The following is a 72089-nucleotide window of genomic DNA, read 5'->3' as shown; positions in this document are numbered from 1 at the left end:
ATCCGCAAAATAGTGCCTGATCAATCTGCTGTGGGCATCGATCCTATCCCTTTAAATTTTCTGCCGACCCATAACCGAACCACCGTGCTTCGGTTTTTTATTGATGTGCATAGCTAGGATCATTGCAAGATCCTCCTCCTCTTCCATATCATATTCTTCTTCGAAAGAATCATATGACGAACTCATCTACAATGTTTAATTTAAACTAAGCTCTAAAAACTACAAACAACATGCATCAAATTCATGTAAAAAATGGGAAGTTGAAGCAATACATACCTTGTGGGCGTTTTGTTGAACACCTTGCGGACGTCGAGCAGCAGTGGGCGGCCGGGCAGCGGTGACTAGAGAGAGACGAAGGAAGCAGCGGCGGCGCGGGGGATAGGCCGAGGAAGCGTCAGAACGGTCGCCGAAAGAAATGGGGTGGCACGGGCGACGACGGCGCCGCGGCTGGATGGGGTAGGTGGAGTTGCGAGCGGGCGCTCGGATGTGCAGCGCGCGGGAGCGGACGCAACAAATAAACTGTGCGTGATGACATTTTCACCCGTGTTGAACTGGTTATGCCGCGAGCGCGGTTTTTACACCTCTGCTCGAGCACGCAGAAGTCGAGAACGATAGCGCGCGTGCAAAAATGACTATTTTTTTTCCAATACGACCCTTGTTTAACGCATGTGTTGAAGATGCTCTCGAGGGCTAAACTTTTGTTTTCAAACAAATTGCACCTTTTAAAAAAAAATTGAAGGATCGAACAAATCGCATTTGAGCGGCTGTCGCGATATCATCCTCGGCGTATGTATCCCATGGGTCCAGGATTGAACTCCGCGCACGTGCGCGTATAGGTCAGAACTCAGAAGAGAACTTGAGGTTGCCATGGATCCACGATGAAACTATGTACGGATGCATGCCACGGCCATTTATTTCAGTGGCGTTGTGTCATGTGTGTGTGGCGGCAAGAGGGTCTACGACGACGAGACGATTATATGTGACGTGCCTCGTGGTGGGGTGTCTGTCGGAGGAGACGACCGATGTGGAGTTGACCTTTTTTCCCCGTGGAATTGACGTGTGGCCAGCCGCACCGGCAGCGGCAGCGACGTGTAACCATGCATGGGACGGGGTGCTCATTAGTCATGACCACGCAAGAAAAGGAAATTAAGCTGTTTCGTGTCGGCCCACGCCGCAGCAAAGTTCACTTCTTCTCAGCTAGCCGATCGTGCGGCAAGTCCACATGGCAAACAAAAATAAGAACATCCACAGTTGAACATAATAAATATGACCTCTTAAACATCATCAGAGTCGTCCGGTCAGTGACGAAACGTGTTTCCTATTGTCCGTTCACGCAGTTATACTTCTCATTTTCTTTTTCATATATTCGATCACTTGCACATGATTATTAAAGAAAAAAAGAAAAAAATGGATAAAGAACAAAGTGATACGGAGCGGATTGACCGGATGCGCTCGGACACGTCTGCAAGTCCTTACATCCTCCGTATATTTATTCTCTCTTTGAAGATTCATTTGGTGTATAGGCATGCTATGATGAAAACGGTTAGACCATTTTCTCTCTCTTTGTTCGGTCACTGATCGAATGCGTTCGTGGACATATAATGGATCATTTGAGACGTCTCGCTATACATGCTCTAATAGAGACCTCCTGTGGTCCTTGCCTTCCATTCTATCCGTGCTGTGGGGAGAAGATGTTTATTCCGGATTTTTTTATGGCAGACATATAATACCTTTGAATGCTAAAATGAATGCTTGTAATTTTGATGAAGCTAGTCGATTTTTGAGCCATCCAATTTGAATACAATGATTGTTGTTTTTGCTCCTCCCCCTAGCCATCACCTTCCTCCTGCCGCCTTTCGATGCCGGTCGGGCCACGTGCCTTATCGTATAATCCTTGTGACTGCGTCTAGAAATCAAGTAACACAGATTGCAAATTCAGCCAACTTGCCAGTAGCAAACACGAAAAAGAAACACAAAGTCTGTGGTACTTTCAAAAATAAAGATTAACTGCTAATCGACCATGGTTCGAAGGAAGACACTACATACCCAAGGGGTAGTAGACGCATAATTTTATCATGTGAAAGCGAGACTGCATTTCTTTTTCGTGTGACCCTCAGATCAGTTTCAGTAATTTACTAAGTTTCTCTAAAATACTTTGTTGATCACTAATGCACTAAAGGCCTGATATTATGAGGGCCTCTTTGATTCAAAGGATTTTAATGGAATTTCAAAGGATTTCAATCCTTCCGTTTCTTTCCTATGCGCCTTGTTTGATTTGTAGGAATGCAGTCCATTGGTTGTTTTTCATAGGATTTAGGAGTTGTTCGGTAATCCTCCGGCTCTCTGAAATATGAGGATCTAGGGAGCATCCTTTCCCCCGCTCCACGATTTTTAGCTACTGCTCCATCAACTCCGGGAGTTGGGTTGCAGAGCTTGAGGGCCTCCGAACAGGCTCTTATTTGTGCTAGTTTCTGTAAGAAAGGATTTATTTGTGCTAGTTTCTGTAAGAAAAAAAAATCATCCACTATAACCTCATGTAAAGAATTCTACATTTTTCCTACGCACAATTAAACGACCATATTAATTATGTATTACTGAGATGTGATGTCACTCCATTCCTATGCTTTTTTTCTTGGGCAGTACCGGGCGTCGACGCGAACGCTCGCTCCGGTCACGGCGCGGCCGTCAGATCTACGAGGCACACCGTTAGATCTATTCATGCATCAATTTTTTCTCGATGCAGCAAATTTCGGTCATGATGCAACAATTTTCGTCCACGGTTATAACAAAAATATGGTTGTAGCAAAAAAAACATCTACGTGATCGTAGCAAAAAACGACGTTGATGATGCGTGATAGCAAAACAAAATGTGGGTTGTGGCAAAAACAATCTGGTGAGCTCGGGTTGCAACTCGGACGGACGTCTATGCAACTTTTTTAATGAACGGTTGCAGCAAAAAATGATAGCGGTTGTAGCAAAAATTAACATGGTTGTAGCAAAAATCAAACGCCGGTTGTAACAAAAAAATTCAACGAACTCGAGTTGCAACCAAACGTATATGCAGCTTTTTTAATGGACAAATTGTAGGAAAATGAAAAACGTTTGAAACAAATTTACACGTGGTTGCAATAAATCTGAATAAAAAAATGTTGCATGCCTCCCTTTTTTCTTTTATTCTTACATTTTATAAGAACATCTCCAACGGACGCACAACAAAGACCGTGCGCGTTAAAAACTTTTGTTTTTGTGCGCTGAAGGAAAAAAAGCTGCTCCAGCAGAATTGTAAAATAGGGAGTGCACAAAAGTATCAGCGCCCTTGCTGCAAATATGGGACGCCGAATCGTGTGCGCTTTACAATTTGCATTGCGTGTGTTTTTGATATGCGTTTTTGACATTTAGAAAAGCAATGTTGGTCCATGCGTAATAAAAATGCTACAATGACGCGCTAAAATTTTTATTGCACACGAAACTTTTATGCGGCTGTTGGAGATGCTCTAAGAGCATCTTTAGCAGACCCCGACCCGCAAAAGTCGTTTACAATTTGTGGAAAAACGTTTTTGCGGGCCGGCACGGTCGCGGAGAGAGTCTGACCCCGCAAAACGGACACGTCAAAAAGATATTCGTAGAAGATGCTCTTTTACAGATCGGCTATGCGGGGTCTGCTCGGACACCGCCGCATCGATCCGCAAACCGAAAACCCCAATAAGTGAATTTGACAGCGATTCCCACAAATAAGTTTAAATTCAAACAATAAAACATACTTTGCGCGCAAAATGAAAGCATAGTTTTAAAAGACAAACTCAAAAGGACTTCATGCATCTTGGTCGCCCTTAACTCTGCATCTTCGAGGTCATCGTCGCCCACGAATCCATCGCCCCCCCCCCCCTAATCCATCGCTGGCACTTGTTTCAACTCCGGCACCGAAATCATCGGCCATATTGGTTTCGATTCCCGATGAGAAAATATCGCCGCCATTGTAACACGCAAGCATCCTCCTCTTCAAGATTTCTCTTCTTGTCATATCAGGCCATTCTTTGTTGATGTCGTCCATGTCATTGCGGTTCAAAGCCATGATCCTATTATCTTCGGCAAGAAGATTGGACATGGATTTGTTCTCACCGGCACATGCACTTCTCTCCTTAGTCCTTGAGCAATTTCAACCTCTCTTGCTTCTCTCGTGCTTTCTTCTCTTCCAACTCTATCTTTGTCTCCACGGACTTTGCTTTTTTTTGCTTGCGCTTGCTGATACGCACCATCATCCACCTCCTTCACTTCATCTTCACCATCGTGGTCATCCACTCCACCCTCCAATTCATTGTAATCGAAACCAGCGATCGGGGCTTGATCGATGTGTACGGCGTTGGTGTCCAACAAGTTCACGAACTCGGCAGCGGCAGCCGGCGCACGTTCCTTTCTGGCAGGGCCAGCTGGATTGCCGTCCTGCACGACAACGTTGCCGTGCCGCTTGCGGGAAGGCGTGTTGGTGCCTTGGGCGACGGCAGGGGCGACATGGCCAGCAACGAGATCCCAAAGGGAATTCCGCGTGCGCGACCTCCACGTTGACGTGGGACGGCTAGGAGGCTTTCATTGCGGCGAAGAATGGCGAGGAAGATGGTCCAGAGCAGGCAATGGCTGCCGAGGAGGGGGGGACGGTCGTGCGGAAATTTCCCTCACGCCAAATCTCGTTGCGGATAGGGGACGAGCTCAAGTCGGCCTCCCATCGCGTGAACCTGAAGGTTTAGGACAAATTTTTGCCGTGTCCTGCAAAACATTTTACGGGTCGAACGCGTTTACGAGATCTGATTGGGCAACATTTTCCGCGCTGATCCGTATTTTGACGGTCATTTTACGCGTTGGGGCATTATACTGTGTACGGTAGAGATGCTCTAAACGTTGAGTATGAAAGAGGCCCTGAAATGAAAAGTGAGGAGCCAACAGCATCTTAATTCGAAAACAGTAACGGCCCCAATAACTGTCATTAAGACCCCGTTGTTCAAAGCATTGGCGCACGTAGTTCATGTGTTTCTTCTTCCCCCGTACGTCCATCATGCTCCATGTGCCCAACTCCACGGGAGTATATAGACAGTGGCAGCCTCCTTGACACTCTACACCCCACCAAGCTCACATCGTCTCATCAATCCAAGAGAGAGCAATGGATGATGCCGTGGGGCTGTCATGGGGTGCGCGGTGCGCGGGGCTGGCCTTCTTCACCATGTCCATCTTCTCGGTGGCGCTCGGCGTTGTGCTCCTGCTCGTCCGCCGGTGGCCCAACCCCTGGTGCGGCTGCCACGTTTGCCGGGCGTACCTCACCGGGTCGTGGGCCAATGACTTCACCAACCTCGCCGACTGGTACGCGCACCTGCTGCGCGAGTCGCCGACGGGCACCGTCCAGTTCCACGTCCTCGGCTGCACCGTCACCGCCAACCCGGCCAACGTCGAGTACATGCTCAAGACCCGCTTCGACAACTTCCCCAAGGGCAAGCGCTTCGCCGCGCTCCTCGGCGACCTCCTCGGCGACGGTATCTTCAACGTCGACGGCGACGCCTGGCGCCACCAGCGCAAGATGGCCAGCCTCGAGCTCGGCAGCGTCACCGTGCGCTCCTATGCCTACAAGATCGTCGCCCAGGAGGTGGAGTCCCGCTTGCTGCCGGTGCTGGCCGACGCCGCGGACAAGGGCAAGGTGGTCGACCTCCAGGACGTGTTCCGCCGGTTCGCCTTCGACACCATCTGCAAGATCTCCTTCGGGCTCGACCCGGGCTGCCTCGACCTCGACATGCCCATGTCGGACCTAGCCAACGCGTTCGACGACGCCTCGCGGCTCTGCGCCATGCGGGGCGCCGCGGCCTCGCCATTGGTATGGAAGATGAAGCGGATGCTCAACATTGGGTCCGAGAGGGAGCTTAAGAAGGCCATCAAGCTCGTCGACGACCTCGCGTCGGCCATGATCCTGCAGCGGCGGAGTCTGGGTTTTGACAACAGCCACGACCTTCTGTCCCGCTTCATGGCCTCGGACGTCGGCATGGACGACAAGTATCTCCGGGACATCGTGGTCAGCTTCCTCCTCGCCGGGCGGGATACGGTCGCCTCCGCGCTTACCACGCTCTTCATCCACCTGCATAAGAACCCTGAAGTCACGGCCGCCATTCGCGCGGAGGCCGGCGGCGACAAGCCGTCTACCTACGAGCACCTGATGAGCCTGCAGTATACTCACGCGGTGCTGTTCGAGAACATGCGGCTGTTCCCGCCGGTGCAGTTCGACTCCAAGTTCTGCGCCGCCGCGGACGTGCTCCCGGACGGCACCTACGTGGAGGGCGAGTCACGCGTGATGTACCACCCGTACGCCATGGGCCGCATGCCCAGCATCTGGGGCGCCGACTACGAGGTTTTCCGCCCCGATCGGTGGCTCACCGGACCAGGAGGGTCGTTCGCGCCGGCAAACCTGTACAAGTACCCGGTGTTCCAGGCCGGCCTCCGCGTGTGCCTCGGCAAGGAGCTCGCCGTAATTGAGATGAAGGCCGTCGGTGTGGCCGTGGTGAGGTCGTTCGACGTGGAGGTGGTTGGAGAGAATGGCCGTAGTGGCTGGGCGCCGACATTTTCGGCTGGGCTCACGGCGTCCATCAGCGGCGGGCTCCCGGTCAGGATCAAGCACGCTTCGACTCCGAATTCAGGATTCAGATAATTAACTAGTAGGAGAGTACAGTAGTTTATAGCATGCGTGCATTAATCCACGGTTGAACATTTCCAGGCTAGAGGACAGGGGTGATTTCGGGAGCATCTGAGCATGGGCTCAGAAATGAATATCCCGCTAAATTACCTCAAATAAGATAAATAAGGTGCTACCGGTAAGGTTAATATGGACTTTGTACTTCTACAAACAAGGAAGTAAATTATCGCTTTATTAAACCTGCAATTAATTAATTTTTTTAATAAAGGTAAGACTAGATGTGAGATAGTACCTCACATCTAACATGATATCATCATACAACCCGCACAACCTTTTATTTTGAGACAACCCACCGTTGAAAACGTTTTCTTAGGGGTAAGTCTGAACTTTATTGATCAAAGTGTTAAAGGAAAACGAGATGTAAAAGATGAACAGTTGATCTTTATTGATGATGGGTACATCTATATATAGAGTTACAACATATCACTAGTAGAAAAAGAGCCTTTTGTCCCGGTTCATAAGGGCCTTCTGTCCCGGTTTTGGAACCGGGACAAAAAGGTCGTTACTAATGCCCTTTGCCTTTAGTCCCGGTTCTTACACGAACCGGGACAGATGGGCCTCCACGTGGCCGCTGCGGCCAGCCAGGCAGGGGGCCTTTAGTCCCGGTTGATGACACCAACCGGGACCAAAAGACATCCACGCGTCAGCACCTGGTTAGAGCTGAGGTTTTTTTTAAAGGGGCTGGTTTAGGGGTTAATTTAGGTTGTTACTAGCTAGCTAATAGAGAAAAATGTCCTCTCTTATATATCTCCGTGCTTGGTCATCCGTCGTGCTTTGTCGAACATATTTATAAAATGTAGACACGAGTTTTACATGCACATATATGCATCTTTTTTACACTATATCATTTCGTATCATTTTCGTCGAATGGCAATAGTATTCTAATCGATCATCTAACAACTCATCATCAACTTAATCATATACCAAGTTATCATATGATGCACATAAAATAAAACAGAGAAACATCATAATATATATATAGTCATCATATGCATCATGCATCCTAATTAATCGATCATGTCAAGTAATAATATAAATTAGAATAACTTGTCTCTCATAAGACCTAGTCCTTGCTCTTAGACATAATGTCATAAAACAGAATAACACCTATGGCTCCATGATGAATCACAGAGATCCAACGGTCTCCAGCTTGTGGCTTGCGAACCTTCTTTATTTCTCTCCATGCTTCAATTTGGAGTCTTTTTGATCTTGATTTGAAGTTAATCAAGTATGGAGCATAGAACTCAGCCCTCAGTGAGCTTCTAATTCTCATTTGACCTTCTGGGTCCATTAACGGAGGCACTACGTCATGTGGCAGTTGCTGTTGAAGAACATAATAATAACCTAGTTAGTAATGTAATCAGCACCATTTATGCAATAGTGGAGCGTACTTAATTAGGAAACTCTTACCAAGACATTTCGGCGAATGTCATCTGGACTCAACCTATGCACTAGTGGAATGTAAAATGAATAATTTTGGCCAATTCCAAAATGATACGGGAAGGTATCCCTAGAAGCCAGAACACCAGCAACAAGAAAGTGGAGAAGATGGTCCTTCTCCTCCCAAGTTAGATGTGATTCATATGTGTAGTGTGTCGTGTCAATTAATTTTCGTAATTCAGTCGAAGCAACGAAATAAGCTGTAATTTATAATTTAACAAATTTAGTATATAGATGAACACCAACTATTTCTAAATATAAATGCAAATTACTTCATATGGAGGTAAAACAGGAAGCATATCATCGACAACCACCCAAATTTTGTAATAATTTATTTTTTCAAAAATACTTAAATTTTTTGTAATTGTCCACAAGATGTGGGCATTATATAAACCATTCAAAACGACCACATGCGCTACGATCATTTAAAGGACAATTTGAGTTGTTGTTGTTGTTTGTACAACATTTAACATGTAAATTATAACTATGGCCCAATATAATTATAACTACGACCCAATAACTAGGAACCTGCAACGTGTGGCCAAAATTTTAATACACGATGAACACCACATGACATGTAAATTGCGAGAGAAAAACAGGTTGACTACACCAACTATTTATAAATATAAATGCAAATTACTTGACAGATATGGTTGAGAAACTCACATGGAGGTAAAACAGGAAGCATATCATCGACAACCACCCAAATGTCGATGTTGTCTGGCATATTATCTTCAGGACGAAGATCGAAGGTGATTTCCATTCCCTTCTGAAATCCATATGCCTTGCAAAGATCTTCCCACTTTGGGCACCCAGATTCTGTTTGAAAAACTGAATTAAATACTTGGATAACAAATGTGTGACCATGTATAGTCCTCAGCTTAGCGCTCCTCGTCTTAATTCTCCCGTGGTCTTCGAAACCGAGCCTCTCCAACACATATCTTCTTGCATGGCAAGGGAGGTACATATCACCGTTCTCGTGAAGCTTCATGCTCAAGAACCTATCGTCTCGCAGGTGAGGCATGTCGCACATACCCCGAGAGTCGCCGCAATATTCACACTCGCAATATCCATCGTCGGACATTTCCTGTTTTAATGTGGTAAATGTGTGTAAACAAAAATATAATCGTGACACGCTATATATATCGAAAGAATTGAACATCTATATATAATAACTCTTCATGCTCGCATCATGCATCATCATATATAACAACAAGTCCTACTGATTAATCATCATCATACATAGTTAAATAAAGTGTGCACACGAGGAGCATATTCAACAATAATATCATCAAAAAAATCACCAATAATATGAACATATTCGATCTTTGCATATATATGAACATACAAACATGCATATTCGATCTTAAGCTCCTAAGATGCTCTTCAACTGGACCCTGTTCATTTCAACTTCACACGCATTCAACGGGTCATGCACGTCCTCGGTAAGCATTCACATTGTGGTACACACATACTATCTCCATCCTATAATATAGAAGCTTTTCTGACACTATATATTTTCAAACACAGGAACATGATTCTTACTACTTCTTTTTTGTTCTAGTTCGGCGTCAACTAACATTGATCGGAGGGAATATCTTAGTTGAGCTGCGAAAGAAAATCATGCACATGAGGAGCATATTCAACAATAATATCACCAAAAAAATCACCAATAATATGAACATATTCGATCTTTGCATATATATGAAAATACAAACATGCATATTCACCTTTTGACATATTCGATCTTTGCATATATATGAACATACAAACATGCATATTGAACAACAATATCACCAAAAAAATCTTTTAACAGAAAAAAATCTTTGCTCACGGCGACGGTGTCGGGGACGGGGACGGCGATGGCGAGGTGCGGCGCGGGGCGGGGCGGCGCGGCGACGGTCGACGGTGAGGTGCGGCGCGGGCCGGGGCGGGGCGGCGACGGGCAGGGGCTGGCGGCGTCGCGGGGCACGGGGCGCGGGGCGACGGCGAGGCGGACACGGAGACGGCGAGACGAAGTCGGGGCAGCCTGGCGGCGTCGGGATCGAATGGAGAGAGATCAAAATTTCTAAATTGTCGCTTATATAGCCCCACCTTTAGTCCCGGTTGGTGGCACCAACCGGGACCAAAGGTCTCTTTTCAGCAGCCCGACGGGCGGGAAGCAGAGGCATTGGTATCGGTTGATGGCACAAATCAGGACCAAAGGCCTCTTTTCAGCAGCCCAAAGGGCGGGAAGCAGAGGCCTTTGGTCACGGTTGGTGGCACCAACCGGTACCAATGCCCCCCTTTAGTCCCGGTTGGTGCCACCAACCGGGACCAAAGGCCATGCGCGGTGCGGTGCTATATTTAATCCCACCTCGTTAGCCGAGAGGGGCTCAGAGTGGTTTATAAGCCCTGCTGAACCAACCACTTCGAGCTCCTCTCTACTGCAGGCTTACGGGCCTAAAATTACTCTTTGTGCTTGTGGGCATAACGGACAATCTCTTTCGAAATCAGGGTTTCATATGGAAACTCGTCTGTTACAAAGGGATTTCATTTTTTTGAACTTATTTGAACTCCATAGTTTTTCTGTGTTCAAAATGCACCATTCAAAGCCGCATCATCAATTTACAACCCTTTCTGACCTCATTTGTTATTTTTCATGCATTTACTGATTATTTTGAGCTATAAGAGCATGAAATTGAAAAGCATTTCAAAATGAACTCTGAAAAGGTTCCAAGTTGACATGGTATCATCATTTCATCCACATAACATATGCAAGAAAGTTGAGAGGGTTACGGAAAAAAATGGATGCACTTAATGTACAAAACGGACAATCTCTTTGGAAGTATCACGGTTTCATACGGAAACTCGTCTGTTACAAAGGGATTTCATTTTTTTGAACTTATTTGCACTAAGTTTACAACCCTTTCTGACTTCATTTGTTATTTTTCACGGTTTCATAGTTTTTTTGTGTTCAAAATGCACAATTCAAAGCCACATCATCAATTTACAACCCTTTCTGACTTTATTTGTTATTTTTCATGAATTTACTGATTATTTTGAGCTATAAGACCATGAAATTGAAAAGCATTTTAAATGAACTCTGAAAAGGTTCCATGTTGGCATAGTATCATCATTTCACCCACATAGCATGTGCGAGAAAGTTGAGAGGGTTACGGCAAAAACTGGATGCACTTCGTGTACAAAACGGACAATCTCTTTCGAAATCAGGGTTTCATACGGAAACTCGTTTGTTACAAAGGGATTTCATTTTTTGGAACTTATTTGAACTCCATAGTTTTTCTGTGTTCAAAATGCACCATTCAAAGCCACATCATCAATTTACAACCCTTTCTGACTTCATTTGTTATTTTTCATGCATTTAGTGATTATTTTGAGCTATAAGACCATGAAATTGAAAAGCATTTGAAATGAACTGTGAAAAGGTTCCAAGTTGGTAGTGGTGACAATTTTAACACAACACATGATATCCATTACATCTAGGGCACAACATTACATTTGTTCAAGTTCACAACAGTGCACAAATGATAGAATTACATCTAGGGCACAACACACTAGCAGAAACATAACACACACACTGCCACTTAATTGGTTTGCTTAGATCAAATAGAAACTAAACTAGCCACAATGATGATGCCAAGAACAAAGAGAAAACCCATTGTTTCCATGAGCTCATTCCTTTTCTGCAACTTCAATTGCATTTTCTTGTTTTCATTGTTCAGATCTATAACCTTCTTCTCCATCCTACTAGCTTGCACACTACATTGCGGACGTACACATGGACGTGCCCCAGCGGTGAAAACGGGGACGGGGCGTGACAGACCGCTAAATCTAGACAAATCTTGGAAAAATGGAGCTCCGAGGTCGAGCTTCGAGAGGAGAAAGCTTAACTAGTGTGGCTCGGGCATTTCATCGAACACCTCATGTGCATAGGAGGTAAGCTAGAGCACCCAAATGCCCTCCCCTCGTCGGCCAGAAAAAAATAGAGTGCTCTGCCGCGGCGATGGGTATATATAGGCAAATTATTTGTCCCGGTTTGTGGCATAAACCGGGGCTAAAGCCCCCCCTTCTAAACCGGTTCAAGGCATGAACCGATACCAATGGATGTGGGCCAGGAGCGCGGCCCATTGGTCCCGGTTCGTGCCTAGAACCGGGACAAATGGGTCCACACGAACTGGGACCAATGCCCACGAGGCCCCGGCCGGCCCCCTGGGCTCATGAACCGGGACTAATGCCCCCCATGGGTCCCGGTTCGTGAAGAACCGGGACTAATGGGCTGGCGAGGCCCGAACCAAAGCCCTATTTTTTACTAGTGTACACAAAGTGAAAATGTGTCTATTCGAGAAGGCACCCGGAACTGACGTTGGTTTCCATATGGCAACCGTCGTCTATTACTTAAGCATGGATTAATAGAATTAGTTAAATCCTAACACTCCCCCTAATCTATGTTTGTTAGTGTAAGCATCATCATCTTGAAAAGCTCCTCCAAAAACCCTGTGGGAAAAATGAGGATATATGTGTTTGATATGTTGATAAAACTCCTTCAAACCCAGTGGAAAAAATAAGGAGAAAAATGCTGCAACATATAATAGTTGTTGTCTCCCTTGACTCAATATGTGAGAACCATAGAGTTTAGAGGACAATAAATATGTCATATATACTTTCTAAAAAACACAGTGGAGAAAAAAGAAAGTAGGACATATGATCTTGTGTTGATATTACCTCATTGAAAACCTCCATGAGAACCTATATAGTAAACTCATGGAGGGAAAAGAGTATAATATGATGCATTGAACATGAACAATTCAGGAAGATACTCCCCGTGATTCTTGCAAACTTCGAAGCCGTAACATACCAATTCCATGAACATATTTCTGGAATGTAGATGTTGGTATAGACTTCGTGAACAAATTAGACACATGGTTTAACTTGCAATATATGCAATATATGCAATATAATGATATTGCTTATTTGTACCATGTTTGCATCCGGGCAACACAAGAGACATTATCGTTGAGATAATGGTTGGTGGATGTAGCCATGAGGTATGTTTCGAAGACTTTTCGTTAGAGGGCTACCACACCTAGTATGAACACTAAGCTTGTCTACGATCTGACATAGTGGGGATCTGATCGATGTATCCAACAATATCGGTCCTCACATTTCTGTGAAACTGAAAAACCAGGACAAGATGTTTGATGCCTTGGAGATATCAAAAGATATTCTTCCCAACCAGTTGTGTTTGGTGGATCCAATGACATTATAGAATATTGAGTCCCAATATCTTATTTCCATCATCTCTTGGTCTAAATAGATCTTTCTCTACGTCTAGAGAAAGTACTACCATGAGAGTTATGGATGGGTAAGATTTGTCCGTAATGAATTTCCACAATATATTATGGATATAGACAACATAGTATACCATAATGTATCAATGAAGGTGCTCAAGTTGTAGTAACGAGCGGTATTTTAGTTTACCCAATTCCTTGATTTTTAAAATCCGCCATTTAGATGATTACATGTGTCGTCATTGCAGAGACACAAACATGGATACTCATCATTGTAGGAGTAATCCTTGTGTATAAAGATCTCACTACGTCGGTTGTACTATATGTACCGACAACAATAAGTCTTATGGTGACTTACTGATTTTACATAATGTATGTTGTGTTTCACATTTTGATTCAGAAGTGAGATTCCATGGGGAATCGATCATATATGTCTGAATTTAGTGAGCCACATGGATATGTGATCACTACATCTATCAACTGCAGAGACAGATGATTTTTTCTGCCAATGATATAAGTTATCGGAAAGAGATTCCACCTCTAGAGAATAGTTGGGTATCTGCGTGAACCTTGTGCTACAATACTCTCTCTTTGTTTCACCACCTCGTTGTTCTGAGTTCTGTTTCCAGAAGAAAACTGGTGTAGGTAATGCTTATGTACCTTCCCATTACTGAGCAAGATCATTTCTACCTAGATTATACCCTTTGCTTGAACCTTCTACCTAGATTATACCCTTTGCTTGAGTTCAGTTTGAGTGTTATTAACACTTTGCCATGGCCATGGTCTTCGGACCTGAATCATGTGAAAGGTTTTGCAATCTAGTTGAGAAATGTATGTCGACAATTGTAGACTTTCGGTTATATGATTCTCCAGAATATATATATATATATATATATATATATATATATATATATATATATATATATATATATATATATATATATATATATATATTTGATGGAAATATCGTCACCCATGGCGACTACTCGTGATTTCCCAATGCTATCCAGTCAGGTATTCCGATGTCCCAGTGGCTTGATGGAGGTTTCCCATCCACTGGGTGTGCTACCCATTAGGTGTCTGTCAACGTGAAGTTGACTTGCATTTACTGATTCACATGCCTTGATATCCTTGCTTGCGAGAAGCTGAATCTTGATTTACTATTTCCATACATCTCCCCCTGTTGCATCGAACGGGGAGTGGAGTGGTTTTTGTTGGTACCTCCACTCTTTTAGGCATACTTTGCCAAGACTGTAGAATTTGGTGACACCATTATAGTCAGTAAATGAATCTGACAGGTTATTTGCAATGAGTTGCAAATCTTCTGAACGCATGGTTCAGATCTTTGAGTATGTGGATTTGAGGCTGAAATGTGTTTAACATTCCACAAATTTCCTGGCATTCTTTATGGTAATTGAAATCTCACCCTAATGCGTGGAAATATTCCTCATGAATCAACATACTGGCCTTGAATAACTCCCCATGCGAGGGGCTTGAGGTATTGACGGAAATACATTTATTCCTCACATAGATCCCAACTATATGTTGAGGGGCCAATGATGTATGTCGGGTGGTGATATCGGTATGCAACTAAATTACCGCAGATGGGAAATACTTGGTAGATTTCCACGTATCAAAGATGTAGGGGAATAATATTATGCAGTTCTGTCATGAGCATGTGAAACTGCATGACGCCAATGTAAAGTTGGTAAGTTGCAATTTTCAAAGTAAAGATCATGCAATGAGCTTAATTCTTTCGATAGGATTCTACCAAACCACTTTGAGTCTAGACAAATATGATAGAGTGCAAAACTTCAATCCTAGGGCCAAATTGAAGGCACACGAGGAGAATTATGTAACTTATCCATTCGATTTGCGTGAAATCGATGTCAGGATAATGAGCTAATGGTTCCGTGTGGATAGATCACACTTGAGACAATCATATAGATATGTATTTTAGAACTATGAAATACTTGAATGGTCTAGTCAATGGATGGGAAGAGCCACTTACCTCGATTTGATGCATTCAAGGAGTCTGAGTGGTTCAGCGTAGACTTTAAGGTGCGCGAGCCTTAAAATTAGCTTCCCTATGTCACATGTAGTGCATACAAAATTCAAATACTATTAGAATTTAGCATCATAATAATCATAAACAATTGGAATTGCTGATAGTTCAAATTTCAATCCAATGTCTGGATGACCAAGGCGAGTATGCCAAGTTTGTCATGTACAAGACATTTTGGAAAACTATCTTGGGCACAACATGTGCTACGGGCTATGTAGTATGTGTAGTGCAATCCAGATGATACATAGAGAATGTGCTTGCCATATTCATTGCATATGGTAAAGAGAATATATTCCTCTTTGTTGTCATCATAAGTTTCGATATGGAAACTGTTTTTACGGATACCTCTATAGTTTAGTAGGGTACGAGTTAAACTGGGAAGCGATAAAACATTCTCACATTACTCGAGTACCCACATATATAGTAAATATGACTCGAGTTGAGCCAACAAAACCTCATCGCGTCTAGCGATTTTAAAATATCTCCTTTCTCTCAACGAGAGTGGAAACATTTCACGTCCCTAAATATAGAGTTCATGGTGCATATGTCCAGAAGGCACAAATTATCTTTCATCAGATTGACCCCGTAGAAATCTATATATAAACATGAAGATTCTCAAGAAAATAATTGTCACATATATACAATACATACAAATGTATTTGTACCAAAGTGCATATACAATATATTGTGATATACAATATATGATGACAACAATATTTATGTTATTATTACAACATCATGAATGGATAGAAATTATATTGACCACTTAGAAGATTGGGAGACTATTCATAGTCTCCAAACATGTCGGTTGAGGCATATTCAACCATACGTTCTCCGTGCCCATAGGGTCCCGTCATCACTCGTGATGTCAGGTTGAAGGTTGAAGTGAGCTTCAAACCTTTGCCCTTGAGGTTCATTGTGTCCCAGGAATTGTTGATACAGAATAACCAGATGCTGAGATCTGAATCAATATAGCGTCTTATGATGTATAAGACAACATTTTTTTGTTAGCGGTGTGGTCCTGACCAGAAATGAATCCTGGATTCACTACTAGAAAACAGTTATTTGCCATCTGCTGCTTCTTTGCCGTCTGCTGGCTGATGGAAAAGACCCTCTTTGCCATCAGCTACCAGAAACCAGACGGCAAAGAGCAGGCTGATGCCAAAGGTACTATTTGCCATCAGCCAGCTCTTTGCCGTCTGCCAGCTCACGGCAAAGAGCATGCAGGCAGACGACAAAGAGCATGGACGGCCCACCCCACAACCCCTCTCTCCCCCTAACGGCCACTTTCTTTGCCGTCTGCCTGCATGCTCTTTGCCATCGGGAGGCGGACGTCAAAGAGGGTGCCTCCCCTAACGGCCGTTAGCCCCACCCCCGCGCGCCTCTCTCTCTCCCCCTAACGGCCACCCCGACTCCCCTCTCTCTCACCCCCGACACCATCACTGCCGCCGCGCCCTCCTCCGGCCTCCCTGCGCTGCCCTGCGCCCTCCTCCTCCCCGGACGCCCTGCGCCCTCCTCCTCCCCGACCGCCCTGCACCCTCCTCCACTGCTGCCCTACGCCCCCTCCTCCACCCCGGCCGCCACACCCTCCTCCAGCCTCCCTGCCCCACCGCTGCCGCCGCCGACGCCACCCCCACCCCAGCGCCCCACCCCACCGCCGCCGCCCTCCTCGCGCCCCTCACCGTGCCCCTCCTCCCCCTGCTGCCCTCCTCCCCCTGCGGGCCTCCTCCCCCTCAGCCCTCCTTCGGTTAGTTTTTTTTCTTCTTTTTTTAATACTTTTTGTTTAATTAGTTATATGTTTTAGTGAGGTTTTGGCTTAGTTTTAGTTTAGTTTAGGTTCGGTTTTAGTTTAGGTTTAGTTAGGTTAGTTTCCTGTTTAGTAAAGGAGAAAAGGAGAAGAAGAAGAAGGAGAAAGGAGAAGAAGAAGAAGGAGAAAGGAGGAGAAGAAGAAGGAGAAAGGATAAGAATAAGAAGGAGAAAGGAGAAGAAAAAATAAGAAGAAGAATGAGAAAGGAGAAGAAAAAAATAAGAAGAAGAAGGAAAAGAAGAAGAAGAAGGAAAAGGAAGGGAAGGAGAAGAAAGAAGAAGAAGAAGAAGAAGAAGAAGAAGAAGAAGAAGAAGAAAAATAGGAGAGGAAGAGAAGAATAAGAGGAAAAAAGAAAATAATAATAATAATAATAATAATAATAATAATAATAATTAGAAGAAGAAGAAGAAGAGAAGAAGAAAACAAGAAGAAGGAGAAGAAGAATAAGAGGAAAAAAGAAATAATAATAATAATAATAATAATAATAATAAGAAGAAGAAGAGAAGAGAAGAAGAAGAAGGAGAAGAAGAATAAGAGGAAAAAAGAAAAAAGAAAATAAGAATAAGAATAAGAAGAAGAAGAATAAGAGAAAGGAGGAGAAGAAGAAGGAGAAAGGAGAAGAAGAAGAAGGAGAAAGGAGAACAAGAAGAAGGAGAAAGGAGAAGAAAAAAATAAGAAGAAGAAGGAAAAGAAGAAGAAGGAAAAGGAAGGGAAGGAGAAGAAAGAAGAAGAAGAAGAAGAAGAAGAAGAAGAAGAAGAAGAAGAAGAAGAAGAAGAAGAAGAAGAAGAAAAATAGGAGAGGAAGAGAAGAATAAGAGGAAAAAAGAAAATAATAATAATAATAGAAGAAGAAGAAGAGAAGAAGAAAATAAGAAGAAGGAGAAGAAGAATAAGAGGAAAAACAAAAAAAGAAAATAAGAATAAGAATAAGAATAAGAAGAAGAAGAAGAAGAAGAAGAAGAAGAAGAAGAAGAAGAAGAAGAAGAAGAAGAAGAAAAGAAGAAGGAGAAGAAGAATAACAGGAAAAAAGAAAAAAGAAAATAAGAATAAGAATAAGAAGAAGAAGAAGAATAAGAAGAAGAAGAAGAAGAAGAAGAAGAAGAAGAAGAGAAGAAAAGAAGAAGAAGGAGAAGAAGAATAAGAGGAAAAAAGGAAAAAAGAAAATAAGAAGAAGAAGAAGAAGAAGAAGAAGAGGAAAAAAGAAAAAAGAAAATAAGAGTTAGGTCACATATTTTTTGATTATCTTATAAAAACATCATATTTGTGTTGATCGGATGAATTTCAATGTGCAGTTGTTCGACGACCTCCACATGCGTTGGACGAGCTCCGCCCCTACGTTTGTTGGTGAGCACAAATGACTTCTCCTCCTACCCCCTTAATTTGCTCTGTCCCGGTCTTCCTGCCGATGAAACTTGCTAGCTATAGATAGGTTTCTTCAATCATGAGTATGCGTGACCAGTATGCGTCTTCCGTTCGAAAGGGCGACATCTATAAATATGCATGTCTTTGCATATTTATAACCGCCATCCTTTCGAATTGTCCAACATTATCCATGGACAGCCCGAGTATGTGTAGATTGGGTTCGTTTTCCCGTATGCTGTGCTCTGGATCCGATGCGGAATTTCGTTAGTGCCTCCTTGTTGTTCTCCGGATGCACATCCTCTCTATTTATTGCTGAGACGTGTATCAGGAGAACAGCGGGGAGGTGCTGCCGAAATTTTGCGTTGGATCTGGAGCAAAGCATGGGAAAACGAACCCAATCTACACATACTCGGGTGGGATTAGGACCTATCTTTACCTATTAGCGTGTAGGTTGCCTCGACGTAATAAAAATGGCGAACCTGATTAACCGATGAATATATATGCTAAATTATATATAAATATATTGCTTCTGTCTTTAGTAGCTACGCAAGATGAGTGATCGTGCGTGGATGTATACCGGTCACCCTAGTCAGAAAGAGATGACGAACGAATGGTTTGTAAAAACAAAGGAATTTGTGAAATCCGCATTCGCAAATGGCTAGGAAAGAAACTATTGCCCTTGTCCTGGATGCGACAACTATAAAAAGACGACAGAGGCTGTAATGATTAAATACCTGCAAGGGAGGGGTTTTAAGCCTAGTTATACGGTGTGGACATTTCATGGTGAGTCTATACAACACACAAGAGCTGAGGTGGTTCGTCGTCGCACGGACGAGCATGGTACCGGGATCGAAGACATGGTGCAAGACTTTGATGATGCTCGGGATTCGGAAGATGAGATGGAGGAATCTGCAAAGGCCTTTTATGAAATGTTGGAGTCTTCAAAACGTCCTCTCCATGAGCACACTGAGCTCTGTCAGTTGGATGCAATTGCACAAGTAATGGCTCTGAAGGCTTAGTTCAACTTGGGAAGAGAATGCTACGATGCGATGATGACACTATTTGGACGCTTCCTACCCAAAGGCCATGTCATGCCTGCAAACCTGTACCAGTCGGACAAAATACTTCGTGTACTTAAGATGCCCTATGAGAAGATAGATGCATGTGAGAAAGGATGTGTCTTATTTAGGAAGGAGTATGCGCACTTGGACTATTGTCCCAATTGCGAGTCTTGCAGGTATCTTTTGGTAGACAACGGTATGGGTGAGAAGAGGTAGACCAAAATCGCAGTTAGTGTTCTTCGGTATATGCCAATCGTACCAAGACTTCAACGTCTTTTCATGCTCGAAGAGACAGCCAGACAGATGACATGGCACAAATTGGGCAAAAGAACCGAACTAGATGCGGATGGGAATAAGATGATGGTACACACATCGGATGGGGAAGCGTGGAAACATTTCGATGGATTGCATCAGGATAAAGCGGTAGATCCAAGGAATCCTCGAGTCTGCGCCGCCACGGATGGTTTTAATCCCTTCGGCATGACGGCAACCCAATACAGTTGTTGGCCTATATTTGTTATTCCACTCAATCCCCCCCCCCGGCAGATTATGCAAAGAAAGAACATATTTCTGACGTTGATAATTCCAGGGCCCAATTATCCGGGGAAGAATATGAATGTGTACCTTCAACCGCTTAAGGATGAATTGGAAGAAGCTTGGGATAATGGGGTCAAGACATACGATGCCGCTAGAAAAGAAAACTTCAAAATGCATGTGTGGTACATGTACTCTATGCATGACTTGCCAGCGTATGCGCTATTCTCTCGATGGTGTGTGCATGGAAGGTTACCGTGCCCCCAATGCAAGGTAGCTCTTCAGTTTCATTGGTTGCAGGAGGGTCGGGAGTATTCTTGCTTTGACTTGCATAGACAGTTCCTGGATCCTGACCATGAGTTCAGAAAAGAAAAGAAGAACTTTACCAAAGGTAAAGTTGTCAAAAACTTGGCACCACCTGTGTTCACAGGCCAACAGATCCTGGATCATTTAAACGCCCTCGAGCCTGATCCAGAGCGTCCAGGGTATTTCAAGGGGTATAATTCAAAACACGCCTGGACTCACAAGCCATGCTTCTGGGATCTGCCTTACTTCAAAGACCTCCTTCTTCCACACAATATCGACATGATGCACACTGAAAAGAATATCGGAGAGGCTATTTTTGGTACATTGTTCGACATAGATGGGAAGACAAAGGATAATATTAAGGCTAGAGTCGATCAAGAGACACTATGTCATAGACCGTTACAAAACATGCGAGAAGGCAAAGGAAAGCAAAAGTGGTCGAAGCCAAAGGCCTGGTTCAATCTTGGAAGGCCAGCTATGAGGGAAATTATCTTGTGGGTCAAAATGCACTTGATGTTCCCCGATGGGTATGTAGCGAATCTAAAGAGGGGAGCAAGTCTTGAAAAATTAAAAAATGTTTGGTCTCAAGAGTCATGATTGGCACATATGGCTAGAGCGGGTAATACCGGTGATGTTACGTGGCTTTATTCCTGAGGATGAATGGCTAGTACTGGCGGAGCTGAGCTATTTCTTCCGTGTTCTTTGTGCGAAAGAATTGTCACCTGGCGTGGTAGAAGACATGGAGGAGTTTGCACCGGAGTTGTTGTGCAAGTTAGAGAAGATCTTTCCACCGGGCTTCTTTAATCCAATGCAACATTTGATTTTACATCTACCGTCCGAGGAAAGATTGGGTGGGGCCGTGCAAGATCGTTGGTGCTATGAAACTGAGAGGATGCAGAAGACCCTTCGAGCTAAATGTAAAAATAAGCGTAGAATTGAAGCATCAATGGCTGAGGCATTCATTACTGAGGAGGTGGCAAACTTTGTGACAGCACACTACGAAGCCAAAAAACATCATTTGCATAATCCGAAGCCTCGGCACAATGATGCAGACCCTAAAAAAGGTGGGTCCAACCTCAGCCTATTCAAAGGGAAGTTCGCACCGGCCGGTGCTTCGAAACCAATAACGTTGGATGCCGAAGAATGGCGGAACATTTTGTTGTATATCTTCAACAACCTAACAGAAGTGCGGCCGTACATCGAGTGAGTTCTCGACACATTTTCCCGTAACTTATAATTCATTTGAACTGCTCTTATTCCCGGATATTTCAATTAGCCGTTACGTCGCCAAATTCTCGGATGGAGCGGTGATCGAAAATGATTCCGTCGAAGAGTATGAGCTTCTGTCAAAGACAGGAGGCGGCTATCCCGGTTTCATCTCTTGGTTCAAACAAACAGTAATTATCAATAATGGACCATTTCATTCTTGGTCTAACTTGCGGCTAATGCAACAATCGTTTCGTATTAAACTTGTAGGCTAATTCAGAGTCTATGGACGCCGAATTGAGACAAGTCGCTAATGGTTTTGACTATAAGGTCTGTTCATTTGAGAAATACAACATCAACGGGTATCTCTTTCGTACCTTTGGCAAAGAGCTATCTATGCCCGACCGGAAATCTACAAATTATGGTGTCTCTGCTATCGGCGAAGGTGTTATCGAGTATTATGGAAGAGTTGAAGCAATTTATGAACTTCAATTCTATGGTGAAAACCCACCGAACCTCGTAGTCTTTAAATGTTATTGGTTCCAGCCGAAGAAGACTAGAAGGACTCATGAATATATAGGACTAGTTGAAATCAATCCAAACACCCATTTAGATGTTCTCGATGTCTATATTACGGCTCAACAAGCGACCCAAGTTTTTTATCTACCGTGGGCATGCCAAACGGATAAGAATCTGGAAGGTTGGTATGTTGTTTATGAAGTGCCGCCACATGTCATACCACCTCTCCCAAATGAACAGGATTATGAACCTCACATTAACCCAGACACATATGATGGAGCATTCTTCCAAGAAACACGTCTTTCCAAGAAACGTTTCAAGAACCGTCGTGCATCACCCAAGAACATGGAAGTAGAGAGTGACAATGAATCCGACTCCAGCCCTGAGCCGGAACCAGAAGACTTGAAACTCGTAGAGGTTACTAATGCGGATGACCTGTCAATGCTTCAACGATTAAAGAAAGGCCTTTCACAACTTCACGCGGTTGAACCCGACGAGCACGTCATTCATGAAGACATCCGTGATAGTGATGATGATGATGCATTTATTGATGATAATTACTAGTTTGTAAGATTCACAACTTAAATTATATATATATATTAATATTTATTATTCATGAACACATTATTATTCTTGTCAGTTATTCAATTTTTTTATGTTGTACTAATTTCTTTTAATCTTTTATCATGTACATATATCCCTCCGCCGATGCCCGTCTTCTCTTCGATTGGCACAGTGAGTTTCATTATAAACTAGTATTAATAATTGAGTGTCATCATGCTAACTAAGACATTGCAAAATATCTATTCTGTAGAATAACTCCCGAGCGGCATCGCACGACCCTTCTCCAGGTGTTTCTCCTCCTTGATGACCACTACGGTAAGTTTCTCTTCTCCTCTTTCATATTCTCCTCAATGCCATAATATCCTCAAAATGCCATAACAACCTCAAAATGGCATAAGAACCTTGGTTAGCTCATTAATATTATATACTTAGCTTGTTTTCCTCTAAAATGAGATAATTACCCATTTAGCTCCAAAAAGACATAGTTAGCTAATTTAGCTCCAAGAAGAGGAGAAGAGGAGAATAAATAGGAAAAATGAAAAGAAAGAAGAAGAAGAAGAAGAGAAGAAGGAGAAGGAGGAGGAGGACGACGAGGAGGAGAAGGCCAAGGACCTTCTAGTCCTTCTCCTCCTTCTTCTTGATTTCTTCTTCTTCTCCTCCTCCTCCTCCTCTTTCTTCTCCTCTTTCATATTATCCTTGCTTTAATTTCCCCAACAATGACATAATTAGCCCATTTAGCTCCAAAATACCATAATAAGCTCAAAATGGCATAAGAACCTTGGTTAGCTCATGAATATTATATACTTAGCTTGTTTTCCTCTAAAATGGGATAATTAGCCCATTCAGCTCCAAAAAGACACAATTAGGTAATTTAGCTCCAAGAAGAGGAGAAGAAATAGGAAAAATGAAAAGAAAGAAGAAGAAGAAGAAGAAGAAGAAGAGAAGAAGGAGAAGGAGGAGGAGGAGGAGGAGAAGGAGGAGAAGGCCAAGGACCTTCTAGTCCTTCTCCTCCTCCTCCTTCTCCTCCTTCTCGTCCTTCTTGATTTCTTCTTGTTCTCCTCCTCCTCCTCTTTCTTCTCCTCTTTCATATTATCCTTGCTTTAATTTCCCCAACAATGACATAATTAGCCCATTTAGCTCCAAAATGCCATAATAAGCTCAAAATGGCATAAGAACCTTGGTTAGCTCATGAATATTATATACTTAGCTTGTTTTCCTCTAAAATGGGATAATTAACCCATTTAGCTCCAAAAAGACATAATTAGGTAATTTAGCTCCAACAAGAGGAGAAGAGGACAAGAAATACGAAAAATGAAAAGAAAGAAGAAGAAGAAGAAGAAGAAGAAGAAGAAGAGAAGAAGGAGAAGGAGGAGGAGGAGGAGGAGAAGGCCAAGGACCTTCTAGTCCTTCTCCTCCTCCTCCTTCTCCTCCTTCTCCTCCTTCTTCTTGATTTCTTCTTCTTATCCTCCTCCTCCTCTTTCTTATCCTCTTTAATATTATCCTTGCTTTAATTTCCCCAACAATGACATAATTAGCCCATTTAGCTCCAAAATGCCATAATAAGCTCAAAATAGCATAAGAACCTTGGTTAGCTCATGAATATTCTATTCTTAGCTTGTTTTCCTCTAAAATGGGATAATTAGCCCATTTAGCTCCAAAAAGACATAATTAGGTAATTTAGCTCCAATAAGAGGAGAAGAGGAGAAGAAATAGGAAAACTGAAAAGAAAGAAGAAGAACAAGAAGATAAGAAGGAGAAGGAGGAGGAGGAGGAGAAGGCCAAGGACCTTTTAGTCCTTCTCCTCCTCCTCCTTCTCCTCCTTCTTCTTGATTTCTTCTTCTTCTCCTCCTTCTCCTCTTTCTTCTCATCTTTCATATTATCCTTGCTTTAATTTCCCCAACAATGACATAATTAGCCCATTTAGCTCCAAAATACCATAATACGCTCAAAATGGCATAAGAACCTTGGTTAGCTCATGAATATTATATTCTTAGGTTGTTTTCCTCTAAAATGGGATAATTAGCCCATTTAGCTCCAAAAAGACATAATTAGGTAATTTAGCTCCAACAAGAGGAGAAGAGGAGAAGAAATAGGAAAAATGAAAAGAAAGAAGAAGAAGAAGAAGAAGAGAAGAAGGAGAAGGAGGAGGAGGAGGAGAAGGCCAAGGACCTTTTAGTCCTTCTCCTCTTCCTCCTTCTGCTCCTTCTTCTTGATTTCTTCTTCTTCTCCTCCTCCTCTTCTTTATTCTCCTCTTTCATATTATCCTTGCTTTAATTTACCCAACAATGACATAATTAGCCCATTTAGCTCCAAAATACCATAATAAGCTCAAAATGGCATAAGAACCTTGGTTAGCTCATGAATATTATATACTTAGTTTGTTTTCCTCTAAAATGGGATAATTAGCCCATTTAGCTCCAAAAAGACATAATTAGGTAATTTAGCTCCAACAAGAGGAGAAGAGGAGAAGACATAGGAAAAATGAAAAGAAAGAAGAAGAAGAAGAAGAAGAGAAGAAGGAGAAGGAGGAGGAGGAGGAGGAGAAGGCCAAGGACCTTCTAGTCCTTTCCTCCTCCTCCTTCTCCTCCTTCTTGATTTCTTCTTCTTCTCCTCCTCCTCCTCTTTCTTCTCCTCTTTCATATTATCCTTGCTTTAATTTCCCCAAGAATGACATAATTAGCCCATTTAGCTCCAAAATGCCATAATAAGCTCAAAATGGCATAAGAACCTTGGTTAGCTCATGAATATTATATTCTTAGCTTGTTTTCCTATAAAATGGGATAATGAGCCCATATAGCTCCAAAAAGACATAATTAGGTAATTTAGCTCCAACAAGAGGAGAAGAGGAGAAGAAATAGGAAAAATGAAAAGAAAGAAGAAGAAGAAGAGGAAGAAGAAGAAGAAGAGAAGAAGGAGAAGGAGGAGGAGGAGGAGAAGGCCAAGGACCTTCTAGTCCTTCTCCTCCTTCTCCTCCTTCTTCTTGATGTCTTCTTCTTCTCCTCCTCCTCCTCTTTCTTCTCATTTTTCATATTATCCTTGCTTTAATTTCCCCAACAATGACATAATTAATCCATTTAGCTCCAAAATGCCATAATAAGCTAAAAATGGCATAAGAACCTTGGTTAGCTCATGAATATTATATTCTTAGCTTGTTTTCCGCTAAAATGACATAATTAGCTCAAAAACATCATATTTTGTTCTTCTTCTGACTTTCTTATTCACATTTTTGCAGATTGGATATACTACATGCATGGAAGCTGGCAATCATGGAGTTGAACAATGTCGATGGATGAACTTTATATGTATATCATCTAGTTTTCATTTGAGTTGATGAACAATGTCGAACTATATGTATATATACATATGGATAAACAGTGCAATACTTTGTATGTTGGTTCTTTCGATATATAGGGATGTACATTGATTTATATGTATATCATATATGTGTGGTGAATTATATATATGTGTTGGCAAGTATATGTGTGGTGAACTATATATCATATATGTGTGGTGAATTATATAAATGTGCTGTCAAATATATATATATATATATATATGTGATGTGAAATAATATAAAACAAAAAAACAGGTACTATATGGGCTCTTTGCCGTCTGCCAGCTGATGGCAAAGACCTGTGCCATCAGCTGGCAGATGGCAAAGGTGCCACATGGCACCCAGCTGTGCATCCTGGGGTGTCTATATAGGCTCTTTGCCGTCTGCCTCCAGGGTGGGCAGACGGCAAAGAAGAGGGCACAGAGGAGGGGGGAGGAGGCAGACAGCAAAGAGTGGAGGGGGGGAGGAGGAGGCAGACAGTAAAGAATAAGGGGGAGGCAGATGGCAAAGAATAAGGGGAAGGCAGACGGTAAAGCCTCTGTTAACCCCTAACGGAGGCAACGCCTGTCGGCTGCCGTCTCGAGCACTTTGTCGACTGCTCCTATGGAAAGCTGACGGCAAAGAGCTTTGTCGTCCGCTTTGGGGGGACAGACGGCAAAGAAGGTACGATGCCGTAGTAGGGTGACGCAGAAATTTTGCCGGACGTGAGATTCTTTGCCGTCTGTGGTTTAGTCTTTGCCGTCCGGGATTTAGTCTTTGCCGTCTGTGATGGCAGACGGCAAAGAAGCTGATTCCTGTAGTGATTGCACACATTATCCCACAAGACACAAGAGCAATCATGACGTCCATGGCACAGATAGGGCAGTGGTGGTCATTGAGGGCGAATGCCTCAACTTTTATAGCCATATGTTACCTATATGGGTAAACGAGAGATAATTAATTTACCTTCAGTAAATTAAAGACCATCATGGTTGATGTTGTAATGAATTTAGCAAAATTAATGGATATTTCAAGAAGTTATCTTGAAACCATTAATGTGAATCTTAAATTGCTAAGTATGACACCTTGAAGATAATTTCCTAAATGGAGTGGGTCTTGCGGCATTAGGGAGTATAATCTGAGATACTCACTTGTAATGCCTTATGTCATGACTTAGAAAAATGTGTGGAAACGTGTTAACCGAAAACGAGATGTAAAAATGAACAGTTGATCCTTATTGATGATGGGTACATCCATATATAGAGTTACAATAGACACAAAGTGAAAAGACGTCTGTTCGAGAAGGCACCGGGAACTGACGTCGGTTTCCATATGGCAACCGCCATCTATTGCTTAAGCATGGATTAATAGGATTAGTTAAATCCTAACACAAAGACCACAATCTGTAGGTTACAATTTGCATGAGGATGAACAAGTCATAGATGGTGCCCCTGCCATAAAGAAAGCCAAAATTTAGCCATGCTATGGACATCACCGTTCACAGAACAACCCTCAAAGGGAAATTTATAGTTGATGAAGTCGTAAATGAGCATTGATCACTTGTTGTGAATCCGACGCGATGATGAAGTCGTAAATGAGCAGATCTTTCACCAATTATAACGCCTATCTGCATGCGATGCTTCCAATGTTGCTGGATCATGAACACCCACAATTACTAAAGAAGAGGTACCCAGGTAGTTTCCATTAGTATCTTGCCTAGCGACGCCCGCATCAACGTGTATCTTGGCAAATCCAACTGGTGGTGCTTTGGGGCGTGCACTAGATGTAAAACGGGAGTTTGTTGCCACCGTTGTTCTGCCAGATTGATTGATCTCTTGCACAATGTCTATCTCCTTGATGAACCTCTCCACAAAAGCATCCATGGCTTGTGGGCTTTGGAAAACTCCCTCATGTATAGCTTGTCGTATCGCCCACCAAACAGCTACAAGGTCACAGAAAGATTGACAAAGTCTGCATGCGATAATGCGTCCATCATTGTGGATAACCACTGTTTAGCACTTGGTTCAGTTGTGGCAGTATGGTTCTCCGCCAATTCTCCATCAGCCTAGGCCTAGACGCATCTAGACATCGTGCATTCCAACAAAGAGTGCCGCCAGGAATTTGGTTGTCCACACAAACCGCAAGAGCTCGTGGTTGACATATTTCTATGCGATCTGATATCCTCAGTGGGTAAGAAGTTCTTTGAGAGTCTCCACCAGGTACTTTTGTCTTTCAAAATTATTTCCAGGAGCTTCCCTCATCAGTGCTCTGTTGGCCCAGACCTCCTACGTCAAGTACTTTCCAACGTACTTTGTACGACGCGGTTCCGATGACCTGTGCTTTTGGCCGTCTAGAAATACACGTGTACGTATACAAGAACCAAGCAGGCAAGGAGGTGGATTGATTCGGTGAAAGCTAGCTAGCTACGGCGTATGCTAGGCAAAGCTGGCTGGCTGGAACTAATCACTCGAGGAATACACGTAGTATGATGGCCACGGGAGCGTGTCGCTCCCGTAATTGCTTTGTATTGATCTAGTTCACGGTTCGGTACATATTACAGGGCTGGTTACATGTATATATATAAGTAGTACAAAGCTAGCACCTAGAGCAATACGACTCGGCTGCTAATTCAAGTCCTACTCGGATCATACATGTAGTGGCACCTGGACACGTACCAGCATTGGAAGGCTTTGTCGTGTTTAACACCAACAATCACCCCCTAAACACGATGTCCTCACTTCACAGCTTGGACGCCGATCCTTCTCCGCATCTCCATAAACTTCTGTCATCCCAAAGATCTGGTTAGGATATCTGCAAGCTGGTCATCGGTGCAAACGTAGTTGACGTCAATCTTGCTTTCTTCCACGCACTCTCGTAGGTACCGATACCTTGTATCGATGTATTTGCGTCTATCATGACGCACTGGATTCTTTCACCGAGAGATTGTAGACTTGTCGTCAATGTTGAGCACCACTCGTTCCGGTTCCTTACCTGTGAGGTCATCGAGTAGTCTTCCTAGGCACACACCTTGACACACCGCGGTTGCAGATGCAATATACTCTTCTTCACGGCGGGATAATGCGACCACTTTCTGCTTTTGTGATAGCGAACTCACTATATTTCCTCCCAAGAAATATACCACGCCCGAGGTACTTTTACGGTCGTCCACATCTCCTGACATGTCACTATCACTGTAGCCCAGTAGCTTCATCATCTCCTTCTTCTTCTCTCTCAAATAGACACAACCAAAGTTTGTTGTCTCTTTGATGTACCTGAGTATATTTTCCACAGCTGCCCATTGTTTCGTCATGGGTGCTTCCATGAAGCGACTCATTATGTCAACAGAATAGGCCAAGTCCGGTCTTGTATTTGTGAGATACCTCAACTTTCGGACCACACTTATATACTCCGTTGCATCAACCGCAAGTGCTTCACTTTTCTTGCTTAGTATAAGACGAGGCTTCATTGGAACATAACTTGGGTTGCAATCTTCCATGCTACTACTTTCAAGTATCTTCTTTGTATATGCGTGCTGGCATAGTGTGATCTCGTCCGGCTTTTGTTGTACCTCGATCCCAAGGTAGTAACACAAGAGCCCTAGATCAGTCATCTTGAATAGCTCCTTCATTTGTAGCTTGAAGTTTGCAATCACCTCTTCGTCAGCTCCAGTTATCAACAGATCATCCACATAGATGCCCACTAAGAGACGATCCTTTCCATTACCTCACTTATACATCGTATGCTCGAGTGGACTCTTCTCAAAACCTAGAGAAATCAATGTACTGTCAAGCTTGATGCTCCATGCCTGATAAGCTTGTCGTAGCCCGTACAACGCCTTGTGTAGCTTCAATACCTTGTGTTGCTCTCCTTCTTTGATATATCCCGGTGGTTGCTTCACATACAATTCTTCTTCTAACTCCCCAGTCAAAAACGTGAAGTTCACATCCATGTGATGTATCGTCCAACATTCTTGAGCCGCGAGAGCAATAAGTAGCCTCACCGAGTCCATCCTTGCAACCGGAGAAAACACTTCTTTGATTGCCACACCTTGCTCTTGCACGTTTGCTTTAGCCACGAGCCTTGCTTTATGCTTCACCAAGTTCCCTTTGGCATCCTTCTTGACTTTGTACACCCACTTGAGCTCTATGGCACTATGTCCGTTGGAAAGATCCACGAGCTCACATACTTTGTTGTCTCGGATCGACCTCAACTCTTCATCCATAGCATGACGCCAACACTCTTCCATAATTGCTTCTTCAAAATTTTCCGGTTCCTCGATGTGCAAGCATCGTTGCCCTTTACTTTTCATCTTCACCGAATTTATTTGAAGCGCTTCCTCTGGATAGAGATTAAATACGCGTCGTTCACGTGCTATTGGAGAAGCCACATATTCTTTTAAACTTGCCAAAGTTCTAATTTTTGGCGTTTCAAGACTTTCAGAGAACACACTTGCCCCTCCTCCAACGCTGCTTTCTAGGCTGAGTGCCCCTTGCAAAATTTCTAGGATTTGCTTCCCTTCTAGCCCTAGCCCTGGAGCTGCTGTATACAGCTCGTACTGGCCAACACCATCTGGCTTCTCCACTGTGCAGCACAAGCTAGTGAGCAAATCAGCCGCTTTCGTGCCTGCACAACTTGGGTTGCTCCCACCTCTATTCGATGCTCGACCAATAGCCGCATCAACTTGCTCGTTCGGCACAACGTCGGCTCCGTGCGCTCGGGCATGCTGTCCACATGGGCTCTCCTTGTCCGGTCGATCTTCTAATGCAATAGATACGTCCGTGCTCAGGATGTCCGCACAACACGAAGTTGCATTTTCCAACATCACGTATGTGCCAGGTTCGTGTGGGCTAAGTGAAGGTCGCCGCATTTCATGTTCTTCTATCGCGACGACTCCATCACATCCCACGCCGTGTTCTTCTGGCGACACATCTTCGCCGTCTTCCAGCGTGATCACACTGCCACACCTTATGTTATGGTATTCTGGCGTCATAACGTCACCTGTTTCTAGCGTGACCACACCATCACGCCCCGTGTCATGGTCTTTAGGCGCCATGTCTTCGCCTTCTTGCGTGACCACACCATCACGTCTTGTGTCATGGACTTCTGGTGCCACGACTTCACCTGGGTGTACTGATGTGGGTGCACTCACCGGACTCATGTCCAGATCATGATCATCTGGATCATCTTCGTCCACTAGCTCGCACATCAGAATCATATCCCCGTCGTCTCCTTCCTCAGCCATGAGCGCCTGTTGCTTCGGTGCTTCCTCGCAGTCAGCCTTGAAGTGACCGAGGAGGCCACACTTATGACATCTCACTTTTCTGATGTCAAACTTCCTCCTCGATGGTGCAGGCGCATCCTCGTCGGCGAAGTTCTTTCTCGCCGAGTGCTGCTTCCCCTTCCCCTTCTTCTTGCTGTTGCTCGTGGATCCGCCCTGCTGTTCTTTTGACAGGGCAATCCATTGCGCCTTTGTCAGCATCAGGTGCTCACTCGCCTCCGTGTCGCCGAAACTGAGACGAATTCTCTCGTCGTGGGCTTTGAACCTTCCGACAAGATCCTCGACCGTGAGAGTCTTTAGGTCGAGACATTGCTCGATCGACGTGACGATCTGGATGTAGCGCGCCGACGCGGCGCGCAAAAATCGTCGAACGATCGCAACTTCTTCTAAGGTTGAACCATAGCCCCGTATGCCATTGACGAGGGTCTTAAGACGGGAGGCAAACTGATCAACCGTCTCGCTTTCCTCCATCTTCAGGCATTCGTAGCTTCTCATCAAGGACTGAAGGTGTGCTTCCTTGACACGTTCATGACCCTGGTGCAGGATCTTGATGGTCTCCCATGCCTCCTTCGCCGTTTTCTTTCCGACGAGGTGCTGCAGCACATCCTTCGGCATGGCGGAGTAGATCGCCGTTAACGTCTGACGATCCGTTCGGTACTTCGCCGCGCCCTTCGCGTACTCGGCGCCGCCGGGGTCGACAGCTTCCCAGAACTCCGCTCCCTCCATCGCGACCTCCATGTTCATCGCCCATAGTGCGTAGTCTTCTCGATCCAACCGGGGGAATTGCGACACCCCCACCATCCGCATCGGTGCTCCCGCTCCTACCACAACGATCTCCTTGCCGGGGGTCGACATGATCCTTCGATTGCTTTTCGAAGATCACGCCAATAAACCAAGCTCTAGATACCAATTGTTGGCCCAGACCTCCTACGTCAAGTACTTTCTGACGTACTTTGTACGACGCGGTTCCGATGACCTGTGCTTTTGGCCGTCTAGAAATACACGTGTACGTATACAAGAACCAAGCAGGCAAGGAGGTGGATTGATTCGGTGAAAGCTAGCTAGCTACGGCGTATGCTAGGCAAAGCTGGCTGGCTAGAACTGATCACTCGAGGAATACACGTAGTATGATGGCCACGGGAGCGTGTCGCTCCCGCAATTGCTTTGTATTGATCTAGTTCACGGTTCGGTACATATTACAGGGCTGGTTACATGTATATATATAAGTAGTACAAAGCTAGCACCTAGAGCAATACGACTCGGCTGCTAATTCAAGTCCTACTCGGATCATACATGTAGTGGCACCTGGACACGTACCAGCATTGGAAGGCTTTGTCGTGTTTAACACCAACAATCACCCCCTAAACACGATGTCCTCACTTCACAGCTTGGACGCCGATCCTTCTCCGCATCTCCATAAACTTCTGTCGTCCCAAAGATCTGGTTAGGATATCTGCAAGCTGGTCATCGGTGCAAACGTAGTTGACGTCAATCTTGCTTTCTTCCACGCACTCTCGTAGGTACCGATACCTTGTATCGATGTATTTGCGTCTATCATGACGCACTGGATTCTTCCACCGAGAGATTGTAGACTTGTCGTCAATGTTGAGCACCACTCGTTCCGGTTCCTTACCTGTGAGGTCATCGAGTAGTCTTCCTAGGCACACACCTTGACACACCGCGGTTGCAGATGCAATATACTCTTCTTCACGGCAGGATAATGCGACCACTTTCTGCTTTTGTGATAGCGAACTCACTATATTTCCTCCCAAGAAATATACCACGCCCGAGGTACTTTTACGGTCGTCCACATCTCCTGACATGTCACTATCACTGTAGCCCAGTAGCTTCATCATCTCCTTCTTCTTCTCTCTCAAATAGACACAACCAAAGTTTGTTGTCTCTTTGATGTACCTGAGTATATTTTCCACAGCTGCCCATTGTTTCGTCATGGGTGCTTCCATGAAGCGACTCATTATGTCAACAGAATAGGCCAAGTCCGGTCTTGTATTTGTGAGATACCTCAACTTTCGGACCACACTTATATACTCCGTTGCATCAACCGCAAGTGCTTCACTTTTCTTGCTTAGTATAAGACGAGGCTTCATTGGAACATAACTTGGGTTGCAATCTTCCATGCTACTACTTTCAAGTATCTTCTTTGTATATGCGTGCTGGCATAGTGTGATCTCGTCCAGCTTTTGTTGTACCTCGATCCCAAGGTAGTAACACAAGAGCCCTAGATCAGTCATCTTGAATAGCTCCTTCATTTGTAGCTTGAAGTTTGCAATCACCTCTTCGTCAGCTCCAGTTATCAACAGATCATCCACATAGATGCCCACTAAGAGACGATCCTTTCCATTACCTCACTTATACATCGTATGCTCGAGTGGACTCTTCTCAAAACCTAGAGAAATCAATGTACTGTCAAGCTTGATGCTCCATGCCTGATAAGCTTGTCATAGCCCGTACAACGCCTTGTGTAGCTTCAATACCTTGTGTTGCTCTCCTTCTTTGATATATCCCGGTGGTTGCTTCACATACAATTCTTCTTCTAACTCCCCAGCCAAAAACGTGAAGTTCACATCCATGTGATGTATCGTCCAACATTCTTGAGCCGCGAGAGCAATAAGTAGCCTCACCGAGTCCATCCTTGCAACCGGAGAAAACACTTCTTTGATTGCCACACCTTGCTCTTGCACGTTTGCTTTAGCCACGAGCCTTGCTTTATGCTTCACCAAGTTCCCTTTGGCATCCTTCTTGACTTTGTACACCCACTTGAGCTCTATGGCACTATGTCCGTTGGGAAGATCCACGAGCTCACATACTTTGTTGTCTCGGATCGACCTCAACTCTTCATCCATAGCATGACGCCAACACTCTTCCATAATTGCTTCTTCAAAATTTTCCGGTTCCTCGATGTGCAAGCATCGTTGCCCTTTACTTTTCATCTTCACCGAATTTATTTGAAGCGCTTCCTCTGGATAGAGATTAAATACGCGTCGTTCACGTGCTATTGGAGAAGCCACATATTCTTTTAAACTTGCCAAAGTTCTAATTTTTGGCGTTTCAAGACTTTCAGAGAACACACTTGCCCCTCCTCCAACGCTACTTTCTAGGCTGAGTGCCCCTTGCAAAATTTCTAGGATTTGCTTCCCTTCTAGCCCTAGCCCTGGAGCTGCTGTATACAGCTCGTACTGGCCAACACCATCTGGCTTCTCCACTGTGCAGCACAAGCTAGTGAGCAAATCAGCCGCTTTCGTGCCTGCACAACTTGGGTTGCTCCCACCTCTATTCGATGCTCGACCAATAGCCGCATCAACTTGCTCGTTCGGCACAACGTCGGCTCCGTGCGCTCGGGCATGCTGTCCACATGGGCTCTCCTTGTCCGGTCGATCTTCTAATGCAATAGATACGTCCGTGCTCAGGATGTCCGCACAACACGAAGTTGCATTTTCCAACATCACGTATGTGCCAGGTTCGTGTGGGCTAAGTGAAGGTCGCCGCATTTCATGTTCTTCTATCGCGACGACTCCATCACATCCCACGCCGTGTTCTTCTGGCGACACATCTTCGCCGTCTTCCAGCGTGATCACACTGCCACACCTTATGTTATGGTATTCTGGCGTCATAACGTCACCTGTTTCTAGCGTGACCACACCATCACGCCCCGTGTCATGGTCTTTAGGCGCCATGTCTTCGCCTTCTTGCGTGACCACACCATCACGTCTTGTGTCATGGACTTCTGGTGCCACGACTTCACCTGGGTGTACTGATGTGGGTGCACTCACCGGACTCATGTCCAGATCATGATCATCTGGATCATCTTCGTCCACTAGCTCGCACATCAGAATCATATCCCCGTCGTCTCCTTCCTCAGCCATGAGCGCCTGTTGCTTCGGTGCTTCCTCGCAGTCAGCCTTGAAGTGACCGAGGAGGCCACACTTATGACATCTCACTTTTCTGATGTCAAACTTCCTCCTCGATGGTGCAGGTGCATCCTCATCGGCGAAGTTCTTTCTCGCCGAGTGCTGCTTCCCCTTCCCCTTCTTCTTGCTGTTGCTCGTGGATCCGCCCTGCTGTTCTTTTGACAGGGCAATCCATTGCGCCTTTGTCAGCATCAGGTGCTCACTCGCCTCCGTGTCGCCGAAACTGAGACGAATTCTCTCGTCGTGGGCTTTGAACCTTCCGACAAGATCCTCGACCGTGAGAGTCTTTAGGTCGAGACATTGCTCGATCGACGTGACGATCTGGATGTAGCGCGCCGACGCGGCGCGCAAAAATCGTCGAACGATCGCAACTTCTTCTAAGGTTGAACCATAGCCCCGTATGCCATTGACGAGGGTCTTAAGACGGGAGGCAAACTGATCAACCGTCTCGCTTTCCTCCATCTTCAGGCATTCGTAGCTTCTCATCAAGGACTGAAGGTGTGCTTCCTTGACACGTTCATGACCCTGGTGCAGGATCTTGATGGTCTCCCATGCCTCCTTCGCCGTTTTCTTTCCGACGAGGTGCTGCAGCACATCCTTCGGCATGGCGGAGTAGATCGCCGTTAACGTCTGACGATCCGTTCGGTACTTCGCCGCGCCCTTCGCGTACTCGGCGCCGCCGGGGTCGACAGCTTCCCAGAACTCCGCTCCCTCCATCGCGACCTCCATGTTCATCGCCCATAGTGCGTAGTCTTCTCGATCCAACCGGGGGAATTGCGACACCCCCACCATCCGCATCGGTGCTCCCGCTCCTACCACAACGATCTCCTTGCCGGGGGTCGACATGATCCTTCGATTGCTTTTCGAAGATCACGCCAATAAACCAAGCTCTAGATACCAATTGTTGGCCCAGACCTCCTACGTCAAGTACTTTCCGACGTACTTTGTACGACGCGGTTCCGATGACCTGTGCTTTTGGCCGTCTAGAAATACACGTGTACGTATACAAGAACCAAGCAGGCAAGGAGGTGGATTGATTCGGTGAAAGCTAGCTAGCTACGGCGTATGCTAGGCAAAGCTGGCTGGCTGGAACTAATCACTCGAGGAATACACGTAGTATGATGGCCAGAGGAGCGTGTCGCTCCCGTAATTGCTTTGTATTGATCTAGTTCACGGTTCGGTACATATTACAGGGCTGGTTACATGTATATATATAAGTAGTACAAAGCTAGCACCTAGAGCAATACGACTCGGCTGCTAATTCAAGTCCTACTCGGATCATACATGTAGTGGCACCTGGACACGTACCAGCATTGGAAGGCTTTGTCGTGTTTAACACCAACATGCTCAATGAGTCTGCTGATCGAGCCAATCCTCCCTTCTCCTTCGCGTGGCAATCAGCATATCATATGCTGATCGGACTGTAAATATGCTAACCCTAGCTTATCACAGGAAGGAGAGGGGGTTGTTGGGATGAAGGAGGAGAGAGCATTGAGGTAATTGGTAAATGAAGAAATGACGTGCCAACAAATAAAGTTGTGGCTAGCCATTTCTCCACTAGCGATGGAAAGATAACTACACCCCGATCTATCTAAGAGAAATTGAGAATGGGAACTAAAGTCAACCACTAAGTTAGCTTAGTTGTTGGTTGAGTCATACTAAGGTGCACACCTGCAACTTCTAGAAATTAAATAGACTTCTGAACATGTAAATGTGACTAAAAAACATACAAAACACGAAGCTATTGCATATATGAGTTTGTATCGTTTTCACAGCACAACAACATGAAAGTCCCCTTCTTTCATGACATAGTAACACAAGCCACAAGGAAATGACGACATTTCTAGAAACCTGAACAACTTATGTACGCGCGTACCCCAGAAGACTACAGAACAAATGCAATTCCTACATGCAATTTTACTTAAATCAATTGCTAACAAGAAGGCAACGGCTGCTCCGACCAGATTCTACGTCAAATCAATCGTAGTTGGGCTCAAGACTTCTGTCTCGAGCCCATGTGACGAGTATGTAGGCACAGATCCTTCGCAATCCAATGGTGGCCTTCTTCTTGGATGCTCGATTTGCGAGGTCGTGTTCGTCAACATGGCAACGACAGCAGACATGATCGGCCTGTCACATGGAGTTTCTTGGACGCAGAGGAGCCCAATCTGGATGCATCGTGTCAGCTTGGACAAGAGCTCGGGCTCAGACTCAGAGAGTGGCACCATTGTTGTGTCTAGAAGTCCCGGGATCATGTTCGTCTCCCACAATCGCCAAGCCTGTGAAAGGAGATTCGCTAACTATCCTATTACGATGTGCATATAACCTTGTATAATATGTTTATGCCTGATCTTCGTCTCAAGAAAAATAGGTATTATGTGTATCGACCAATTATAAGATGCGGATGCATTTGTGAGATATTAGGACTTACATGCGAGAGGAGACTCTGCATGCCCCCATTCCTTCGCCCACTGAGTGTCTCTAAGAGAATAACTCCAAAACTATAGACGTCACACTTAAGTGTCATGTTCCCTTGCCGCACATACTCCGGCGCTGCATACCCCCTTCAAGAAACTCAATAATATCAGGATATATGTATTGAGTTGATTCCACACAATTTGACTAGAGAAACAAATATCCTAATAGGAATGCACACATTTGTTACTTACGGTGAAACTACAATTGTTTGCTCAGGCCCAGTCTGATTGACAGCGAACAACTTGGCAGTTCCAAAGTCTGCAATTTTAGGCTTCCATTCATCATCTAGCAGAATGTTGCCCGGTTTAAGATCCCTATGGATAACATTGTCACCGGATCCTCCGTGTAGGTATGCAATGCCATGCGCAATCCCTTGAATTAATTCCAGTCTCCTTGCCCAGTTCAGTGAGGCACGGAGGTTAACATTGCCTGTCAATGTCAAATATGCATTCATTAGATACAAACGGTACATGAGAGAAAACTTGAGGAGCTTCGCCACCATATATATGGTGGTCCTGTTCGGATTCCTACGTGAGAAAATTCTGTTCTCGTAGCAACTTGAGAAAACACTTGTGTTCCAGCAAGTAGCGAGTACCAAATATGTAGACGTTTAGGCTCTTCTTCTGCATGTATTCGTAGATGAGGATCCGCTCCTTGCCTTCGTTGCAGTAGGCAAGGAGACGAACAAGACTACCATGCCGGAGCCCAGCCATCACCTCCACTTCTCTCGCGAAATCTTTCTTGCCTTTCGTGGTGAGCACCGACTGCTTAAGCCTCTTGACCGCAATTGCTCTTCCTTCAGGCAGCTGCCCCTGGTTATTTTGGAGTTTGAAATGTTAGAAACTGAATATGTCAATGGCTACTTTTCTATATGGCAATGCCACACCAAATGTAAGAATTATGTATTCCTCGGAGAGTACAAAACACAACCCACACAGCGCAACATATGCCATCTCACACCCAAAACATATCTTCGATAGAAAATGACGAACCTTGTAAACGATGCTAAACCCACCCTGGCCAATCATATTGGTTTCAGAGAAATTTCCAGTGACATCCTTTATAACAGCTAGACTAACTATGGGAACGGCCATGGAATGTTTCTGAGGAATAGCACCTGCCAAAAGAGCTTATATACATTACAACATTTGCATGTAACCATGTATTTCCTTATTTCTGTGTCATGTAAAATGACAGCAAAATTGAACCATTAGAGCAGATTTTACCCATGATTGTGTGTTTCCTTCTCCACCAAATCGCGATGATGACCAGTAGAATAATAACAACGGAAGCTAAAGGTGCGGCAACAAGTAGAACAGGAAACCTTTTATGGTCATCTGTTATCATAGTAAAAGAGAAAGATCAGAATGTAATCAAGCACTTATACATACCTAAAACCCATAAAAGAATGAGGTTTTGACTTCGAATTAATATAATTATTTCACTAATATTTAGTGATGTGGTGTTCGAGTGAGAGCTAACACATAATTAAACAGGGCAAAATATATGGGCATGGCTAGAAGTAAAAGAGTAAAAAAAAATGGATAATATATGTGTTAGACTTGCTACTATATATTCTTTAGGCAGCTAAAAAATAAAAATTTGTAAGTCAACGATCACAAAAATCTGATCAGATTCTGCATGTGTGCAATTGAAAATGGGACAAGAGACTACTACAATAGATGATTGAGAAATAAATATTGAGTAACGAATACTACCTCCGTTCCATTGTACTGCGTATAGTTTTTCTGAAATCAAATCTCACAAACTTTGACCAAGTTTATGTAGAAAAATATTTACATCAAAAATGCCAAACATGTATTATTAGATTAACCTTAAGATTTAGTTCCATATTAGATGTCCTTTTTCACTGAAACTTTGTGGATGAATATATAATATCTGGATGTACATGCAGTATTTTTTCTTGATTTGTTTTCTTTTTAAAATGTCTATCTAGACAATAAGTGCATCTACACCTAAGAGCTAAAGTAAATATCTCCAAATTCTATATATTTAGGATTATAGATATAAATAGTTTCCTTATAAACTAGGTCCAAGTTTGTAATGTTTGACTTTTCGAAAAAAAAGTTGACACTTAAAAAAATTTATACACACTATGTTACAGAATAGAGGGGGTATAAGGCAAAAGGAGGATGATTGTATTTCAAAACTAGGATTCTTTTGTTATTTTTTTTTAAATTTCATTTAAATGACTTAACTACACAGCGGCGCCGCATGCTAGTCTTTCCATGGGGCGGCTAATTCCATCTCCCTACCATGCATGCATGTAATGACGTCATCAAGATTCTCTCTATTGACTTAAAATTTAAAAAGTTTTATCTCTAAAATTGTTAATTTAATTGACAATCCGTTTTCACCGTTGGCTTTGTCGCGACGAGATCTTCAAAACTAGACCCCATGTCGACATGTTTCGAGAAATTTTTTTGTCCGCCCATAATTGCCACATTTTTAGACTTACTTGTCGTATTATTAGCCACTTACTTGTCTAAAAAAATAACTTAATTGCCATTTTTTTCTCGATGTATTAGACAAGTAAGTACTTACTAATATGACAAGTAAGTGCAACAAATGTGGTAATTATGAGCAAAAAAAAATTGTCAAAACATGTCGACATGGGATCTAGTTTTGAAGATTTCGTCGAAGCAAAGTCAAGGTGAAAACGGATCATCGATCGAATTAACGGTTTAAGAGATAAATTTTTTTGAATTTCGGTCATTTAAAACGAATCTGATGACATCATTGCATGCACGCAAGAGAACACACAAGCCGTTGCACCCGATGTCCACGGTGCGGCATTTCTTGATAGAATTTCCCTTAAAAGATTATTACTATTTGTCCGGTATGTGTAAATCTAGTCGGACAACGCCGTTTTGTCAGGACAGTTAAAAAAGAGTTACGCTACACTACGTGTAGTTACGTGGGGAGAGGGGTTACGTAATGATCTGGCATCATTTAATTAGGTATTAGGGCATGTACAATTGTTTAGACGAGGCCTGTTTATAATCACTCTTCATGTCATGTTTAGACGGCACTAACGACAACTACCACAATGGGCTGTCTTTTTAATCATCTATGGAACTGCACGTTCCGTTGGAATTGGTGGAACCATCGAGTAGAAGGATAAATGCAAAATTATAGACACCCTTAATACAACGGGAATGAGTCGTCGATAGCAACCGAATTTCTAGCGCTATAGATCGACTGCAATTCTACAGACAGACTTCTTCTCTCTCTTCCCTTTCTTTCTCCACCTCAACAAAAAATCCTAGCTGGCCCTCCTTATAGACAGCTGAATGTACATCGTTATACATGCCCTTAGTGGGACGAGGGGCGCACCCCGCGAATCAGGGGCGGTGGTTTGATTAGTGGTGTAATAGTTTAGGTAGGAGATAATAACACTAGTAGTGCCTAAACTTGCCATCGATGACCACTTTGGTGTCTAAACTTGAAAAATACATTGATCTGGTTCTATAACTTGGCTGTATGGTTCAAATACGGTTCAAATCACATTCAGATACATATGTACTGCTGACTAGGCATACCAACATGGCACAGGGTCCATTTTACAATTTTCGTTTATAATAAAATAATTTTTCAATATTCAAAAATGTATACATTTTCAATTGTTCATCTAATTTTCAAACTCTTCAATTTTAATTAGAAGATATATCCACGTGCCCCCTTTTTAGAATTTTAGTTTTTTTCCTTTTTATGTGACCCTTCCACATGTGCCCTTTTTTCGTTTTTAGAAATTTTAGAACATGCGTAAAATATTGTAATAGTAATCAACATAAATCTAGAATCTTATTGTCTTAAAATGTTTTTTAACTATAAAAATGTATGCATAGTTTAAAATGTGTTAATTTAAATATGAGAATGTATAAAATCCTTGGGGCACACTAGGCTGTCATATATTTTTCTACGGATATTTAAAAAAATATTTTCATTCACATTTACTTCATTAAAATACATGGACACTTTTTACAACTAGAAATACATTTCCTAAAAGCATGAACAGTTTATATACTACCTGAATATCTTGTAATTTCCAAAATGAAAAAACAACTAATAGGTGAAAAATGGGTTGCACTAACTTTACTCCATTTAACTCAACGATCTTGTCAGGTAGATAAATTGTGCTAGTGATGATGAATAGACAATAATTTTACCTCGTGGAAGTGGTTACACAGTTCTTTCGTGGAGCACAGTCCCCTGGTTTGAATCTTAGCTTAACCATATTTTTGTTTATTATGGTTGTGTACTAACAGGTGGGACCCGATGGTCAGTGAGAGACACTCTTTGAGTCAGTCTATCTGTTCACTGCAAGTGAGCCCCGCGCCATGCTGACATGTCTAGTCAGCGATACATACGTATCTAGATGAGATTTGAACCGTATTTGAACCATATTGTCAAGTTTTGAAGCCAATTCGGTGTATTTTTCAAGTTCAGGCACCAAAGTGAACATCGATGACAAGTTTGGGCACCATTGGTGTGTTATTACCTCTTTAGGTAGGTTTAAGTAGAAACCTTACGTAGGTATATATAGTATTTTTGGTCAAAAAACATGCATGGCGAGAGTAGGGATTCTGTACATACCAAGTTCTGATTTTGCCAACCTCAGGTAGAGATTCTGCCCCATGTCAACGCGACGTAGATCAACGATGGCACTCGTCCACATGACGCAGCCGGAACCATCGCCGCCTCCACTGATGTCTGCGGCGGCGTAGGCCAAGCACGAGCAGTTGGCGAAGCACCTCGCCCTGCACTCCTCCAGCGTCACGCCCGTGTCCACCGACGCGTTCTGCGTGTCGGGAAGCTTCACCCCCCGCACCACCGCGAAGCCGTCCGTCGTAGTGCCGCCGGCACAGTCAAGCGCTGCGTGCCTTCGGCAGGTGGTAACCTTCACCGTCTGCGCCGACGGGGTCGTGGCGGCAGGGATGCTGAACCCGTCGACGCAGCCGCAGAACCCCGACGACGCCGCATCGGGGTCGCAGAGCCCGAACGGCCCGCACTTCCCGTAGTCGTCGCAGGGGTCCCTCGGCCCCTGGAATAGGTTGCTCCACGTCGACCTCCTCGCGTCCCACTCCCACCGCTCCGCCTTGCCGGTGTAGTTCACCACGACGCGGGTCAGCGGCGCGCCGGGCGCGGCGGTGTACCCGTAGGTGACCTCCCACGCGCTGGTCGTCACCAGCAGCGGGTACTTGTCCGCGTACCCGCGCGCCTCCGGGACGCCGTTGAAGTAGATCCCGTTCCACGGGCCCGTGCGGTACGTCTTGACGTCGAGGTACCACAGGATGATCTCCGGTAACCCGGTGGTTTGCAACGTGCGGCGGTGGTCCCCCGGAGCCGGGTCGTCGGCGGAGCGCCACGACGTGAGCTGCCACTCGGCTCCGGTCCAGAGGTTCTTGCCGAGCTTCATGTCGGGCAGCAAGGTGTCCGACGGATGGTCGAACGACTGCCACAGAGAGGCATCGTCGCTGCTGCCATTGTGTACGACCAGGTTGCCGGAATAGGCAAGCTGAACCACGGCGGCGGAAGCGCTGCCGGAGAAGTCTGAAGACCAGACCGTCCGGCGGGAGCCATCTTGCAGAACAAGGCTACCGAGGTCGTTGAACACCAGCATGCCGGACCTGTCAAGGAGAGGCTGGTCGCGGTTGGCGACCCAGACGACGGTGGCGTTGGACACGGAGAACCATATGCCGAGGTACCTCTTGCTGGACGCCCCCGGAGAGAAGAACCCCAGGGTGAAGGAGCCGCCTGCCGAGACGAGCGTGTCGCCGTCGGTGAGGTTCTGGCCCTTCTCGAGCTTGTCACCAACACCCGCGGCGGCGAAGGTGAGGATCGAAAGTAGGTAGAAGCAGATCAAGAGCAACCGCAGTAGGAGGTGTACACGTAGTTGACTGGTAGCCCTCATGCTGTCGGACGCCTCTTGGAGAATGCAATGGATACATGTATGTACTGAAGTTATTAGCTGTTAAATACTCCTTCCCTTTCTAAACATAAGTCTTTCTAGAGATTTCACTAATAGACTACATACGAATGTATATAGACATGTTTTAAAGTATAGATTCACTCGTTTTGTTCCGTATGTAGACCCCTAATGTAATCTCTTAAAAGACTTATATTTAGAAACGGAGGGAGTAGTACGTTCGTCAAGATCACGGCAGGCGTACGTGATAGAGATTGAAATAATTTCCTTTTTCAATGAAACTCGTCAAGATCAGGGCAGGAGCACTATAGTTCTATTCTATTTGAATTTAGAAGAAGAGAAAAATCTCAATACGTACAATTCTGCATCCGCTTTCGCCGTCAAGAGTAGCCAAAAATTTCCAGGAAGTTGCAATCTATGTTGAATTTCTTCAATTGTAGTAGATGTGAGGTGATGGTTAATAGTTTAGACTCCGGTTGACCTTTCAAATAAAATAGTAAATAGAGCAATCCAATCATAGAGTTAAGAAATAGCTCGGTTCTCCCTTGAAGAACAATACAAGTGGTTCAATAGTCATTGGACTGGACTAAGGCGACCACCGTGGCCGACCCATCTGATGTGGCTATTATTCCACTAAAATGCAGAGCATGTTGGCGGACGTCATTTTCAACGTCACGCATGACCGAAACTGCTCTATATCAAATCTTTGTAGGAGGCAGATCGGTGATCTTGTAATCTCAGGCCAGTTTTAAGTTTACTTGGGAGAGTCATTTCCCATTTTTCATCATTCTTAAAATAAAAAACAAGTCAATGGTCCTTGAAGCACCCTATGCGTTGGCCGGCTAATCTTTGGCAAAGATTGTCCAAGTTAAGCATGGTTGGATTTATCCGATGGAGTTGTTGGTCCATTGTAACACATACCATGTTGCGGCTATACATTGCAACATGGACCATGTTATTATCACCTAAAATTTAACTTGCATGACATTGTCGATCTGTGTTAGTTACTACAATACATATCATGTTGTTATCACCTTCAACTTGCACAATGTTGAAAAACATGTAGGCATTTGGGCATCCATTACAACATGCAATCATGTTGCAGTCACCTATTGCAACATGCATCATGTTGCAGACATCTTCATCTTGCATAACATTGCAAAAATATGTGGGCCTCTGCAATGATGTTGCTGCGGGCGTAGGCTTGTAGCACCGCCGACGTTGTGTCGCTGCCGTCAACGCACCATGAAGAACATGTGGCTGAGCGCCTCACTTTGCAACATCGATGGACGCCTGCAACAGCTGGCCCTTTCGCAGCAATGCTTCTCACAGGAAAGGATGGCTGATGATTGGAAAGGGAAACAGAGAAGAGGGGGATGCTCTTGGCCGTAGTGGAAGGAAAAGGTGAGAGCAGAAGACAAGTTGCGCGGAAGAATCAAGAGAAGAAGAAGAAATAGAGGAGAGGATAACGTGGGTTGAGCGAAAGAAGGAAGACGAGCAAGAGATGCGCACATCCGTACAATCGCACGGGAACACGTATTGCGTGGACCTCGTGGCTAAAGAGCCCGAGTGATCTGTCAGCTGATTGCCAACATTTCCCTTCATCTTTTGTGTTAGCCTCACTTCCGGACATTTTGTATGTCGATCGTGTCCCAAGCCGCATTTTATTTCTTTATTTTTCATGTCCATATCACGACTTGACTTTGAACCAAATTGTACTATGTATTTTCTGTCGCTTTCTTGTATTTTTTGTAAGTTGTCGGTCCTTGTAATTCTTGTTAGTTGCTGACCTTTTTTAATTGCTAATTGATGGCTTTCTTAATTTAAAGTTGGGCTCGTCTTGAGCCTTTGTTGTAAATAAAAGTCTAACTAATCACAACAATTTATATCTTAGAAACATACTACATACCCTCAACACTCGCACTCATTCTTATAATTACAAGTACCTCAAACTTAGTCCTATAAGCACCTTCGAGAGGATGAGCTGACAATCTTGAGATTTATGAAGTTACCACAAATGCGTCGTAGTTGATGTGCACGGCATACCACTAAACGATTAGTACCAAGAAGTTACAATAAATTCTGGAAAATGCATACACCCGTAGCAAATCTAGTACTTAATCCGGGTGAGCAGGTTGGTAAAAATTCAAAATAACTTCTTCTTCTTCTTCTTTAGATGAAACCCGTGAGAGGGCGAGGGCACCACAATTATATTGGAAGAAGAGAAAATAGAAACCATCCCATTTCGCTGTCAGCGGCTGCAAAATTTCCTGGAAGTTGAATTCTCGGTTGATTTCTTTTGATTTTACATGTACGCAGTGATGATAGAGCAACCATAAAGTTAAGAAATATATGCAGAAATAAGCTCACACGAGTGGTCACTAATTGGAAGAACAAGACAAGTGGTTCAACACTCATTGACTGGACCAAGTCGACCGCTGCATGCATCATTCCAGCAAATTGCGGATCAATCATCCGTTGCTATCACCGGTGGGATTCAAGCATGTTGGCGACGTAATTATAAGCGTGACAGAAACTAGCCTCGATCAAGCCTTGTAGGAGAGGCTGATTGGTCATCGATCAAGTGGACTTGGAAGAGTCCTTGTCAATCTAATTTGGCACATACTGAGTATATAATTTAGTTCTGATTTTTATTGCGACGTCGGTTGAATCTTCTTCATGTTCCTTTGTCGTTAGACTAGCAAAAAAGCCCGTGCGTTGCAACGGAAGAGAAAATAACACACGTCCTGGACGCAATATATTTTCACATGGCATCACATTTGTGTTGCCGACGATGTCCTCAGTGCTCACACAACGAAAACGCGTTTGAATGTACAGTCACTCGGAATAAGATGAAAAATATGTTGTTTCTCCCCACGAGATTTTCCAAAGATGTGCATGTATGGTTAATGATGTTTTCTTTCCACTCAATTTGGTTTTAATTTAATGAATGATTATTGCAATTCGTATGGTCACTACAGATTAAGTTTGCACAAAAATAATATTTAAGAAGTATTCAACAGCTAAAACTAACATCCTATTTAGATTTTACACAATTTTTCAATCAAATTTCACATATAACATGTTAAAATCGGAGTTACGGTTTAAAAGGTATGGATAATTTTGTTTTAGATAAAATATGGATTGATTAACTGAAAAGTCAGGGTTTTTTTGTTAAAACAAAAAAAAACGTTTCGGCTGACTTAAATAGGGAGGACGGGTTGATTACCTGAAACATCAGGGAGTTTTCTAAAAAATGCAAAAAACGGTTCGGCTATGACTAAAAGATGGACTGCGGGTTGATTATCTAAAACTATGAGGCTTTTCTGCAAAATGACAGAAAACGATTTGTTTTGGCTTAAAATTGGACTGCGGTTTAATTACCTAAAACTTGAGGGCTTTTCTACAAAATAACCGACGACGGACGACAGAAGCGATGCACACTTTATTATTAGGGGAGATAGCAAAAGGGCTCGTGAGTTGCAACGGGAGAAAAAAAACCACCATCTTCAATGACGATGACCACATTATGTTCATATCTCATCGCATGATTTCGAAAATTTATTCACAAATGCAAGAAAATATTTCTTACTTTAATTTTATTCACAATTCACAAGTTAAAACAATGTTCATATTTAAAAAAAATATATCATGGTTGTCAAAAAACTTGGTAACTCAAAGAATTATTCTAAATTTCAAGAAACATTTTTCAAAATATACTATAATATTCCGATCCACCCTCATAATTAATTCTTCAAAATTCACTTAGGTATATAATCAAAAAGACTCAGAAGCATTAGTATTTAACTGCATACATTCAATCATTCGTGAACATTTTTACAAATTTGGGAACATTTTTAAAATCAAGACTTTTTTTACTATTTATAAACTTTTTTAAATTCCAAACAATATTTTATATTACGAACTGTTTTCAAGTATTTTCTTGTGAATTGCGAATAGTTCAATTTTTGAATTATCAAACATTTTTTTAATTGCATTAAAGAAATTGCTCAAATGATGGACTTTTTTTTATTCACGAATGTTTTCTCCAAAATTACGATTTTTTTAATATGCGAACATTTTTACAAAAATCCCGAACAATTTTTGACTTTGCAAAGATTTTATGTTTTATCAAACATTCATGTAAATAAAAAAAAAATTGAATTGCGAAAGTTTTTTTATTTATTTGAATTAGAAAAAAATAAAAATAAACAGATAAATAATAATTAAAAAACTAAAAAAACAGGCCCCGCCGATGGGCTGGTCCAAATGGGTGTGCTGTTTATTTTTCAGCGAGCAGAGCGTAGTATAACTGGTCCCTATATTTTGGCCGGCCCATGCCAGGATTCCTGTAAAACGTTTTCTATATTTTATCGGTGACATTGGTGGGTAATATTTGATAATTTTAAAGACAATTTTAATGACGTACCACAGAAGCAATAGGTGCTTTATTAATAGGCAAAGACTGGGCTGCTCATGGTTGTGGTATTTCTATGGAGGTTGCTGCTGCAACCTGCAGGATTTGGATAAGAACGAAAAAACAAAGGATCTTAGGGAGTTGACCAAGTTTTGGTCGTTGGAAAATTAGTGTCGTACCATCTCTTGGTCATGATTATCCATTCGTCCCAACTCACCACACAGGTTCTGTTCTATTATAGGCCCTGGACAGTGGTCCACACATTTCTATGGTTGGATTTATGTACGTACTATATATTTGTGTTTTTTATATTTCACTAGTACAAAAGCGCGTGCGGGAAACATTGTTACATGTCTTATGACTACAACTATTTTCTTCCTTTCTTGTCTCAGTTTATCAAATGTACATGTGTTACAATTGAATAAAAAAATCTTTACACTTCTACGGTTTTCGTATATGCTCTTTGGAGAAAAAAATGACCAGCTTAATTTATGAAGCAAGTTAAATACATCAACAGGTTATTAACACTTTTTATTATGCTCACCAGTGTTCCATATATTTTCATTTTAATTACTCACTCCGTTTTTAAATTTGTGCATCATATATTTAAATTTGTGCGTGGGACAACAGCCCTTAAAGTGTCCCCCACAGTTCTGTGTTTTATTAATATAAAAAAATATGCTCAATAGAAAAAATAACAAAATAAGCTTATGTGGGATTGAATTGAGGACTGGGTTAAAGGGTTGAGCTCTAGCCATTTGGGCTACTAATATGCTAATGGTAAATTGGTAGTACGCTGGTTAATAACCATAGTAAAGCATAGCGACTTTACGAAGAAAAAAACGAAACGTTGGGTTAATTACACTTTATTTATTTATTTAATTATTCTTATCTGTTTTTTCCATCGTAGGTTTTATTGGTTCTTTATTACACTGTGTTTTTTGTATGTTTCTTACTTTTGTTGTTTTTTCTTGTTTTTGCACTGGTATTCCTTAGGTTAATCACTGGATTTTTTATTTTTACCGGTTTTTTGTTTCTTTGTCAGTTTTTATTTATTTATTTTCTTGTTATGTATCTTCAATTTTTATTTTGTACATTTTTGGTTTTCATTGATTTTTTTTCCTTCTTACTTTATTATTTCTCTGTTTTCACTATTTTTCATTATTGCTATGTTTATCATTTGAAAACATAATCCAATAAACCAAGGAAGAGACAATCATCATATATATAGAGAAGCATCTCAAGAAAAAGAGATGCCCACCAATAAATAATTGAATCTAATTTGTGAAATATTGGCAGCAAATGTAGAATATTGATATTTGGCACTTCATATGACAATGAGAAAATAAACCACTCCTATAAACTCTTTTGTTCTCGTTATTATACACATGCTTAGCTAATGTTCAGGTTTTTAGGATAAATCATAAATAACCATAACCATGGTAACAACCAAGCTTATTGGGTTTATTCTGCCTTCCCTTCGAGATAAAGGCAAAAAATGAAACATGTTCTGTGGATCTGTGCACATCAAACTTTGCAATGTGTGGTACATAAAGGACAATTTAGAATATACATATATCTTGATACCTGATTGTTACATGCTTTCTCATCTCCCATGTGCACTCTACATAACATATGCATACATTACAGGCTTCAAGCGTTCATGAATTTCTTCAGCAAATTTAACATTATCACAGAGTAAGTCAAACTTGTGACCCAACATGCTAAGCACCGCCACAGGGAAACAAATTCTAATACTCCCTCCGTCTCGGTGTATAAGTCATCTTATGTTGTGCACCGTGACCAAGACGAAGAGGAAAACGAGAGAAATCAATGCTAATTTGCTAATTAATATCATTGCATGTAATGAATTGACCAATGCATGTTGTGCTAGTTAGTCTCAAGTCATTAAAAACATACATGCCCCACGTCTCTTATTGGTTGATTCCTTTATTCATGTCAAAAAACAAGAAACGAGGTGAAAGTTAATGCATCGTGCCTAAGTGTTTTGGGATTATTTGGTTTTCATAAGATGACTTTTCACCGAGACGGAGGGAGTAGCAAACAGTGAAACTCCCCAAAACTGTCAGATTGCTGAAATATATCTCTATTTCCTCCGCTGGTTAATCTTTGGATTCTGACTCACCTTTGCATTCCTCACGAAGACAGGTCATATCCTTCTTTAATATTCAAGTCTAATAAGAGCAGGTCCTCATTTTTCGGGGTGCATTTGGCATTCTTCGCCTCCTGACTTCGTACACGGAAGAGCTAAAAATCCAAATTACTATCATGAATATTGTCATCAGATATAGCTTTCACCAACTGTTCACTGCTTTCTTCATACACATGTGTTCCATTGTCCGACAAGCCCGGAAGGGCTAGGTTAAAGTTTGTAAGCTGTGATCTGGCATTTTCTAGGCCACCAGATCCATTTGCATCAAAGGAAATGTTTTCTTGAGCTTTCTCTAGTATTTCCTTTAAATATCTCCCTTGAGCCTCTATTCGCATCTGCAGCTTCTTCTGCACCTGATCACAGAAATAAGCATTTCTTTAGGTTGATACAAGCATTTTTAACCTATATGGTACAAAGTTTGGTAGTATAAGCAGTGATGCACAACTTTTCTAACCTCAAGTTGTTTACACAGTTCTCTTTGGACCTGAATTTCATACCTGAGGGTGTCCTCAAGCAGCATTTCTCTGATTCGCATAAGAAATGTTTTGAAAATGGTTAGTTAAATCATCATACAATCTCAACTGATAAAAAAGGCACATAGAAGACACATGATAGTAAGTAATCAGTAGGATTCCGTCTTTGTGACTCTATATAAGGAACTTTGCATATATACTTTTGTAAGGGCAAAATTAATCACAACCAAGAAAAGCTAATGATTGCTACTAACTTGTACAACTACTAATCAGATCTCACTTTTCAGTTATACTTGAGTATCTCTAGTACCAATGCTGGTTTAAGTTATGTCCTCCACGCAAAAACAATAGTGCTTGATTTCTAAATATGCCTGGTGATCATTGGGGAGTTAGCTCTAGCACATGATGCCTTAGCAGTTTTTTGTTGACCATACTTAACAAATGCACTGGGACAGCAAGCATCTTCGAAGAAACTCGTTATATACTGTTAGTGGTAACTGACGATGTTTTTTACAACCTATTGCAGTAAACAAAAAAAAGGGCATTTCAATCGCAGATAGGTCCAGGGGGAGAGGAGAAATGTGTAGCTAGTTACCTTGCGGCGTCGCGTCCAGCAGGAACAACAAGAGGCGCACCGATTTGAAAGTTGATGTCCTGCGTGGTAAAGTTTGATAAAAGCAGAGATGCAGGTTTGGACTTTAGAAGGAGAAACGTTGGCTTGACTGCATCTTGGTGCTGACTGTAATTAACAGTTGTAAGGTATGTATGTGTGTATGTACCTCCGCTGTTGGCCAATTCCAGGTCTGTGGATTTCTTGGTGTGCTTTCCCAACCTGTATTTCTGATAAGATAAAACAAGCATCGCTGTGTTAATTTGAACTAAAACCACGACACTTATTTTGGATCAGAGGGAGCAAGTAGTACACCACTGGACTGGACTGCGAAAGAGAAGAGAAGACAAGAGCAAGAGTGGAGCAGAGTTTCTGAACAAACCTGAAGGTGGCTTTTGAGGTGGTACAGAGTGAGGCCTTTCATGGCCATCAGCCTGAGCACTGCCTTGGGCATTGCCTCTGTTGCAGGTAGAAATTAACAGAGTCAGTATGGAACGAAAGTCTGCTGCCTGTGAGGGATCACCAGGTTGCTCTGTGCCGTGACGAGCCAGGGAAAGAAGACTTGTAGATCCCCTCCTCTACTCACCGTGGTGGCGATTTGAGCCGGACGGTGCTTCACTTGAGTTGTTGGCTTCCTAGGGAGGTGAAGCCGTTGTTGACATCGCGCCCGAGCGACGGGATTTAGCGATCCGGTCCTCGCGAGAGGCGGATGCGCCATAGGGGAGTTGAGGAGGGAGTGGTAGAAATCTTACCGGAACCTGCAGCGGTGGAATCCATCGACGGGAAGGGCAGACCAGCGTTGACAGGTAGACATCTCGGGCGGCCTAACGTCGCCGAGGTAGGCGAGGGCCACCGGGGGATCTGTGGTGCACGGCGACACTTTGGACGGCCCGGGGCGCGACGAGCGGCGGCTGTTGGCCGTCGGAGGCCCGTGGTCGTCCGAGGCGCGACACAGCCGGGGGTGGCCCTATCCCCAGAGTAGAGAAACCGCCGATAGCGTCGGATCTGGACGGATATCGCCGCCGCCACGCCGCCTGGCTTCTGCATCGCGGCCAGCCTCGACCTCCAGCTCGCTGCAGAGCCGCCCGCTCGAAGCCAAGCCGGTCCAGCGCGCCTGAGACCCCACCGCCATCGGATCCGCGCGGAGGCTTTGCTCGAAGGACGCAAACGGTCGGCGGCGAGGGGAGGAGGAGAATCGGGGAGGGGCGGACGCGATATGCGCCGGAGTGACAGCTGCCCAGGGGCTTTTTTAAAAAAACAGAATGTTTTTTTTCACTTAATGGAGGACCGCGGGTTGATTTTGAAAAATCAAGGGGACTTTTCTGCAAAATTGCCACAACGGACGAGAGAAGCGAACGGTGCTTTATTATTAGACTAGCAAAAGAGTCCGTGCGTTGCAACGGGATCAAACCATACAACACTCCCGGTCATCACGCCATTTTACGCCTCTTCTTCGAGTGCATGTTACATAGAAAATGCAGTGGAAGAAAGCCTCCCTATTGCAACCCTTTGTTACCTTACACCATGGCCGGGGCCGCACACGATTCCGTCGACGGTGACGAAGCGGCTCCCGGGGCCGATGGAGATGCAGTAGTCGCCCGTGCCGATGGTCGAACCGGTGATGTGGACGTCTTCGCTACGGTTGACGTGGACGTCGTCGGTGTTGGGGCTGTTCTCCGACGCGGTGATGGTGAGCTGCGTCACGTTGACCTTGCCGCTCATGCTGAGCCCGATGTGAATCTGCGGGCTGTCCTTGCTGCTGAATTGGCTCAGCTCCACGTCGGTGCAGTTCATGACCACCAAGGCATGTATCCATCCATGTAGTCATACGTGTGCAATGAGGTTACATGCACGTCATTTATGCTAATTACCTAGCCACTACACTTGCTTTCTATTACAGTATATATGTTTATACTGATCGTCGGTGCCTTAATCACACAATCTTGAAAGAAAAGAATACTCCCTCCGTTCCTAAATATAAGTCTTCTTAGACATTTCACTAGAGGGCTACATACGGAGCAAAATGAATGAATCTATACTCTAAATTATGTCTATATACATCCGTATGTAGTCCTTTTAGTGAAACCTCTTAAAAGACTTATATTTAGGAACGGAGGGAATAATAATAGTTGAGTGAAAACTGATAAATGCTTCGGTTTAAGGAAATATATTGACCATTAAATACTTTCTCTCCGAAGAAGATTGGTAAATCAAAGGGCACTTGCCAAATGCAAGGAGGAATTAAAGAAAAGAAATCCTTAAGAGTTTAGTTGGGCTTCCTCACATCATTATCGGCTTTGCATTTATCGACCCACCACGTCTGACCTATGCCGTCCAGCAAGCGGGTGCTGTTGCCGGTAACCGTGAGCCCGTCAACCAGGTAGAACATCAGCCAATGGTTCTTCTTCTCGCTCCATGCGCTCGCCGGCGGTGCCGTAATCGTGCCCATGACCTGCGACAACCAAAGCAAGTTTTCCTGGCCGTCTGATGAAGCCAAACCACACCCCAGATCAGATCAGGATAGACGGAGGAGCGGTGCGTGCCTGGACGGTGATTCTGGTGGAGGCGCATGGACCACTGAACCTGGTGAGGCCGACGAGGAATGACTTCGCCGCCGGAACGAGCAGCGTCGCCGACGAGCCAGTGGGGACATATCTCCTTGTCACAGATCAAGCTCAAGTGGGGACATCGGACAAGGCAGTGGGTGATAAGAATACTGGCAGTTCGGAATTAGTCAGACTTCATTTATACACGTCGTTTTCCTTGCCACTCCCTTGTAATGATTTTTGCAATAACTTGGGTTGTGAGATCTGTGAGCATGATGTAGAGGTCACAGGATTATTCCTCCCCCACCTTAACTTGAAGAATCAACACTATTATTCCTCCCCCAGCTTAGAAAAATAAAATAAAATAAAAATACCAGGACTATTCCAATTTGCAACGACAATTCTTATTTCTGCTATGAACATCCCAGACATGCCCACGGATGGAGGAAATTTCACCGGCGCCGGGGCAAAGGCAGCGGAGATTGGGAGACAGACAAAGAAGCGAATATGTAGTAGAGAAGGGACCTTTTCTTGCATGGTGAGGAGGGGCATCCCGGCGCCGTCGAGGATGGCGCGGCGGCTCTGGATGCTGAAGATGGCGCCCTTGACCTTGAGCACCACGGCGCCGTTGGCGTCGGTGATGGCGAAGTCGCCGTCGAAGAGGCTGAGGGACTTCTTGGTCACCGTCAGCGGCACCACGTAGGGCGCGCAGAACTGCTGCCCCACCACTGGCAGCGGCGCCGGCGGGGCTCCGCTGGCCATCGCCATCGGTTGTTGGCGCCTCGGAGTAGCTCCTCGGAGGGAGACGGTGGGCGGCCGTCTGCTCCGCTTGCTCGGGCGATGGATTCGGTGCGCGTGCTTGGCGTGTTTCGCCGGATGGGACAGTGGGAGCGAGTGGGGAACAGGGGACGCCGCCGGCATGCTGCACGCCGCAGGCATAGTTGGTGCCGTCTCCAGGTAGTCGATGGTGGAGCGCACCAGCTCGTCGTCCAGCCCGCGGACGGCGTCCCTGATCCGTCCGACGACGGACGCCAGCGGCGCCTGGTCCCCCGAGCCGGCGGTGACGACGTCCCGCACCTTGCAGGCGGCGCCCAGTAGGATGATGCCGTTGCCGAAGTACCGCGCTGGGAGCGGCGGCCTCAGGCTGTGCCGGAGGTTAGCCGGGAAGGTGAGCCGCATCTGGGCATCCGGCGGCAGCCTCCGAGCGGCGCACATGTGCCCGGTGGTGAAGGACGGGAATGGATAAGGCATGGCGCGGGTGGTGATTGCGAGGGGGTTTACGTAAAAACGAAACGTTTTTCACTTATTGAAGGACCGCGGGTTGATTTTGGAAAAACAGGGGGGCGTTTTTGCAAAACTGCCACGACGGACGGCAGAAGCCATCGGTGCTTTATTATTAGGGGAGATTAGAAATTAGAAAAGAGATATAGTAGCTTTAAGAAGTTGTTGGCCATCAGGTGGACAGTAAAATCAGGGACTGACTATTTGCACAGCCCATTGCAAAAACATAGTCTCTTTCCATGGTATAGTTGTGTTTTATTCTTCGATTAAACCCTTGGAGAAACTAGCTTGGACATGATCTCGACTTGTCTACCTATAGTTCAGTTCCCTTGGGCAGTGTACAAAGATACAAGTTTTTTTCCATCTTTCTTTTTGGCGGTGAACACGCTATTTTGATAATTATTCACCATGTTTGCATTTGATCTGGCGCCTGGAATTTTTTCAGGCCAAGATACGGTCTGCCAGATCAACATTAGTCGAACTCAAGACGGTGACATCGTTGCGAGGGCTAACCAGGACCTTCTCAAAGATGAGGACCAACAACTCACTAGGTATTGCCGTCGAAGGAGAAGCGAGAGGGGGGGGGGGGGGGGGGATATTGAGAGAAAGAAGATGTGCGTGTCCTGAGTTGGTGGAGGAAGAAAAATTACATCCACTGGAATTTCATTCCAAAAATGCAAAATGGTTTCCTTTTTACGGGATCCAATGGGCTTGGGCTGATTCCAGGTAACTGAAGAAAACAAATAAGGTGACTGTTTAATAACCGGTTTCATTACTCATGGGTAACTAAGGCGGATCCTATTCCCCGCGTGGGTTAGGGAATAGCGAACAAACGCATTAACCTCGTCCTTTGTTTGAGCTGGCCTATTCGGGGTTTTCACCACCGATTTTGGAAACGTTCTACAACCTTCACTAAACCGGGTTCCTTTATTTTTCATATGATTTTTTACTTTTCTATTTTTTGTTTAAATTCAATTTGTTTTCTAAAATTCATTAAAATCACGATCATTTGAGTACATCAACTTTTTTTTAAATCAGGTATAACAAATTCAAATGCATTAACATTTTTTGAATACAGGAATACATTTTGAAATTATTGAACATTTCTTCAAACCCGTGATTTTTTTAAGTTGTAAACATTTTTCAAACTGATGAACATTTTTTTTAATTCAGGAACACTGTTTTAATCAGTGTACATTTTTGGAATTGATGAACATTGGTTTGAAATCGCTGGAATTTGTTTAAACTTGGGAAAATTGTTTAGGAAGTTATTGAAAAAATCAAACGCATGAACATTTTCGTACTCCATGAACACTTTTCAATTCACAAACATTTTCGAACTTCGTCAACACTTTTCAATTCATTAACATTTTTTGAATGACCTGCACATTTTTCGAAATCATGAACATTTTACAATGTGCAGGTCATTCAAAAAACGTTGCTACAAATTTGATACAACCGATGTCAAAAAAACTTTTTACAATCGATGTCAAAATTTGCTACAATCGGCACCGCATTTTGCTACCATCGGTATCACATTTTGCTACATCACACACGACGTCACGATTATTGCTACAATCGGTGTTTCATTTGGCTACAATCGACGACATGGCGAGCCGATCCTCTCTCTCAACTGCTCCATGACCGGCGAAGTTGCGTCCATGACCGAAGGCATGATTTTGCTACATGCTTCAACCGGCATCAAAATTTGTTACAACCGGTACCGCATTTTGGTACCACCGGTGTCTCATTTTACTACATTGCAGATGGCGTCGTGATTTTTTGCTACAACCGGCATAACGTTTTGCTACATCCATCATGGTTATGCTGCGACCCGTGACGGCGGCCAGGGCGCTGCGACCGGCGACCGACGCTATCGGAGTTGTTGGCGTCCTACCGGAGCTTGCCACCGCCAGCGAGGGAGCTACAACCGGGACGAAAGCTGCTGCATACGTGGATCCGACAAGGGAGCTGCAACTATGGGCGAGGACGAGGACTGTCGACGAGGACGATTACCGCCGGCGAGGACGAGGACCGACGGCGAGGCCGGCCGGCAAGAGGGTGCGGCAGGAGAAGAACCGCTTGACCGCGCCGAGGGTGAGGGGTGAAGGGGGGTGGTGGCTGTGCACTGGACGAGGACGACCGATGAGGTGCTCGCGTTCGTTGGCTGAAGGTTGGAGATGAGGAGATCCGACGGTCAAGGATGTCCAAATCTGATGGTCAGGGTGCGATCGGCCGAATCATTCGCGCCGGTGCGCCGGGGCAGAGCGGTGTCCAATTTTAGGGTTGAAAGGAAGAGTGTTACCGCCACCTCGCTTTCCCGTGATCTGGTCGCTAAATAGGAGCTCTCGGTACATAACACAACAGCAGGCAGCAGCTGGACTATTGCATTGCCTAAAAAAATTGAACTACCTCTGGACTAACTTCGAGTTCTAATGTAGAGATGGAAACTCAAGTTTTGACTGGAAGAAGCTGTGGGCACTCCCTTTACATAATAACGTGTTGCACTTCATGTGGGAGAGTTGCAACATACAGTCTTCCAACACGAATAAAGCTACAAGGAAAAGGTATTCCTACCGACACTAGATGCCCAATATGTGTGAGACTTGATGAGGATGGGGGGCATGTTTTTTTTTAAATGCAAAAAAGTAGAAAAACTTTTGAGAATATCACTACTGGAGCACATCACACTTGAGCTTCTCTTCTGTCCACATTCAACAACGTTTTGTGAAGAAGTATTTAAATTCAAGGAAGAGGGGTGTTTTAAAGTTTGGTGCTTATTGTGGTTGTGGTGGAATGAAAGAAATAGAGTGAATTCTGGTTTTACCCCTTATTTTCATAATTTTTACAATAATTACCTCATTTAGCAGAATTTTATCCGTTTTACCCCATTTAGTAGAAGTGTTCTCACAAGTTACCTTGTTAGAAAAATTTGTGAGTGTTTTGACATTTGGGTCCCAATTATAAAGTCAACAACCACATCGCCTGGCTTCTCCCGACTAGTCAGGCTCGATATGATCGCACGGGAGCATCTCGTCAGATGGCGAAGTCGCCCAGGTCGGCCTGCACCACACTGGCCTCCATTATTCACGGCATACATTTTTCACATTCCAATTGCATGCACGATCCTGCTTTAATCTGACCCAAAACCATGACCTCACTCGTTAGGAAGGGGTAGGACGATGTAGGCGATCATATTGAGCCTGGCCGGTCGGGAGAAGCTACGACCTAGGGTGATCCAGTTTGGCGTGCAGAAAAGCCATCAGGAAAGAACTCATCAATTTTGCATGTTGGCTGGACGGTACAATTGGGAACCATTGGTCAGAGTACTCACACAAATTTAAAAGTAGAAATTATGATAACATTTTTGCTAAATGGGATAAAACGGTTGAAATTCCGCTAAATGGGGTAATTGCTGTCAACAATGTAATAGGGGTAAAAATCAAAGTTCACTCACAGAAGTAAAGCAAATATTGGAGTCACAATGAGAACCATTTTTGAAATATCATCATCTATTTGATTGTATGTCAACCAGATTACAAAGATGCAGCCCTGAACCAGATTACTAATATTGCTCCATGGTACTCCCTCTGTTTCAAAATAACTGTTTCAATTTTGTATTAGTTTTAATATAAATTTATATTAAGCTTAAGACACTTATTTTAAAACGGAGGGAGTACTTCAAAGCACCTTGTATTAACCGTGTCGTGTTAAGATTGGAGGGGGGTCGGAGAGATCCTTCTATGAGATGGGTTCGGAGGCTGCATCTTTTGTCGTACTGCCCCGGTCCCTATAGGAGCAGTATCCAACGGCCAATCAATCTTGCTCAGTAGATTTATCACATTACGCCCTGCAGCCGAGCCTCCCTGACAAGGCTCAACACAGCTCCGCCGTTCGTATGCATGTGCCCGTGCTGAGCATTCACACACCTGCGTCGTGGGGCTCAAAATCATGCTATAGTCGCTAAAAAGGACAAACTTTGAACCTATATGAAAATTTCACTAGTAAACTTTTGTCCGCCTGTATAAGAACTTTGCAATGTAACATTAGTTGAAATTGATGTTTTAGAGCAACTCCAACGTGCCGATCAAAACAGACGATGATTTTGTCCGTTTGGATCGACCACCCGCTCAGCGTCCGTTTTGTTTTAGATTTGGGTTGGCACTACGCCCAACGCACCGATTCATAAGTGCTGGCGTGGCCGGCTGGTCATCCTATTTCAACAAATAGCTCATTTTTGCATTGCTTTTGCATTCAAACATATAGTCAAATAAAATAGCGTAGTTTCAACCAATAAAATAGCATAGTTTTACAAGCCGAATAAAGAAGATACATCTATTGGTTGCCAACATGAGCCCACATATGCTCAACCAAATCATTTTACAATTGCACGTGAGTTTCCAATCACGCATGTCATGATGAAATTGGATGAATTGTTCAAACGTTGCCGTTCCGCCATGCTCAGGAAACACTCTCACCCTAAAACTGAAACCCTTAATCGTACAGACGTTCTGGACGCTCATCTTCTACGATCATATTGTGCATGATCACACAATCAGTCATCACCTTCCATAGTTTCTGTGCACTCCAGGTATTAGCAGGATACCGAACGATGCCCCATTGAGATTGCAAAACATCAAAGGCACGCTCGACATCCTTCCTAGCACTCTCTTGCTCTTGGGCAAATCTTTTCCTCTTCTCTCTGACAGAATCGGGGATTGTCTTGACAATAGTGGTCCACTGAGGATAGATACAGTCACCTAGGTAATATAATTTTTCGTAGTTGTGGTCGTTGATAGTAAACTTCACCGGTGGGCTGTTGCCTTCGCCAAGCCTAGCAAACACCGACGAGCGCTGAAGCACGTTAATATCATTGTGTGATCCGGCCATGCCAAAGAAAGAGTGATAGATCCAAAGATCTTGAGACGCCACGACCTCTAGTATGACAGTGCAAGCCCTGACATGGCCTTTATACTGCCCTTGCCAAGCAGAAGGGCAGTTCTTTCACTCCCAGTGTATACAGTCTATGCTGCCAAGCATCCATGGAAAGCCCCTGCTGGCATTCATCACCAACAAACGGGTTGTATCTTCAGGAGTTGGCTCTCTCAAGTACTCAGGGCCAAACACAGCAATAACATCCTTGCAAACCTTATACATGGACTCTAGGCATATAGACTCGCTCATACGGACTACTTGTCGATGAGATCATCGGACACTCCGTATGCAACCATTCGGATGGCGGTAGTGCATTTCTGATAAGAGGAGAAACCAATCTTTCCAACGGCATCCTCTTTGCACTCAAAATAGTCATCGTAGCCAACCACCCCCTCTCTAATACGGTTGAAAAGATGCTACTCATACGGAAACGACGACGGAATTTCTGATGTTTGAACAACGAATTTGTTGGATCAAAGTAGTCCTTCCAAAGAAGGAGATGCCCGCTCTCTCGGTTGCGATTCAACGCCGGAAGGTGGCCCGGAATGGAGCCACGGAACAACGGCCGCTGGCTATTGAGGTGGTGATGGACCAACACGGTAGCCAATATCTCCTCGTCGTCGTCGGGGTCGCAAAGGAAATTTTGAAGAAAAAAACTCGTCGGCGGAGTCCATTTTATACCTTGACAAACTGTCGAGCAGCTTGCGGGCGTCGACGAAGGAGACGGCCGGCGAAGGGAGTGGCCGGCGTCCGACGAGCGTGCCGGTGAGGCTCTGGCCGGGGCGACAAGGCGGCTTCTTGGTCGCGGTCGCGGCCGGCAGCTGGCAGAGTCGTCGGAAAAAATGGGCGGCGACGACGACGACGACGAAGTGGCGAGGGTTGCTGTTGGATGGGGGGAGCCCAATGTGCCACCGACCAGCGGGCCCCGGGGGAAGAAGAAGGCGAGCGCGTGCGCTTCCGTCTCGTGACCCCCCGCCGACGTAAATCCGGCTTAAAAATGAACCGGGATTGAATCGTTCGGGAACGAAAAGCGGACCCGCGTCCGCTTGGGTATGCGCGTTCGGCCAATTTTTATGTCCGCGCTATCCAAATGAACGCGAGCGGACGAAATGTGTCACCCCGTTAGAGTTGCCCTTAATATTTCCATAAAAAATAGGAAAGAAGAGAAAAGATACAGCGCCTCTGAGTTTGCACATCGCCTCGAGAACCTTTGTGCTATTATGAAGCACGCTGTGCGATATGGAGATGGCCAATATGGCGATTCTGTTAAATTTGCTCTTGGATGGGTAAAAGTGGTGTGACATTGTGTTTGATGAATTGAAGATGTCGAGTCAACCTTGGAAAGAACAAAGACAATCCCCACAAAACTAGCAGCAGCGTGAGTTGCGGGGGGTGAATTTAAGATGCTCCCATGATACGAGCTTGTGGGTGCCGTTGGATCAGAGATCCAATGATCACAAGCTGAGCTTCTCAAAATTTATTGAACGGCCATCTAAAAATCTTAAAATTACGCATAGATACAGCATCTTCTCAGTTGGACGTTGGATATCGGATCCAACGGCTTGCGGACACTCGTATCAGCCTAGCACCAAATGCCATGGAGCATCTGATATGTACTCGTGAGTGCGGTCCATCCATCCATCCATCCATCAGCTCGAGAAAGAAAAGAAGGAAAGACGGGAGCAGGAACATACTACAGTACTACACAGGTTGCGACGAATTGGAGCTGAAAGCTCTGTGTGTGTCTCTGAGGAGGAGACGGCACGGAACAAGTTCCAAACAGCACCCCATTTTCTCCTCCTTTTCAAAAAGTGAGAGCAGAGCTCCAAATTAAGACAGTACAGTCAAGTCCAAGTAGCTAGCCATATGCGCGCGCGCCCATGTCCATCTCCTTCTTCTTGTCCCTCCTCCTGTTTCCACCGTGTTGCATATGCTGCTCCCGGCACCTTCTTCTCCATGGCGACGCCAACCCCTCCTCCTCGCCCGCGGGCACGCGACGGCGACGTCACCGACGGCCTCAGGCGCGCTTCGGCTACGCGTCCACGCCTGACGACGCCGACGGGCAGCTCGTGGTGAGGCTCTACCAGTCCACCCTGGGCCTCCCCGTCACGGGCCGCCTCGACGGCCAGCCGCGCTGGGCGCGCGCGCCGGGCCACTTCCTGCTCACCTACGCCGTCCTCTCCGACGTCCCTCCCTACCAGCCCCTCCCGCTCCGGCGCAGGGCCGTGCGCGCCGCCTTCCGCCGCGCGTCATCCCGGTGCGGTTCCGCGAGACGCGCGACTACAACACGACCGACGTGCGCGTGGGCTTCCTCGCGGGCGACCACGGCGACGGCGAGCCCTTCGACGGCCCTCTCGGCGTGCTCGGCCACGCCTTCTCCCCGCCCAGCGGCCAGCTCCACCTCGACGCCGCCGAGCGGTGGGCCGTCCTCGGCCACGATGACGACGGCGTAAACTCCAGCGCCGTGGACCTCGAGTCGGTGGCCACGCACGAGATCGGCCACGTGCTGGGGCTGGCGCACTCGTCGGTCCCGGATGCCGTCATGTACCCGAGCATGAAGCCGCGCACCCGCAAGGCGGAGCTCACCCTGGACGACGTCCGCGGCGTGCAGGCGCTCTACGGCTCCAACCCGCAGTTCAGCCTCAGCTCCCTCTCCGAGCCCGACACCTCCTCATCCGCCCCGGCGGTGGCCACCACCAGGTCGCCCGGGAAGACGACGGCGACGCATACGGCCATCCTGCTCTTGCTTGTCACCGTCACTCCTCTGCTCCTCCTCTGCTAGCTTGATTGATTAAGCTCTACTAATTAAGTATATGTAGATATATATACACGGTACAGATGACACGTCTTAAACTCTGCACTAGTCGGACTTGAGAGAAACCGGTCAAGATTTTATCAAGCAGGTCGAGTTTCTCGTGAATTGATTAGCTTTCTTCGAATACAAGTAACAAAAAAATTATTGTGATTGGATATTATTGTAGAGCATTCGCAAAAAAGAGAGGATATTATTGTAGAGAAAGAAGAAGAAAAAATGGATAAATGGTTATGCGTGTGCCTTGGACCGTTGCTGTCTGTGTTATGTGGGTAGATACTTTTTTTTTTGAGAGAGAGAGCATGGCTAGCTACGTTTTCTCGGTGTGTGTTTCACGGACCTGGGTTCTTGGGCTAGCACTATCAGCAAGGAATAGGCATATCGTGTAGCAAGATAAAGAGATGAGGCGAAAGCAACATGCACGACGAGACAATGATCGATCCATATTTATCCTCACAGGATCATAAAGTTGCAGCACGCGTCAAATAGACTGTTTCTCTTTGAGGAAAGTATAATTTTTAGGGAAATGTTTTTATTCGATGCCCTATGTTTTTAGAGAAACGTTTTCACCCGGTGCCCAATATGGATCGTGTGTTGCCCATGCCTCCGTCATTTTACTTCCCGTACGAACTGTTCTCCCACCTCCCCTTTCTTCTGCCTCACAACTGCACAAGACGCCGTTACAATCATTCATTAAAAAATCAAAGCTCCTTTTATTATTAAATATTAATTATCAAGACAATCCCGTGCGACGGATATGGCCTTTGATAGGACAACTGATTTCTGATGCAGGATGCGTGCCGGTCAAGATGTTATTTGGACAAATCTTTACTTTAGTTCGTAACAAGCACATTTCGATGCATGACTTCTATCTTATAAATTAGGATCGTATCTAGTCCCATCATAAATACATGATTGTAAGAATTAAGACCTCATACTCGTATCTTCTTTTTATATAAGTATTTAATCATGATTAGCTTGATCGATCCGGTTAAAAGTTGGAATATTTCTGTGACAAAAGCTCGCTATAGACCATCAATTCAAGAGAACCTTCCTCTCGCGGGTTCGACAACCAAAATAAATGAACCAAACAGTTAACTGAGCATCACAATGAACAATAGAACGTACTAAAAGGTCAGATTGCATAGTAGCATTACATTAGATATCTCCGTAAAATCTCTTAAGAAAGGCAGACGCATCACATGCAACAGGTAAACCAAACATGGTTAATAGGCCTAGCTAGCTGAACACAAGTCATTAGTAATTAAGCTAGAAGAAAAAAAATTCACGTCGTCGGACATATCAATAAGATGGGCTTGGAAGAGGGCGAGGCCTCCACATGAGGGGTGCCTTCCTCGTGGTGGTGAGTGGCCTGAGCCTGTCCAGGCACCAACCCGTCGGCTCTGGAGCTCATCAAAGCACGTGCAGGCTGAGAAAACAAATCGTAGTCTCCGTCGAAGGCACGAGCGTAGCCCTCGAGAAAACACCACAAGCTATCGTTTAAAGCATCAAACTGCGTGTCGGCGTTCGTGCGCGAGGCGTCAACGGTGGCCTTGGCGACGGGGTCCTCCTCCTAGATCCGAGGGTCGGCACGCATGGCATCCATCGCTGCCTCATCCGCGTGTGCAACCGTGATTTGCTTCTCCGCCGTCAAATACTCCTTGAGATCCTGGCTATACTGCATGCACCATGGCTTTCGGCGGCGATTATTTGGAGGATGGGGCGGTGATTTGGGTGGAAGGTGTTGTGTCGGCGGTCAGGTCTTGTTGGATGGAGAAGGAGGGGGTGGAGTGGAAGGGCATACGTGGACGATCTGGATTACCTGACTAGATGGAGGAGGCAGAGCAGCAGGAAGAAGCATCGCTGGCTAGAAGGCGGCGCTGCAAGCAAGCAATGAAGGTTTGAACTTAGTAAAGGAAGGGAGAAGCAGGTGGAAATGTGGCTTTTGGCTGGTACGAGGGGTAGGGGAGGAAGATATTTGCGGGCAGACCAAAATTTTCGTTCGGTGCGGTGAGAAACTAGCGCGTGCAGTCACATAGGACATAGTATTTATATCTTAACTGTGTGCAATATCCAACATCACAAATGAATCCTATTGTTTATCACGTATGTGATGAGACCGAATGTTGAAATTTTGATCATTTTCATTTGGAAGAGAAGATAGGGACACACCGGCAAATTTTAATCTGAATTTCCCTCGTTATGATGGTTATCCACGGCATTGCTTAATTTAACATCACTTACAAATCTGAGTACTACACAAGAGAGCCTACAACACTACCCGCACTTACTCAATCGGGCAATTAAATCTAGTTAGTTGGCCTAAACAATATTACTCTAACAAAAGACTAGCGCTCTAAACAGACACTAACATTTCGCCCGGTGCTCGTCGATTGACCGCTTCTTCGATGGCCAGCTCCCGCCCGACGACCTCCGGGGTAAGGAGCTCGATGGCATCCATCGCCACATACTCCACCAGCATCTCGTAGTCCTCGTTCACCGTCTCTTTGGATAAGGCCGTCACGAGCCTTGCGTGGGCGGCCTTGGTATGGGCATGGATAGCTACCATCTTGGCTAGGGAGGCCGCCGACGAACAGATGTCTGCTCGATCACACTCAGCGATTCTCAACTCATCGTTCGTGGCTTGTCGACCAGTGTCGGAGAAGGCCATTGTGATTTGTACAGTGACGGACACGAGATGGGTGTGTACAGCCTTGATACGTGTCCAACGTATCTATAATTTTTGATGGTTTCATGCTATTATCTTTGCAAACTTTGGATGTTTTGTATGTCTTTTATATCTTTTTTTGGGACTAACTTATTAACTCAGTGCCAAGTGCCAGTTCCTATTTTTTCCGTGTTTTTGACCCTTTTCAGAGGAGGATTTTAAACGGAGTTCAAACGGAATAAAACTTACGAAAAGATTTTTTTTCTGTAACACAAGATACGCAGAAAGCTTGGGAACCAAGGCAGGGAGTCCCGGGGGAGGCCACAAGCCCTCATGGCGCGGCCAGGGGGCCCGCACCTCCCAGGCTTGTGGGCTCCCTGGGCCTCCCCTGCCCTAGCTCCTTCGCCTATAAATTCCCTAAAATCCCTAAAAAAATCAGGAGATCCACGAAAACACTTTTCCGCTGCCGCAAGCTTCTGTCTCCGCAAGATCCCATCTGGGCACGTTCTCGTGCCCTGCCGGAGGGAAGATTCGGATACGGAGAGCTTCTTCATCAACACCATGACCTCTCCGATGATGCGTGAGTAGTTCACCATAGACCTACGGGTCCATAGCTAGTAGCTAGATGGCTTCTTTTCTCATTGGATCTTCAATACAAAGTTCTCCATGATCTTCATGGAGATCTATCCGATGCAATCTTCTTTTGCGGTGTGTTTGTCGACATCCGATGAATTGTGGATTTATGATCAGATTATCTATGAATCTTATTTGAGTTTCTTCTGATATCTTGTATGCATGATTTCATATCCTTGTAATTCTCTTCGAGTTGTGGGTTTCGTTTGGCCAACTTGATCTATGATTCTTGCATTGGGAGAAGTGCTTGGTTTTGGGTTCATACCGCGCGGTGACCTCATGATACGTCCATTTTGCATCATGCTTTCATGTTGATATTTATTGCTTTTTGGGCTGTTATATTACTTGTGCTACCATATTTATGCCTTTTCTCTCTTATTTTGCAAGGTTTATTTGAAGAGGGAGAATTCAGGCAGCTGGAATTCTGGACTAGAAAAAGAGAAAAACCAAGTCCATTATTCTGCACATCTCCAAATGCCCTGAAAAGTTACGTGGATTTTTTTGGGATTATATAAAAAATACTGGACGAAAGAACTACTAGAGGGGGGCTGCCAGGGCGCCACAAGCCCTCACACCGCCACCCCCCTGGTGGCGAGTGGGGGCTTGTGGGCTCCCTGACGGCCCACTAGCCCCCCTCTTTTTCTATATGAAGCGTCTGGGTCCAGAAAAAATCAGACGGGAGCTTTTTCGTGGTTTCGCCGCCGCCACGAGGCAGAACTTGAGCAGATCCAATCTAGAGCTCCGACAGGACGATCCTGCCGGGGAAACTTCCCTCCCGGAGGGGGAAATCGTCGCCATCGTCATCACCAACACTCCTCTCGTCGGAGGGGAGGCATCTTCATCAACATCTTCATCAGCACCATCTCCTCTCCAATCCTAGTTCATCTCTTGTAACCAATCTTCGTCTCGCGACTCCGATTGGTACTTGTAAGGTTGCTAGTAGTGTTGATTACTCTTTGTAGTTGATGCTAGTTGGATTACTTGGTGGAAGAGTTTACGTTCAGATCCTTGATGCTATTCATTACACCTCTGGTCATGATTATGATTATGTTTTGTGAGTAGTTACTTTTGTTTCTGAGGACATGGGATAAGTCATGTGAATTTGATATTCGTTCGGTATTTTGATATGCTGTATGTTGTCTTTTCCTCTAGTGGTGTTATGTGAACGTCGACTACATAACACTTCACCATATTTGGGCCTAGAGGAAGGCATTGGGAAGTAGTAAGTAGATGATGGGTTGCTGGAGTGACAAAAGCTTAAACCCCAGTCTATGCGTTGCTTCGTGAGGGGCTGATTTGGATCCACTAGTTTAATGCTATGGTTAGACTTTGTCTTAATTCTTCTTTTGTAGTTGCAGATGCTTGCGAGAGAGGTTAATCATAAGTGGGATGCTTGTCCAAGTAAGGGCAGTATCCAAGCGCCGGTCCACCCACATATCAAACTATCAAAGTAACGAACGCGAATCATATGAACATGATGAAACTAGCATGACAGAAATTCCCGTGTGTCCTCGGGAGCGTTTTTCCTCCTATAAGACTTTCTTCAGGCTTGTCCCTTGCTACAAAAGGGATTGGGCCACTTGCTTCACCGTTGCTACTACTTGTTACTTGTTACTCTTTGCTTGCTACGTTTCACCTTGCTACACAATCACTTGTTACCGCTACTTTCAGTGCTTGCAGTTACTACCTTGCTAAAATCCTTTATTAGAGCCTTCTGCTCCTCTTGGGTTCGACACTCTTACTTATCGAAAGGACTATGATTGATCCCCTATACTTGTGGGTCATGACCTCACCCAGTGACATAAGGGGTAGCGAGGCACGCATCGTGTTGTTGCCATCAAGGGTAAAAAGATGGGGTTTACATCATTGGTTTGAGTTTATCCCTCTACATCATGTCATCTTGCTTAAGGCATTACTCTGTTGGTCATGAACTCAATACACTAGATGCATGCTGGATAGTGATCGATGTGTGGAGTGATAGTAGTAGATGCAGAAAGTATCGGTCTACTTGTCTCAGACGTGATGCCTATATGTATGATCATTGCCTTAGATATCGTCATGACTTTGCGCGGTTCTATCAATTGCTCGAGAGTAATTTGTTCATCCACCGTAATATTTGCTATTTTGAGAGAAGCCTCTAGTGAACACTATGGCCCCCGGGTCTACTTCACATCATATTTTCAGCCTTACACTTTTACTTCGTTGCACTTTCCGCCTTCAGATCTCACTTTGCAATCAATCTTGAAGGGATTGACAACCCCTTTATAGCGTTGGGTGCAAGCTCGTTTGTGTTTGCGCAGGTACTCTGGACACTTGGCTTGATTCTCCTACTGGATTGATACCTTGGTTCTCGAAACTGAGGGAAATACTTACTCCTCCTGTGCTGCATCACCCTTTCTTCTTCAAGGGAAAAAACAACGCAAGCTCAAGAGGCAGCACTGGATTAGTTTTACCTTTGACGAAATATCTTGTGCATCAGGATTCCGGTGATTCTTTGGGCTATCTCAGAGTTGAGGTTTTCCACTAAGGAATCTCAGGAGATCACGAATTTCGTGATTGAGGTTTTCTATGCGGCTAGTGGTAATTTGTGATGGACTAGTTGGAGCAGCTCTGCAGGATTAAATCTTTCGAAAAGTCGTGCCCGCGATTATGTGGCAAACATGGAAACTTTTTTAACATCCGGTTCTAGATAACTTGAAGTTAATTTAATTAAAACTTGCCAACTGAGTGCGTAACCGTGACTATCTCTTGCGTGAGCTCCTTCTCCGATCGAGGACATGGTGGGGTTATCTCTAACGTAAGTAAGTGTTCAAGATCATTCATTTGATCATCAGTAGTTCATGTCCGCTATGCGTAGATCACCCCCCTCTGTTATTCTTGTACTCGTAAGTTAGCCACATCAAATAAATGCTTAGTCCCTTGCTGCAGCCTCACCACTTAACCATACCTCACACATTAAGCTTTGCTAGTCTTGATACCTTTGGAAATGAGATTGCTGAGTCCCAGTGGCTCATAGATTACTACAACACCAGTTGCAGGTACAATAAAGAGTTACTTTAACGTGAGAGCATCTCCAACAGCCGCGCTACGCGCCGCGCCCAAAAAATGCATTTGCCGCGCGCGCTTCGGCTGTTTTAGCGCGGGGATAGGCGCCGGCTCCAACAGCCGCGCTATAATGCAGCGCGCGCGCGCCGCTCCAGCGGTGCCCAAAAATGCAGCGCGCGCAGCAAGCACAAACAACATATAATTTCAAAAAATAGGAGAAAAACCATCAAACAAACAAAATAAATCAACAATAAATAGTTATTACAACTCAAACAAATAGTTTATCGTTCAGTACAACAAATACAATAAACACAACCACTAGTTCATGAACAATAAAATACAAATAATGCAATCAAATCATGCTCTTTGTCGTCCATGCCATGCCCACCACTCTTCAATCAGATCCTTCTGAAGATCATTGTGCGTTGCGGGACGCCGAATGGCATGATAGGAGGCAACAAAACGGGCTACCCTTTCAGCCCTCCATCGCACTCGCACGGGATGTCCCAAGAGCTCATACCGTGAGTAGTCTAAATCTTGGCCACGCTCATTCTCGATGATCATGTTGTGCATGATCACACAAGCGTGCATGATGTACCAAAGCATTTTTTGATCCCAAAATCTAGCCGGTCCTCTCACAATAGCAAATTGGGCTTGCAAAATCCCAAATGCTCTCTCCACATCTTTTCTAGCAGCCGCCTGAGCATTGTGGAAATCAAGATTTTTCTTACCTTCTGGCTTTTTCAACGGCTTCACGAAGGTTTGCCACTTTGGATAGATGCCATCTGCTAGATAATAGCCATAGTTGTACGTATGGCTATTTGCTACAAACTGCACCGGTGGCAACTCACCATTCGCAATCTTATTCATCAGTGGTGACCGGTTGACAACATTGATGTCATTCAAAGATCCAGGCATTCCAAAGAATGCATGCCAAATCCAAGTCTCCTGATCGGCCACCGCTTCAAGGATTATAGTGGAACCCTTTTTTTGGCCGTGGAATTGTCCATGCCATGCCTTTGGACAATTCTTCCAACTCCAATGCATGCAATCTATTAGGCCAAGCATGCCAGGAAAGCCGCGAGATTTGTTCATCGCCAATAGCCTTGCGGCGTCTTCAGCAGTTGGAGATCTCAAATACTCCTGGCCAAACACTTGCACAATTCCCACTGCAAAGCGCTTGACACACATGATGGCTTGGCTCTCACCCATAGCCAAGTGATCATCAACTAGATCGGCCGGGATACCGTATGCCAACATACGCAAAGCGGCTGTCACCTTCAGAAAGGTGCTATGCCCGAGCTCTCCGGCGGCATTCCTCCTTTGCTGGAAAAACCGGTCATGGCTCGCTAGTTTCTCTGCAATGCGCTTGAACAAATCTGTGCTCATCCTAAACCGGCGACGAAAATACGACTCCGGGTATGTGGGATTCTCCACGAAATAGTTCTTCATCAATCTGTTATGGGCATCAATCCTATCTCTCCAAATTTTATCCCGACCCATAACCGAACCACCGTGCTTCGGTTTTTTATTGATATGCATAGCTATGATCATTGCAAGATCCACCTCCTCTTCCATATCAAATTCTTCTTCGGAAGAATCATACGACGAACTCATCTACAATGTTCAATACTATACTATCAAAACTACAATTCAAAACATGCACCAAATTCATAGTTTGGAGCAATACATACCTTGTAGGCGTTTCGCCGAACACCTTGCGGTCGCGGCGCGGCAGCGAGCCCTCGGGCGCTGTTCCTCGGACGTCGGAGGCGCGCGAGGGCCGGCCGGACTAGGAGGGAGTGGGGCGGAAGCGCGGTGGCGCGGGGAGGCCGGGGAAGCGCCTGGAACGGTCGCCGGGGGGCGCGGCGCGGCGGCCGCAGCGGAGACAGACCGGGGAAGCGCTTGAGTGGTCGCCGGCGGGCGCGGGCGGCGACGGCGGCGCGGGGATAGGCCGGGGAAGCGCTGAACGGTCGCCGGGGGCGCGAGCGGCGGCGGCGGCGCGGTCGCGAGAGTGGAGGAGGGAGCGAGCGAGCGCGGTAGAGAGCAGTGGCGAGCGCGGGAGAGTCGCGCGTGCGCGAGCCGGCGCAGCAAATAACGGGCGCGGGATTGCGTTTCGGCCAGCGCGCTGAATTGAAAATGGCGCGCGTGCCGTTTTTGCGCGTTCGCTGGAGCTGCCCGCCGCGCCGCGCGCGTGCTAAAACTGCCTTTTTTACGGCGCGGCGCTTGTATAGCGCGACTGTTGGAGATGCTCTGAGCGCGCTGATTGTGCTATTTGGAGTTTCTTTTTTTTCTTCTTCTTCATCGATCTAGGATGGGTTCCAGGCCGGCAGCCTGGTATAGCAAGGATGGACGTCGTTCTTTTATCGTTTGTTTTCGTCCGTAGTTGGACCCTGCTCTTTTTCATGATGACTATATATTGTTGTATTGATGTGATATTTGATGTAGCTTGTGGCGAGTGTAAACCAATTCCTTATACTCATCTTTCAGTACATGTACTTGTAATGATATCCATTATTGCGAAACAACGAGATGTGTTTCTATCCCTGATGAGGCCCTCACGCTAAAATAAGGACATGACCGCATCTTGGGCTTACATTAATAGCCAACAAGAGTTTTTTGGAAGAAATAACTGTCTTATGGTTTGGTGAAGTTGACATTACTCTCCA

The 72089-nt window shown here is 44.7% G+C and overlaps 2 protein-coding genes and 1 pseudogene across 3 annotated transcripts; 2 read left to right on the top strand and 1 right to left on the bottom strand.

Annotated features, from left to right (window-relative positions):
• The first annotated feature begins 5138 nt into the window (after positions 1-5138).
• LOC123431147 (cytochrome P450 94C1-like) lies at positions 5139-6873 on the top strand. The gene has a single exon (XM_045114982.1). The coding sequence runs from the start codon at positions 5153-5155 to the stop codon at positions 6677-6679; it is 1527 nt and encodes a 508-aa protein (XP_044970917.1). The 5' UTR covers positions 5139-5152; the 3' UTR covers positions 6680-6873.
• A 30253-nt stretch (positions 6874-37126) lies between these two features.
• Positions 37127-43827, bottom strand: LOC123431146 (G-type lectin S-receptor-like serine/threonine-protein kinase At4g27290). Of its 2 annotated transcripts, XM_045114980.1 has the most exons (7): positions 42495-43827; positions 39104-39214; positions 38870-38994; positions 38473-38689; positions 38069-38306; positions 37831-37963; positions 37127-37678 (listed from the first exon to the last, which is right to left on the bottom strand). In XM_045114980.1, the coding sequence occupies exons 1-7, from the start codon at positions 43810-43812 to the stop codon at positions 37367-37369; spliced, it is 2454 nt and encodes an 817-aa protein (XP_044970915.1). In that variant the 5' UTR covers positions 43813-43827; the 3' UTR covers positions 37127-37366. The 2 variants fall into 2 exon arrangements, with proteins under 2 accessions (XP_044970915.1, XP_044970916.1); XM_045114981.1 differs by lacking the exons at positions 37127-37678; positions 37831-37963 and having other exon boundaries at positions 38213-38306; positions 38409-38689.
• An 18070-nt stretch (positions 43828-61897) lies between these two features.
• Positions 61898-63328, top strand: LOC123428249 (annotated as a pseudogene).
• Positions 63329-72089: the final 8761 nt, after the last annotated feature.

The sequence above is a fragment of the Hordeum vulgare genome, chromosome 2H (genome assembly GCF_904849725.1).
Source record: "Hordeum vulgare subsp. vulgare chromosome 2H, MorexV3_pseudomolecules_assembly, whole genome shotgun sequence".
NCBI lineage: Eukaryota > Viridiplantae > Streptophyta > Magnoliopsida > Poales > Poaceae > Hordeum > Hordeum vulgare.
The sequence above is the reverse complement of the archived record's forward strand: the minus strand, read 5'-3'. Positions and strand labels throughout refer to the sequence as shown.

Coding starts and splice junctions, on each gene's coding strand:
- LOC123431146 (XM_045114980.1), bottom strand. CDS start 43,812: ATGAGGGCTACCAGTCAACTACGTGTACACCTCCTACTGCGGTTGCTC. Junction 38,995..39,103: donor AAGGAAACACACAATCATGG/GTAAAATCTGCT, acceptor CTCTTTTGGCAG/GTGCTATTCCTCAGAAACAT. Junction 37,964..38,068: donor CAAACAATTGTAGTTTCACC/GTAAGTAACAAA, acceptor AGTTTCTTGAAG/GGGGTATGCAGCGCCGGAGT.
- LOC123431147 (XM_045114982.1), top strand. CDS start 5,153: ATGGATGATGCCGTGGGGCTGTCATGGGGTGCGCGGTGCGCGGGGCTG.